This window comes from Lactuca virosa, chromosome 4, assembly GCF_052849685.1.
Source record: "Lactuca virosa cultivar CGN04683 chromosome 4, Lactuca_virosa_CGN04683_v6, whole genome shotgun sequence".
Taxonomy (NCBI): Eukaryota; Viridiplantae; Streptophyta; class Magnoliopsida; order Asterales; family Asteraceae; genus Lactuca; species Lactuca virosa.
This window is the reverse complement of record NC_136429.1, coordinates 56144659-56216747: the sequence shown is the minus strand read 5'-3', so window position 1 is coordinate 56216747 and position 72089 is coordinate 56144659. Positions and strand designations below refer to the sequence as shown.

The 72089-nt window shown below is 32.6% G+C and overlaps 5 protein-coding genes across 10 annotated transcripts; 4 read left to right on the top strand and 1 right to left on the bottom strand.

The window, feature by feature from the left end:
* Window positions 1–13882: 13882 nt before the first annotated feature.
* On the top strand, window positions 13883–16757 carry LOC145109761 (Calcium-dependent ARF-type GTPase activating protein family). Of its 3 annotated transcripts, XM_079046925.1 has the most exons (10): window positions 13883–14097; window positions 14200–14323; window positions 14653–14730; window positions 15025–15109; window positions 15198–15273; window positions 15361–15524; window positions 15592–15838; window positions 15930–16046; window positions 16128–16223; window positions 16309–16757. In XM_079046925.1, exons 2-10 carry the CDS (start codon window positions 14281–14283, stop codon window positions 16588–16590), a joined length of 1188 nt encoding a protein of 395 aa, XP_078903051.1. In that variant the 5' UTR covers window positions 13883–14097; window positions 14200–14280; the 3' UTR covers window positions 16591–16757. The 3 variants fall into 3 exon arrangements, with proteins under 3 accessions (XP_078903051.1, XP_078903053.1, XP_078903052.1); XM_079046927.1 differs by lacking the exon at window positions 14653–14730 and having other exon boundaries at window positions 13884–14097; XM_079046926.1 differs by lacking the exons at window positions 13883–14097; window positions 14200–14323 and adding an exon at window positions 14872–14944 and having other exon boundaries at window positions 14659–14730.
* Window positions 16758–20932: 4175 nt separating this feature from the next.
* Window positions 20933–25267, top strand: LOC145104370 (subtilisin-like protease SBT2.2). 3 transcript variants are annotated; one of them, XM_079041632.1, is made up of 11 exons: window positions 20933–21057; window positions 21177–21464; window positions 22029–22188; window positions 22273–22670; window positions 22747–22842; window positions 22956–23028; window positions 23101–23383; window positions 23461–23783; window positions 23860–24130; window positions 24310–24591; window positions 24657–25267. In XM_079041632.1, the coding sequence occupies exons 2-11, from the start codon at window positions 21241–21243 to the stop codon at window positions 25085–25087; spliced, it is 2541 nt and encodes an 846-aa protein (XP_078897758.1). In that variant the 5' UTR covers window positions 20933–21057; window positions 21177–21240; the 3' UTR covers window positions 25088–25267. The 3 variants fall into 3 exon arrangements, with proteins under 3 accessions (XP_078897758.1, XP_078897759.1, XP_078897757.1); XM_079041633.1 differs by having other exon boundaries at window positions 20939–21057; window positions 21170–21464; XM_079041631.1 differs by having other exon boundaries at window positions 20942–21464.
* Window positions 25268–47046: 21779 nt separating this feature from the next.
* On the top strand, window positions 47047–49898 carry LOC145104364 (obg-like ATPase 1). The gene is made up of 12 exons (XM_079041627.1): window positions 47047–47241; window positions 47575–47742; window positions 47913–48036; window positions 48128–48219; window positions 48307–48405; window positions 48506–48619; window positions 48699–48763; window positions 48879–48995; window positions 49103–49178; window positions 49270–49362; window positions 49458–49508; window positions 49586–49898. Exons 1-12 carry the CDS (start codon window positions 47155–47157, stop codon window positions 49682–49684), a joined length of 1185 nt encoding a protein of 394 aa, XP_078897753.1. The 5' UTR covers window positions 47047–47154; the 3' UTR covers window positions 49685–49898.
* Window positions 49899–52955: 3057 nt separating this feature from the next.
* LOC145104363 (uncharacterized) lies at window positions 52956–56920 on the bottom strand. Of its 2 annotated transcripts, none has more exons than XM_079041625.1 (4): window positions 56758–56920; window positions 55899–56317; window positions 53361–55289; window positions 52956–53277 (listed from the first exon to the last, which is right to left on the bottom strand). In XM_079041625.1, the coding sequence occupies exons 1-4, from the start codon at window positions 56887–56889 to the stop codon at window positions 53211–53213; spliced, it is 2547 nt and encodes an 848-aa protein (XP_078897751.1). In that variant the 5' UTR covers window positions 56890–56920; the 3' UTR covers window positions 52956–53210. The 2 variants fall into 2 exon arrangements, with proteins under 2 accessions (XP_078897751.1, XP_078897752.1); XM_079041626.1 differs by having other exon boundaries at window positions 55899–56312; window positions 56758–56875.
* Window positions 56921–59269: 2349 nt separating this feature from the next.
* LOC145109760 (EH domain-containing protein 1-like) lies at window positions 59270–64316 on the top strand. Its single transcript, XM_079046922.1, has 16 exons — window positions 59270–59499; window positions 59744–59823; window positions 60349–60417; window positions 60502–60559; window positions 60700–60755; window positions 60843–60885; window positions 60970–61004; window positions 61097–61222; window positions 61309–61411; window positions 61483–61532; window positions 61618–61746; window positions 61823–62074; window positions 62412–62491; window positions 62582–62708; window positions 62784–62924; window positions 63928–64316. The coding sequence occupies exons 1-16, from the start codon at window positions 59415–59417 to the stop codon at window positions 64111–64113; spliced, it is 1620 nt and encodes a 539-aa protein (XP_078903048.1). The 5' UTR covers window positions 59270–59414; the 3' UTR covers window positions 64114–64316.
* Window positions 64317–72089: the final 7773 nt, after the last annotated feature.

Sequence of the window (72089 nt, the reverse complement as noted above, 5' to 3'; positions counted from 1 at the left end):
AAGGGTCATGTCATGGTCTGTCACATAACAGTCCTTAAAGAACTCACTATATGACTTAGGAAGTGACTGAAGAACCTAGTTAACAGTCAACTTCCTTAAGACTTTGACACCCAACTCTCCCGGCTTGCCAATATGTGACTTAAACTCCAAGATGTAAGCACATATAGAATTTGCTTGCCAATTAGGGATTGAGTGACCTTGAACTTGTGGGTCAGGGAGAATTATTGGAGGAAGTGAAGCTCTATCCAAAAGGATGAGGAAGACCATAGTTGTCTGAACTTAGACATCTATGAGGGAGAAATTCAAGTTTCAGTTGATTTAAGTCCTTAACATAACACCCAATATGAAATATTAAGGTTAGGGCCCAACAAACTATTTTATAACTTGGAAGAGGGATGCCGTAATCCAAGCTACAAAATATTTGAAGGTAGGTAAATGACGATTTACCAATTTCCACCATGAAAAACAAAATAAATTATTAAGTTTTAATTGGATTGAAACTCCTAGATCTTTTGAGATTCATTGAACTTTCAATGGCATGTTTAAATGTCGATTGTGCCCTCTCAAGTTTGTGACTGGGATGCCGAGGATCACAAACAAGGTGTGAATAACCATGTAAATTGACTTGGTACCCTTAATTTTATCACCCAATCGATGTGTCGGTTAACCACACGCGCTCCACCGATCTATGATAAAACTTAAGTCACCATTTGCCACACATTGTCAGTCCCATGTTAGTGTGCCGGTTAACCACACACGCTCCACTAACGACTTAACAAGGGTGCAAACTGTAATTTTATGGGTTAGCACCAAATTCACATTTTCCTAAGTAACTAAGATTGGGAATTTATAAGTGTTTAGTTACTTAGTATTTATCATTATACTTTTAATGAAGGGAGAATTATAGTCCTTTCCTACCCGTTCGGCTAACGACCCTCCACCAGTCAAGGAAGCGGTGGGTGAGAATGGACACCCATTAAACTCTCATTTTATAGGCAGTAACCTTATACCCCCCTTAGAGACTGGCTTCGTGAATGAGGCCTACGAACGGTAAGATTGACTTTACTCTTATACATATATATAAGTATTAACTTTTAATATTATAATAGTATAAGGGTGTATTTTACACATTTAAAATACTTGGTGGTTTAATCTTATTAATTAAACTATACTCTTAATTTAATTAAACTTAAACCATGCCATTATGGAACTATTAACTCTTTTAATTAAACACTTTAATTAATTTAATGAAGTCTATAAAATTTGAATTTTAACTTTTAAAATTCTAGGGTTTGGAATTAAAGCATTAATGTGTGTGAGACTTTACAAATTCCAAAACTTGAGGGCAAGTTTTGAAACTATTCAAAACCTTTCATATTCATAACATATGAGTTTAACGTAGGTTTTTAAAACTTTTAATGAAGAGACTCTTGAACATCCATAACTTGAGGACAAGTTATGGAGTTCTTAAAACTATTTATGAGGAAAAGACTCTTCAAGTTTCTTAACCTATGGTTTTAATAACCTTTTTTAATGTGACTTTTCATATAACTTGAGGAGAAGTTACAAAAACACATATTATGAATAACTTTTAGATTAATTTGGATTGAAAACAACTATCACAAACATGTCTAGCAATATTTATAATCTTGATTAAACTCATATGAACAAGACAATTCAAATCAAACAATTTTTCATGTAATTAGCCTAATCATTAAACTAATACAAAACATGAAACTTTTGACAATTATCTTTTGAATTGGACTAGAATGATCATTACCACATCAAAAACAGGTTTTATAAGTCCAAAACAGTTTAAGGTAATGATTCTAGACCAATTCCAGCCTTAAAAGTCGAAAATATGTTGTCAGGGGCTTCTACGCGTCTAGTGTATGAACCTACTCGACGAGTAGGATGAATTTCTTCATGGACTCGGCGAGTCCATCAGTGGACTCGGCGAGTCCAGTGCCCAGGAAGCCAGAATTTTTGATTTTTAAGCTATTTCAGCATGTATAACTTGAAAACAAGCCTAGCCCCTGATACCACTGTTGGGTTTTGAGCATTCTAACACTCCTAAGGTGTTCATGCAACCCTAAATACCTTGGATCTATGTTTTCACTAATTATACATGCAATGATGTTTCCAAGGTATTAAACCTATGACTAGCATACAATTGACATATACCACACAAGAATCTAGTTAGGATAACATACCTTATAGTGGAGATTGAAGTCTTGATGTATCTAGCCTTAAGAGCTTAGCCCCAATATTGTGGAAGCCTCAAGTGGAATCACAAATCACCATCAACAACTTGGAAGAACTTGAGAGAATATGGAGCTCACTAAAATCGGCCACATTTTTCTTTCACACACACTAGTGCCAATTTTGTGAGCCAAGGACCCCTTTATATATTATGGAGGATTAGGGTTACATCCACGTAAACCCTGATACCCATGAACTTTCATTTACATAGGATCCATGGGTTAAAAGCTCCATGGACTATCCATGGACTTCCATACACTTTTAGCCCATCCTAAATAAACCTTGGCCTATTCCATATATATATATATATATATATATATATATATATATATATATATATATATATATATATATATATATATATATATATATAGGAGTCCATATTTAATTAGCCTCTTTTGATCACTAAATTAATTCCAAATTAATTCTTGATCAATACTAATTAAATAATATGATTTCATATTAATATATTATAACTTATAATATATTAATAAGTCATAAATATCCTTTTCTCGTAAGTCTATCCATACAAATTGTTCCGGTGAAGTGCAACCCAAATGGACCATGCCGGGTCGGGTCAAGTCATACCAATTATAGTTATGGACTTAGACACTAATCCAACAGAGAGGTTATATGCCAAGTTCTCCAAATGTGAGTTTTGGTTGGCCGAGGTTCAGTTTTTAGGACACCTCCTTAATTAGAATGGTATCTTGGTTGATCCAGCCAAAATTGAGGCGGTTATGCAGTAGGAGGTTTCGAAGTCTCCATCTGAAATTCGGAGTTTCCTTGGTTTAGCGGGATATTATCGGAGATTCATTCAAGACTTCTCCAAGATTTCAGTTCCTCTCACTAAGTTGATGAGGAAGGATGTTGTGTTTAGTTGGGGGCCTGAGCAGCAGGCATCGTTCGAGACTCTTTGCCAAAGACTTTGTGAGGCACCGGTGCTTACCCTCCCTGAAGGAGTTGAGGATTGTGTGGTTTATTGCGATGCATCCATCTCGGGATTGGGTCTTGTTTTGATGCAAAAGGGGACATGTGATTTCATACGCTTCAAGTCAGCTGAAGCCTCATGAGGCGAAGTATCCCACTCATGATCTTGAGTTGGGGCGATGGTTTTCGCCCTCAAGATTTGGCGCCATTATCTTTACGGGGTTAGGTGTACTATCTACACGGACCATAAGAGTTATCGATATCATATGGACCAGCCTAATTTGAACATGAGACAGAGGAGGTAGCTCGATGTAGTAAAATATTCTGATTGTGAGATTCGGTATTACCCGGGGAAGGCCAATATGGGGGCCAACGCTCTGAGCCCGAGGACCGTCAGTATGCCGATTCGGGGTGTGTGTTTGAGGATGACCATGGTGACTCCGGTCTTGGAGATGATCAGATATGCGTAGTCGGAGGTTATCAATGAGGAGAATCAGAAGAGCGAGAGGGTAGTTGGTCAGGTTTCAGCCTTCAATATTGATAACAGGGGGTTATTAACACTACATGGTCGGAGATGCATGAGCATGAGCATGAGTATTACCTCGATCTTTTCACAACGGCTAATTTCGAGGATGAAGTCTGATTCAAGTGGAGGAGAGTTGTAACACCTGTTTCCAAGTATTTTCATTTTCAACCTAAAAATGGCATTTCTTGCAAAAATAGGTCCTTACGTTGGGCGTACATGAAGTGTATTTCGGGCGCAAGTCATTAAATGGATCGCAAACTTTGTTGAGTGCGCTGGACGTACACGTTGAGTACGCAGGACGTACTCGTGCTGTTCCAGAACCCTAAAATTCAGGGTTGTGACCCCTTTTTAAGGACATTAACTCCACTTGGACCTTCTTATAATCAGCCTCCGTCCCTCTTATCCATGATATTGAAACCCTAACCCTTGATTGTAAGTTTTGAATCTTTTGAGTGATTTTTTTTGGAGTCCTTGGAGGTGAAGGAAGATCATTGGAGAAGTGGTGGTGCATTCAAGCTCTTGGATCCAGAATCTACACCTCAATGTTCATCTACAGAAGGTATAAAGTTCATACCTTGAGGCTTACTTTGCTAGATCTTGACAGAGTTTAAGTTTATGTTCTTTTTGTCCCAAAACCTTGGTCTTTGTGAGTATGGACTACTCCAGGCCATTTGAGCTGTCCTTTTCAGACGTTTTTGAGTGCATAGTGTCATAAAAATGAAAGCTTGGTCCTTTCCTTTCATCAATGCATGAGTTATGGGGATTTCGGTGATGTTATACGTTAGGGTTTTGGGTTTGAGATCTCTTTAGCCATGCAAAGGCATAAAGTTGGAGACTTTATGGATTAGAATGCTTTTTAGGGTCAGATGTCAGGTTGGGGAGAAGTGTCTTAATGATTAAGAGCTTAAAAGTTAAGACTTGAGTTTAGGTTGTATACGTCATGCGTAAATCTGGGTATGCCCCGTGTAGCCAGCTAGGAGCTCGTTTTCAGGATTTGTTCTCTATGCCATGCGTAGAGCCTTGGTACACAACATGTAAGGTCAACTGTGTTGACGTTTAACTTTTTAACCGAGTTTGACTTTTGGTCAACTGTGAGGGTTTTGGTCTTGGAAGAGGCAAAATGGTCTTTTGCTCAAATTGTGGATTAGACTTGGATTGGGACTAGTTGAGTTTGGATAGTTACCATAATTGGCAATTAGGGTTACTTGGTGCGATTAATAGGCGGAGTCTAGATCCTGCAGTTCTAGTGTGAGTTTTATCAGTCTTTCGTGCAAGGTGAGTCTTCTCACTATACTTACCTGTGTGGTAGAATATATGTGTTGACCAACTAGTTCTATTTTTTGTTACTGTGATATGTGTTACTATGTGTGTTGAGACTTCGGGTAGTCTCCCGAATTACTGATAATCCACAGGACGTGTTGTTTGTCCACTGAGACTTCGAGTAGTCTCCAGGCTTGCTGATAACCCATAGTTGTTTATTTATGTTGTGTTGTATGTGGTATTTTGGGGAACTCACTAAGCTTCATGCTTACAGTTAGTGATTAAATGTGTTTCAGGTACTTTTGATGATCAGGGGAAGGAGAAGGCTTGATTGTACACATTCGCCTGTAGTTTATGATTCCGGATATTTTGGGTCACTCTGATATTATGATGATGATTTGTATTTGATACTTCTGATTTTCTTGACGTGGGTTTTTATGAACAATGTTTTTAGTTAATTAAAGTGAAAATTTTGGTTTGAAAATTTGGATGTTACAACATTACCAAGAAAAGGGTGTACCTTGCAGACACACATAGGATAAGGTAAAGATTCAATAACATCAATTTTAGCTTTATTAACCTCTAGACCCTTAGATGAGACAACATGATCAAGTATCAGACATTGATCAACCATAAAATGACATTTTTCATAATTCAAAACAAGGTTGGTCTCGATACATCTATCCAAAAAATTTGTTAAATTGCTTAAACACTCTTTAAAGGAATTACTGTATATAGTGAAACCATCTATGAAAAACTCTATAATTTCCTCCACATAATCAGAGAAAATACTCACCATGAACCTTCGAAAAGTGGTGGGTGCATTACAATGACCAAAAGACATCCTCCAATAAGCAAAGGTGCCAAAAGAACATAGTAAATATGGTATTTTCTTGGTCTTCTAGTGTTATGGGTATTTGATGGAACCAGGAATACCCGTCAAGACAACAATAATGGGTCTTCCCCGATAATCTTCCCAATATTTTATCAAGAAAGGGTAGTGGAAAATGATCCTTTCTTGTGGTATTATTGAGTTTCCTATAGTCTATGCAAACACGATTCCCGTTTTGCATATGGGTGGGGACAAATTCACCTTGGGTATTTTCAGAAATGGTAATACCTGAATTTTTAGGCACAACTTGAACTAGGATCACGCATTTGCTATCTAAGATGGAGTAAATTATCCCCACATTCAAGAGCTTTAAAGTCTCCTTCTTGACCACTTCTATCATTGGTGGGTTTATTCTTCTTTGAGCATCTCTTATGGGCTTGTAGTTATCCCCCATAAGGATCTTGTGCATGCATAGCGAAGAGCTCAATCCCTTGATGTCGGCTATAGTTCATCTAATGGCTTCTTTGTAGCACTTCAACAAAGTCACTATCTCTTTTTCTTCCTCTTGACAGCTTGTTGGAAATGATCACTGATAAGGTTTCTATGTCACCTAAATAGGCATATTCGAGGTATTTGGGAAGTATTTTCAACTCTAAAATGGGTGCCTGCACAACAGAAGAAGCAATTTATCATCAGTAATTGGTAATTTCAACTTTAATTGCCCACCTTTTATAATCTTTCTTTCCATGCATATGGCAATTTCCACCAACTCTTCTCCCAAGCCAAACTCTCTTGATAACTACATGGTTGTGTTTTTGTCTAAATGCATGTTTAAGACTAATGATAGCAACTCTTGATTAGTACATCAAAAAATTCATCAACTAGTGGTTCAATCACATCAATAAAGTTAAGATCGCGAACATCATTAGGATACCGCATAGCCTCATCTATGTTGAAATTGACAACCTCCTCATCAAACTCCATAGATAGAGTGTCATTATAGACATCTATTTTTGTTTTTGTTGTTTTCAGAAAGGGTCTCCCCAAAAGTATGGAGCTTAAGTTAGGTTGTCATCATCACCCATGTCTAAAACATAAAATTCGGTTGGAAAAACAATTTCATTAACTTGCACCAACACGTCCTCCAACACACACTTTAGATGTATTATAAATCGGTCGACAAGTAGAATGATAACTCCAGTTTTTTTATAAAGCTCCAATTCATATTGATTTATAGCAAGAGTATGGCAAAATATTAATAGAGACTCTAAGTCCAAGCATCACGTGAGGTACATGAAGATTCCCTAATTTGTAAGGAACCGTGAAAACTCCCAGATCTTTGCATTTTTGGGGCAACCTCTTTTGTAATACCGCATATATATTTTCCCTAACCTTTTACGGTTTCATTGGTGGTCAAATAAAACTTTTATTGCCTAAATAATAAGTTCATTTCCTTTTTTAGTGGGTTGATCAAAGTACATTACTTCTTTTGGTTGATGGTTCAAAGTTCGTTTGCATTAATCATAAGCATGTGGCTATTTTGGGAGTGATAAACAAGTTCATTGCTATCATTGGTAGATTGTTCAAAGTTTTAATGTTATCATGGGTGTGCATATTCAAGTACATGATGTTTATATCTTTCGTTTACTAAAGTGGTTTGTTTGCTACTTATTTTCTTAGCTTTGTTTTGTAACTGGTGATATGTATAAATAATTGACCTAGTTGAAACCCAAATTTCGAAATATGTAATTTGGTTTGAGTATCAATTATATTTTTAAATACTAATTACCTGATTAACTTGACCAAAATAACCCGAAACACTAAAATATACCCAAACAATATCCCTAAATTGCTAAATGGAGGATATTAGTGGTAAAATTTTTAAATATGGCTATTATACTATCTTTAAGATTAGATATTTGATTTAACAAAAAAAAAACAATCAAAACAACTCTAACAGACAATGACAACGTACTTTTAAATTTATAGATAATGTCCTTAATCTTTTAAATATTAAAATCTTTTACTTTATTTATCCTTATAAAATCAGGTAAATTTACCTAAAATTATGTGTAGAGATAGAAATAGGAAGAGTATCGGTGATCCTAGTCTCATATGTAATTATAGAGTCGTATGTAATATCGTCCTCTCCTGTCAACTACCCGATTATTACATACCCATATGGTTTTGAGGATTTCAGTTATCCTACTTATGATCTTAATAAGATAAAATTAACCTATTGAAATTTTCATTAACTAAAACTCGATTACAATCCCATCAAAAAACATCTTGATCTTTTTAATTACTCCAATTTCCAACAACATCGACAAGTTTAATATTTTACATATACTAAGGGTAAACATGGTAGGATACCAACCTTTTTTTGTCAAACCATCTATGGTACCAACTCTAGTTAGTAAACAAATGTAGCTACAACTCTAATTAGTAAACAAATATAGCTACCAGTAGCGTCTCAAATATACTTGGTACCAACATTTTTTATTATCGACAAATTTGGTTAGTAAAAATTGATAATGAAAAATACCGAGAATACAAACTAATATGAAATTTAGTCCAAGTAAAATTTTAAGTTACTACAGATTTTATTCAAATAATTCAAAAATAATGTATGTTTTTACCTCATAATTCTCACATTCATTTAGTAGTTTGTTTTGATATCTAAACCCACTTCAAATGTAAGATTTTGTTGGTACGGTAAAACTGTAAAACAAGAATTGGTTGGTACGGTAAAACTGTGATATTAAAAATTTTGTATCGTTTATGTGTCATAACTATTTAATTGTATGGTACTATCGACCAAATATGTTGGTTACCAAACATATTGGTTCTTAAACATATTTGTAGTAATTTTATTGGTTCGGTTAATACATGTTTGATGATTTTATTTGATACAAATTTGATGGTCTTAACAAATATTACATAAGTATAAATATCATTATACCAAATTTGCAATATTTAAATGTCTTGATAAACTAATCAAAACCAGAAAAAAAAAAAGTTATTATGAATTTGTAATTCTAGAAGTGAATAGTAATTACATAACAAATTTTTTATTTCTAATATCACATATAATATTATAATATAATATTTAGATTGTATGTTTCAATATTAAACATAATATTTTTTTTAGAAAGGGTAAATAGGCTTGAATATGAGATCGGATAATCAGATTGGTATTATATCATTTAACAATTTTATAAAACAATACATTATTGACGTTATAAAAAAACTATTAAAAACTTATTCAAATAGATATATGAAAAGCTGGTATTAAAATTGCTCTTGTCTATATCTATCTATATTTATATCTATATCTATCTATCTATATCTATATCTATATCTATATCTATATCTATCTATATCTATATCTATATATCTTATAAAGCTAGCATTTTTCTAAGCATCACATTGATTTGAAACTCCTTTGTCGTTTCATATTCTCAAAACTTATAAAAGAGGCAAATTTCCAAGCACCATATTGATTTGAAACTCCCATGTTTTTTCATATTCTCCAATGACTTTTCAAATGCATTTTAGTAATGATTATTAATTGCTTATACATCAAACATGTTATATAAGTTGTTATATGTGATTTATGAATATTTGTTTCTCTCTTTAGTTCTTGGTTTCCTAAACATCTCACTTTGAGTGAAATGTTGATTACATTGTATCACACTTGTTATATGTGATTTATGAATATTAGTTTCTCTCTTTAGTTCTTGGTTTCCTAAACATTGTATCACACTTCTCCAATCACTCATGTAAGAAGAATGTTGATTACATTGTGTTTTTAAATAGAAAAGGAAAAATATGATTTGTTGTGTTATGGATTTTAAAAACAAATGATGGTCGGATGTTGTATATTTAATTGTAGTGGATGTCTAATATTAGGATTTGGTTCATAATATTCTTTTTATATGTTAATATCCTTTTGTTTATGTTATATGCAGATTATTTTGCAATGTGGGTGGTTATGTGGTAACTTTATGTTTGTAATTATATTTTAGTTTTCATTTATGGGTGGTTGTAATTGTACTTTATATTTATAATTCTATTTTAGTTTGAATTTTACTTTGCGTTTATGGTGTTTACGGGAAGAAAAATATGAGAATGATCGATACTTTGATTGCTTTGCGTTTTTTTGTTGTATCCACGTTAAACATATATGAACATTTAACATTATGGTTTATGTTATGATAGAGTAAAAAATTATATTTGTTTTATTTAGGTACCTTTATCTTTGTTTTGAAAAAGTCTTGCTACACAAGTTTTATCTTTGTTCCACTTATATAGAAGAAATTCTAAAATGTTTATATTTTTTTAATATTGGAATGCGATTGTACTTTCTATTTTTTCTCTTTGGTGTACGACACAAATGAACACAAGTAAGATTTAAAATAATTAGCATTATTAATAACTTTATTTATAAATAACTTAAAATTCCATCGAGTTGTAGTATATGAAGTATTTTTAACCAAATGCTCAATTTCCTTAATAATTAAACACCAATAGATGTTTATAATTCTCATTTTATTAACAAATATTGTTTTTTCTATGATAAGTAAATAAAAAATTGTTATAACTATTTTCTTAAAACAACATGATAACAATAATAGTTTAAACAACATAAATTAAAAAAAAAGATTATGATACATTGGAAAACGATTAATGTTTGAAATTAATCATAAATGAAATAAAAAAAATGTTTAAATAAATGGTTTTCCAATTACCAATGTCAATAGTTAAAAATTTTATCAAATAAAAAACTACATTTAACTAACTAAATTCACACATAACGTATGAATGGATACCATTGAGATGATATGATACTAAAATACATCTACCTAAATTGATTGACCATAAGTAGATGCTATTATAATGATTTGGTTTATATATATATATATATATATATATATATATATATATATATATATATATATATATATGTCTTATGATATATTTAAAATAATTATAATATTTTATAACATCTTAGTGCAATATTCATTTGAAACCCCCTATTTTAATTAATACCACTCAAAATTCTTCTTAATAATGACTTAAACACTCAAAAGTTTTATAACATATATATTATGTTTAATATGCATTTAATGAAAATATTATTATAAAAGGTCAATCTTTTATGTAGACAACCATATAAATCACATACAATTGAAAAAGAAAACAAGCTTAAAGATTTTTGTGTTGGTTTGAATTATTTTGACCGTTTTTTACATTATTTTATTATGGTAGAGCTTTTAATTTATATGTTTGTTATATGTTAATTCTTTTTTTATATTTTTTTGGTTATAGTATTCTTTTAATACAATTGTTGTATGTTGTGGTTGAATCGTTAATGTAATTATATTGTATACATGTTATCGATCATATATTATATATGTTGCTTCAAAAAATAATTAATTAAAATTCATGCATATGCTATATTTTCTAGGGGTGTGTATGAGTCAGTTTCGTTCGGTTATAGGCCAAAACCAAATCAAAATCATTGCAATTGTTAATGAATTTTGGTAATTAATGTGAATCGGTTAACATTTTAGTCGGTTAATGGTGTTCAATCATTGATTAATATCGGTTAACGATAATGGTTCAAAATGATATGGAAATAAAAATACATTACTATAAAATGTGAGAAACAAAAAAAAATCATTGCGATAAAAACTACATTACTATAAAATGTGAGCAACAAAAAATCATTGCTATAAAAAGTGAAAAATTAGAAACTAAGTTGCTAAAATTACAAGTGGTAAATTAATGGTGATTAACTAATACCAAATTGTATAACTAAATCTAATTCAAAATTAAGTACTTTATAAATGTGACATGATTACTCTTCAAATTCTCAGTTTCCAATATAATTACATATTATATACCTTATATATATATATATATATATATATATATATATATATATATATATTATAGTTTAGTTAATATTGTTAGATTGATTCAGTTCATTTTGTAGTGATTTGGTTTTTGATGAAAACCATAAGGGAATCATATGTATTCGGTTAATCAATATTAGAAATCACACCATCTTTAGTAATGGTTCGATTATAATGGTTCAATTATATTGGTTGATTCGGTTTTGGTGTGGTTTTCGGTTAATATGTTCACCCTCAATATTTTCCATGTAATTCTCTTTTGAAATTCAAATCGTCAATCTTATCATGTTATACTAATCTTGCGCAACGCGCGAGTATACGCCTAGTATACTTATAAAAGAAGCATTTTTCCTTTCACCACATTAATTTGAAACTCCCATGACTTTTCAATTTCTTTCTAATAATGATTATAACTTGGTTAAAATAGTATCTTTACTTTACTTATAAAGTTATGTCTTTAACTTTTAATATATTATACATAATTTATTAGTTTTAATATGTTGTTATATGTAAACCATTATCATTTTAAAGCTACAACTTTTGATCAGTTTGGATAGATACTTAAATTGTTAATTTAAATATAGGGCCAACTTAAATATAAAGTAAATTACACGAATGGTCCCTATGGTTTGGGGTAATTTGCGCGTTTGGTCCCTAACTTATTTTTTTAACTCGGAAGGTCCCTACTATTTGTTTTTCTTACGCGCTTGGTCCTTACTGTTTGTTTTTGTTACGCGTTTGGTCCTGTCTTACCTAAAAAAACTATTATTTAAATAGGAAAAAATGGTGGGGTAGGTAAGGTAAGGTGAGGGGGTGGGGTTGGGGATGTGTTTATTTAAATAAATTAAAAAATCAATGGCAAAATAGTATTTTTAGGTAAGACAGTGACCAATAGTGTAACAAAAACAAACAGCATGGACTTTCCGAGTTAAAAAAATAAGTTAGGGACCAAACGCGTAAATTACCCTAAACCATAGGGACCATTCGTATAATTCACTCTAAATTTTAATTCGACTTAAACAACCTAAAGAATTGTTTGTAAATAGTTAAAAATGATAAATTGTATTGTCTTTCTAATAATGATTATAAGTTGGTTAATAATGTTAAATAAATATCAAACCTAAAGTGTAATCATAAATAAACCAAATTTCAATATTAAAATAATATATCTACTTCTATTTATAAAGTTATGTTTTTAGCTTTTAACATATTATACTTAATTTATTAGATTTAATATGTTGTTGTATGTAAACCATTATCAGTTTAAAGCTACAACTTTTGAAGAGTTTGAACAAAATACTTAAATTGTTAATTTAAAACATTGCATGATCAACTTAAATATAAATTCCAGTGCCACTTAAAAAACTCAAACAATATTTTGTGAATAATTAAAAATGATAAGTTTAAGTGCTAAATGCAAAAACTAAATTGTAATCTCAATTTAACTAAAATATTTCCTAAAGATATTTTTATCAGCATTAAAAGTTTTCAAATAAGTAACTTAAAATAACTTACAATAACAATAGTTAAAAATTACTATATATAAATGATTATATTGTTACCTTTAAATACGAAAAACAATGTTTGATTTTTAAATAATTTCAATTATATAAATTAAAACGTTAAGAAAATAAATTATAAAAAATTAATTAACAATAACAACTATAAATAACATTAAACCATATATTATATTTAATTTTTTTTCACCCATAGGTAAAGGTAATTCAAACGATTGAGATTATGCAGTTTTAATAGATATATACATTATCATATAATTCAAAATAATCAATATATTATATTAACTTAATATACGAATTAGTATATCAAATTCAACAACAACGTTATTGTTATATTTCAGAAAACACATATTTATAAAGATTTCAACTACATAGGTGTTTCTGCGCAACGCGCGGGAATTCGCCTAGTAATGTAATAAATGGTTGAAATGATCTTTAAGAAAACCTAAATTTCCAAAAAAAAAAAAAAAAAAAAAAAAACGCTTTGTATAGGTTCTCAAATAGCAAAAGTTATTATAAAAAGTTAAGATGCTCTAAAAAAACAAAACATTTATTAAAGACCAAAGCAGCAGTTTGTCAAATATCAAGGACTACATCTGCAATTTACAAGGTCTGTTATAATCGTTGTTGTTCGTATGCTGTTCGTTGAAATCCGCAAGAACCCTCTCTCATTCTCTCTCATTCCCAACGATAAGCACAAGGAGACGGCTTTAAATTTTCGATTTTGAACATCTGACACATGAAAACGCAGGAGTTGCGTATAAAATTTGATAATTCGTTGCAGCATTTCAATTTCTGAAGCACAAATGTCCACGACGCATATGAAAACGGATTTCGACAATGTATCAGGTAATGATCGAGTCTCTTTCGCAGACTATGGTTTATATGATGCTAGGGGTTATGAAATGCTTAATTTATGTGATTGATGTTGGTAAACTTTTGAAAATTAAGATGTATTATAAGGCAGAGGAAAATGCGGATGCATATAAAGTTTGATTATTCGTTGCTGTATTTCGGTTTCTGAGGCGCAAAATGTCTACGACGCAGAAGAAAACAGATTGCAACAATGTATCAGGTATGATCGAGTCCTCCATGTTGCTTTTCCAGACTATGAAAACGAGTTTTTGGGTTATGTCATGCTTAATTTTATGTAATTGATGTTGGCAAACCTCATACATTCAAAATATGCTATTTCTAAAGAAGTCGTGTTTTTTTATTGATGTAGAACATAGCATTTTACAGTTCTCACACTCAAATTGATCTCTATGATTATTTGACAGCTTTTTCTTTTTGTGATGTTATTCAAAAGTTACTACTGCTATATGTAGCATTCCTCAATGCCAAATTATACTTATATAACTGAATATGATATGAAGTGCTATGATTAATTGATTATCATCTCAGGATCTTCCCTCTATGACCTCTTATGTTTAGAAAATAGAGAAAAGTGGAGCTGCTTGTTTGGACAAACTCGTTATGACAGTATGTGTGATTTCCTTCTTCAAAACTCAGTCAATTTTTATGCACCATAACTCATGATTTGCATACAACTGTTTCCATCTGCTAAATTGGTATCATAACTTGCTATATCTTTAACAAAATGAACAATCTTTTATGTAATAGGTACAAAACTATATCTCATGCTTATACCTGTTCGTTGTAAATGACATATTAATTACATGTCTTGTGGTTTACAGTAAGTTATATATAATGATGAGATTTTTTATTAATTAACTAGTTGATTGTTCCTGATGCAATTTGATTTTCACTGATTAGGTGCGAAACAAAAGCTGGCAGAATTTATCTCTGAATCGGGTAATATGTGCTGTGCAGATTGTGGAACTCCAGATCCAAAATGGGTGTAAGTCCTAATTTTTATATGCTTGTAATTTGACTTTAAAAATAAACCCTCTCCTCTTTCTTCATAAACTCCATGTTTGGGTGAGCAGATCTGTAAGTTTTGGAGCATTTATATGCATCAAGTGTTCAGGAGCACATAGAAGCCTTGGGGTTCATATATCAAAAGTAAGTCACTGTTTCTTTCTCAACTTACAACATCAATCATATATACCAAGTATTTACAACGAAGTTGAGTCCACACTCGACACACAGGTGTTATCAGTGAATCTAGACGAGTGGACACATGAAGAAGTCAATGACGTAATAAAAAGTGGTGGGAATTCAATGGTGAATTCCAAATATGAAGCTTGCATTCCCGACAACTGTAAAAAACCAAAATCAGATTCTTGTATAGAGGAGCGCCTCGACTTCATCAGGTAATTAATTAATTAATTAATCTTTTACTTTAATTAATTATTCATGATTATTTAATTGCGTATTCAGGAGAAAATATGAGGTGCAACAATTTTTGAACTCGGATAAACAAATATGCGATCGTGCATCTCCATGTCCATCATCATCATCCATGGAGTCTGCTTCCACAAATACCGGTGGTGCTACTGCTACTGCTACAATGGACAAGAAGCACTCAAACAGTGTCCTTATGCCAAGCATCAGCCATGCATTTCGCAACAGCTGGAAAAAGAAAGATAATGAACACAAGCCACCTCCTAAGACAAGCAACTCAATGGTAATTACTAATTTCTTTGTGTTTTTTGTATATATATATATATATATATATATATATATATATATATATATGTCTGATATTTTGTGTATAGGCAGGTATGATTGAATTTATTGGATTGATAAAAGTCAACGTGGTCAAAGGCACCAATCTAGCTGTTCGGGATATGATGACTAGTGATCCTTATGTCATCCTCTCACTAGGAAACCAAGTAAGCCTCTGACTTGTTAATTTTGTCATAACACAATTGAAGTCTAAATAAAGATAGTTAGAATTTGTAAAAACAATGCAGTCTGTGAAGACACGGGTTATAAAGAGCAGCCTTAATCCTGTATGGAATGAAAAACTAATGTTATCAATCCCGAGCAACATGCCTCCTTTGAGATTAGTAAGTAAAAAAATTAGGTTTTCATATAAAAAGAAATTCATAAAAGTTTGTGTATTGAGGAAGTTACATGTACATGATGTTGTAGACTGTGTATGATCGGGACACATTGAAGGCGGATGATTTCATGGGTGATGCTGAGATTGATATTCAACCATTGGTGTCAGCTGCAAAAGCATCTGAGAATTCAGATGTTAACGACTCATCAACTCAAGGAAAGTGGGTAGCAAGTTTGGAGAACACGATTGTGAAAGATGGTGTGATCACACTTGCGAAAGGCACTGTGAAGCAAGAGATTGCTCTTAAGCTTCAAAATGTTGAGAAGGGTATATTACAAATCGAGCTCGAATGTGTCCCTCTTACCCAATAGTATTTTTCGGTGATTTATGTTATATTTAGGTGATGTGTTTTTGTTGTTTTATGTAAGCTGTGCTTTTGAATATTTGTATATTGATGATGATGTTTTTTTGTGTTTTAATATTTTTTTTTATGTAAACCAATTGTGATGGATTTGATGGTTGGTCTTAGCAAAATATGGACGAGAATTGTAATGCATTGTCAAAAATACAATTTAATTTAAATACATTGTTATTCTATGCATTAACTATTTCATAAAGTATTGAAATGACTTTAATATGTAAGTAAGAAAAAAGATTATTCTATTTAAAAGAGGCATATAGTCGACATAAAAGAGGGGAGGATGATCTTAGTGTTTCTTCAATGATGAGAATGTCAAAAGGTGAAGTTCGATTCTTTTTGGGCGAAAAGTGTGAATTTACCCTCATACATACCCTTATTACTTTTTCATTTATTATATTTTTATAAAAGGAGTTGAATATGTGAGGTATAGATTTTTGTAAGCAAATATATATTGTTTAACATATTGTGGAGTATTCTCTTGTAGGATTAAATAGAAGAGCATGTATATTGATTAATTTTATTACAAAATTCATTTATCATTTAGGGCTCTCAAATGCATTTTACCGTATGTTTGTGGTACTCTTGATCTTGGTATTCAGTTATATGCATCCCACTCCGACAAGCTTATATTGTATATTGTTGTGCGATTAGGGGTCCATGCAATGCAACGGAAACTATGAAAATAATTAAATGAAAAAATAACAATGTGATTTTGGATTTATATTATACAATTTTGATTTAAATATCGATTGGAGTCAATTGTATTGTAGATATGGGATTGTGATGACTCTTCAACAACGAGAAGCACTCATATGAATGTAAGAGAGAACAACCTTGTGTGTGTATCACTTCCTCTTTGGATTTCTTCGAGACTTCAAATTCAATTCTCAACCATCTAAAAGAAAATGTCCTATGTTATGGTTGCATATTTCTTATATACTCAATTATTTTGTTGCATAAGCTAAAAAAAGAAGTGAAATGTTTTTACCTGATAAATAATTTTACCTTTCAATATAATACTGACCTATGTATTTATTGTTTAGATGGTTAAAATTCACCATAACAATTAAACTCGTATATCTATGTATGATATATGCTAATTGTACAAAACCCTTCTAAATGATTTTATATATGAATAACACAAATTTGGCTTTCTTGTGTAATTTCCATGGCAGTAAGTTTTTTAGATTGTTTTTTAATAGGATTGAAATTAAATAAATCAAATCACGGAGGCTAAGGTCCCGTTTGATAGTTTCTGTCTGGGAAAGTGCTGTCTGAGAAAGTTTTCTGACTGGGAAAGAAACCATGCTGTTTGATTGTACATCTGATTGACTATGCTGAATGATGAAAAAAAAGTAATAATTCAATAAAAAATAAATTTAAAAAAAGTTATTTAAACAAAATTAATAATCCAAGAAAGAAAGAAAGAGGTCGGGTTTGGTGCATAATTGTCTTTCCAACCAATTCAGCCAGAAAGATATGATTTTGGAGCTTTCTGGGAAAGACATATCTTACCGGGAAAGACCTTTTTTTTGTGCAAATCAAACAGTCTTTCCGGGTCCATTCAGCCAGAAAGATCTGTTTGGACCTGGAAAGATGTGTATCAAACGGGACCTAAAATTGGCAATTCCAAACGGTACCTCACGCCTTGAAAATTTTTATAATTGGTGTTGCAAAGCTCAAACTAATCCTGTATGATGTTACGGAAAATTATATATATGTACAATAATTAAGATATGATTTATAGTAGATTTGCTTTAATTAAAGGTAAGAGGACACTTGTGGTTTGTAAAAATGACTATATAAAAAAACAAAAAGTTTTTGGTCTAGCATTAAGGAGTGACTCTCTCAATTGAGAGGTCATTGAATTCAAATCTCGTAAGAGATATAGGTGATATTTAAGAGTATGTTAGATAGAATTTGCAGTTTAAAAAAAAACTATATAAAAAAAACAAATGAAAACAAATATGTAAACAGAATAGAAAACAAACATATAAAAAAAACTGACGGAAAAATCTTAAAAAACCATGCACAAAAACACATTTTTAAAAAATGTTAAAAAGGTAAATTTATATAAAAGGTAATAACGAATTCATAAAAAAACTAAATTGTACAATAATGAGTAAAAGAAGTTGTGTATAAAGTAATTCTGTAAATAAAAAAAAAACTAAGTTTAATTAAAATTAAAAAAAAAAGTTGTAAAAAAAGTTGAAAAAATTAAATAAGAAAAAGATTGGACAAAATTCGCAACAAAAATTAAATCTTAGGCTAAAGGTGTAAAAATGAAAAGTTGAGGGGCTATATTTGGGTCAAGATCTTGGGCAGGTTGGGTTTATGTTGGGTGGGGTGGATATGAGGCTTCTGATTTGTTTTATCGGCGCATAAAAAAAGAAGTGGTAGGGCTGGAAACCGAACTACTAAGCCGTACATGTGTTTCATCGTATATTTGACACAAAATACCTGTAAAGTGAACCTGAATTGTTACTGTTCATATCTTGATAGTTATCGGTAATCGGTAATAGGTAATATACAGAACCATACAAAATTGTGAAGAAATTAATTTAAAATGGCCAAAAATAACACTTCTTATTTCTTTTTATTATGCGTGAGATGCATAGGGAAAAAGAACATAACGAAAGAAAATTCTATGTATGTCTATTATGGCAAACTTGAAATCTTTTTACTATGTACATAAATTGCGCTCAAATTTTATGTGTATAAAGGAATTATAAGTTGGTATTTTTTTTTTTTTTTTTTGTATCTTACATTGGTGGTGGGAAAGAAATCTTTGTGAGTTTATAAATCTTTTCTCTTGATAGAACTTTGAAAGGTTAAAAGACTTTAAGTAGATCAATAGATGGGTAAGGAGCATGTCTAGCCGTAACACCGGTATAGTTTAAAACAAAGTGTATCCAATCAAACATTTTCTTTTTGTGACATTAAATAATCAAGACCAAAGCCAAAATAAGTTTCTATTAAACGTTGAAAACTGGTTATTAAAAATAGGGAAAATGACTCTTGAGGGTAATTAACTTTTGCATTTGTACTCATTTGGTCCCTTTCTTTTTTTTTGTATTCAATATACCATCGAACTTGTTGTTTGCGTTCATCATAACCCTTTTGACCGGCTTTTGACCTGTGATAGCCGGTCAAAGGGTTATGGTGAACACAAACAACAAGTTCGATGGTATATTGAGTACAAAAAAAAGGAAAGGGACCAAATGAAACGAACTCAACAGTTGGTTACCCTCCTGAATCATTTTCCCTTTACTCATTTACAGTAAATTTCACGTCATCTCCTACTGATATTAATGACTTTATGAGATTCATTCTTGCTTCTCTTCAAAGCATAACCCACGAAAGAACATTATTCATACATGCACAACTTTGTAATGCACTTGAATATTTATTATGGGAATCTTGATTAAGCAGACGCATTTCATGACTACATTTACATTTCCAATCAAATGATTTATCGTATCATGGATTCTAGACAAGTCTACAAACGAGTGGAATCACAAGTGTTGTGATTTTTTGAGTTTACTTAGCTTTAAGATCGAATTCATGGGATAAGATACAACATCAATATGTACAATATCATGCTGCTTTTGTAGACACATCACCATAATATACCTTGAGGTAAACGTTTATGCTGATAAATATACCTCTCATACACAGTCATATCCTTTTGCAGAGAGGTGTTGACAGCTAACCACAGTAAACATAGCATAGACCATGTTTTAACGAGTTTACCCCTTTGAAACGCTCTTCATATACGTTATAGCCAAAGAAGGTTGCAGTCTTTGATAATTTTGCAACTTTAATTTCATTTAACTTTTCAGGGAAAATGATTCAGGAGGGTAACCAACTGTTGAGTTCGTTCTCATTTGGGCCCTTTCCTTTTTTTTGTACTCAATATACCATCGAACTTGTTGTTTGTGTTCACCATAACCCTTTGACCGGCTATCACAGGTCAAAAGCCGGTCAAAAGGGTTATGGTGAACGCAAACAACAAGTTCGATGGTATATTGAATACAAAAAAAAAGGAAAGGGGCCAAATGAGTACAAACGCAAAAGTTAATTACCTTCAAGAGTCATTTTCCCTTAAAAATAGGTAATACAAAACAAAGTTGCCGACGGCGTTTGATTGGCGTATATGCTTTGCAAAAAAGAGTGGGACGGAGGTGGTGACTGGTTGTGCGGTGGTGGTGGGCTTTAAATCAAGCAACAGTCAAATAAAAACAAAAGCAAAACGTTATGATTTAAGCCGCTTCCGCTTTACATAAATAAATTCTTTGCTAATAAACAAATTAAAACGTTCATGTGCACACCACCCAAGACAGAAGCTCTTTTTTGCAGATTCTTTCTCGCCATTTCCCTTTCTCTTCTCTCCTCTCTCTCTCACACACATCAAAAGGTTGTTTCTTTCTCTCTACTCTCATGGCCATTCCCCCAATTTCACCTGTTCATACATGGACTCCTACTGGGTTCTTCTCAGAACTTTTCAAACTAAGCTAAATTCCATCTAGTGTGCAGTTCTGCTTTGCTGCTTTGTCGGACCAAGTGAAAAGCTTCAAAATTGGAACAAAAAAAAAGGGGAATGGAGGGCATTGTGCGAGTCGTGGTGGTGGTGCTATTCGGGGTTTTAATTAGCGGCATTCGATGTCAGGAAGATACGGATAGAACCTCTGCAGGTGTATACATGGTTACCCTCAAACAAGCTCCTTCTTCTTTTCACAATTCGAGTAGAGCGAAGAAGACGACTCATCCTTTCGGGTTCCCTGCTTCTACTTCTGGAGGAGCAAATACACTCGAAAATCCAAGGTGATAAGATTCATTTACGCGTTTTAGTATTTCTGATTATGAAATTGATATGAGTTTTCTCAATTTAGTTACTAATTTCTCATTTAACTTCAACGTAGTTATAATTCGTTTAGCTTATCCTTTTCATAGAATGTCTATAATCCGTATTTGGTACTTCGGTAGTGATAGATTCGAAACGAAAATGTGCAAAGTTACTCCTAGTTTATTGGTAATTTTTTAACCCGTTAGGCCCTAACGGTTAGGGTTAAAAGTAACCCTAGTTTAGTAAGTATACAAATTTTGTATGCCATATTTTAGGTCGTCTCTTTTTTGTGCTTCCTACTTTACCACCATTAATGATGACAAAATAGTTATGCGGTGATAGTGAATTAGTGATCATGTCAAATTGTGAATTGATGAAAGTATGCAACTTTGACTGTGGGGATCAAAGTGATTTGCTTTTCAACTTTAATATTGATGTTGAATGTTGATGATAAACTTTTCTATATATTTGATTTAATTTCTTGAAATGTAATATCATAGTCAATAGTAACCCAAATTAATTTCTTTTGCTTCCTAATTTAGTTTCAGAAACATCACAACCAAACACCATCGTTATGGTTCCCGAATTGCAAGAGTTCATGATTCATTATTGAGGCGAGTTCTAAAAGGAGAAAAATATCTCAAATTATACAGCTATCACTACTTAATAAACGGATTCGCTGTTCTTGTTACTCCACAACAGGTATAAATATAACTATAATAAACAGTCTTTATGAAATCAAATCACAACATAAACATTAATTATTTTATCAATGACCCATTAAAGGCACAAAAGTTATCGGGTCGAAAAGAAGTGGCAAATGTGATACCCGATTACTCTGTTAGAACTGCAACTACACATACACCACAGTTCCTAGGGTTACCTCAAGGGGCATGGTTACAAGAAGGTGGATATGAGACAGCTGGCGAAGGGGTTGTAATTGGGTTAATTGACACGGGTATTGACCCGACCCATGTGAGTTTTGCTGATGGGTTATCTGAAAATAACTATCCGGTTCCCGACCATTTCACGGGTGTTTGTGAGGTGACACGGGATTTCCCATCCGGGTCATGCAACCGGAAGCTTGTTGGGGCCCGCCATTTTGCAGCTTCTGCTATCACAAGAGGAATCTTTAATGCATCTCAAGATTATGCTTCACCATTTGATGGAGATGGACATGGGACGTGAGTATTTTTTGTATTTTATATTTTTAATCTATTAAAATTTTACAACAATATAAAATACTAAAAATAATCACAGGCACACAGCTTCTATTGCTGCGGGAAACCATGGGATCCCAGTTGTTGTAGCCGGGCATCATTTCGGGAATGCCAGTGGAATGGCCCCTCGTTCACAGTAAGTAAAACAAACCAAATTCTTTATTTTCTGCTAGAAATTTCAAGAAATGTCATCAGTTATTATTATTATCCATTTACACTTTTTTTCAATTAACTTTCTATGTTTTTCAGCATTGCTGTTTACAAAGCATTGTACAAAAGCTTCGGTGGCTTTGCTGCTGATGTTGTTGCTGCCATTGATCAGGTAAAACATTAAATTAGCCTTTTTACGATGTAATTTAATAGTTGATATTTGATATTTTTTATTTTTTTATAGGCAGGTCAAGATGGAGTGGATGTTATAAGTTTATCAATAACACCTAACAGACGTCCACCTGGAATTGCTACTTTTTTTAATCCAATAGACATGGCGTTGCTATCAGCATATAAAAAGGGTATTTTTGTGGTACAAGCTGCGGGTAACACTGGGCCTTCACCCAAGAGTGTTTCTTCCTTTAGTCCATGGATCTTTACAGTGGGTGCAGCTGCACATGATCGCAAGTATAGCAATTCCATTCTTCTTGGGAATAACATCACCATTCAAGGAGTCGGACTTGCACGTATGTTTGTTTAATAATTTTATTTCTTGTATTTTAGTTTTGTTAATCAAGTTGTAACATCTCTCCTCTTTGTGCAGCTGGAACAGATGAAGATTACACTTTAGTTTCTGCAACAGACGCACTGAATGATTCAGAAACACCAACAGATGAATATGTAAACGAATGCCAAGATTCCAGCAGCTTGAATCAGACAATTATCCAAGGAAACCTCTTAATCTGTAGCTACTCTATCAAATTCGTTCTTGGACAATCTACCATAAACAATGCTGTTCAAACAGCTAGAAATCTGAGTGCAGCTGGAGTTGTATTCTCCATGGATCCTTTCATCATTGGATTTCAACTCAATCCTGTTCCAATGAGTCTCCCTGGAATCATAATTCCATCCTCCAATGATTCCAAGGTCACCATTTCACCACTTTTAATACACATATAAACATTCTTGTTTATTTATTTATTTATTTATTTATTTTTTACAGATCTTACTTCAGTACTACAATTCTTCGTTAGAGAGAGATCCAGTTTCAAGAAAGATAGTAAAATTTGGAGGTGTTGCATGCATTGTAGGTGGAGTTGAAGCAAATTTCAGTAACAGTGCTCCAAAAATAATGTATTATTCTGCTAGAGGACCAGATCCAGAAGATAATTTCCTTCAAGATGCCGATATTTTAAAACCAAATCTTGTTGCTCCTGGAAATTCCATTTGGGCTGCTTGGAGTTCCGGTGGCACTGATTCTGTCGAATTCCTCGGTAATAGTTATTTTATCTGTAATCAGGACAGAACAGAACAGGTTGTACTGTGTTTGGTTGACCGATACTGGTACCGGTACTGATGTAACTGGGACAAAAGCTGCAATCTTTTGTCCTATCTGAGGAAAAGACGTGAATACCCTCCTCATACTGAGTGATGTTGATTCGATGTTTTTAAGGTGAGGATTTTGCGATGATGTCGGGAACGAGTATGGCGGCTCCTCATATAGCGGGGCTGGCTGCATTAATTAAACAAAAGTTTCCCGATTTTACCCCTTCAGCAATCGGGTCCGCGTTATCAACTACTGCTTCTCTACGGGATAAAGATGGTGGGCCCATAATGGCACAACGTGCGTATGCTAACCCCGATTTAAACCAATCTCCTGCAACACCCTTTGATATGGGAAGTGGTTTTGTAAATGCAACCGCAGCATTAGATCCTGGACTCATTCTTGATTTAGGTATCATCATCATCATCATCATCTTTTCCTAAATTGAATTAATTATTTAATTGCACTTTTTACAGGGTATGAAGACTACATGTCATTCCTATGTGGCATAAACGGGTCAGAAGCCGTGGTGCTAAACTACACGGGGACCACATGTGGGCCCAAGACAACGGGGTTGACCGGTGTTGACCTGAACTTACCTTCCATCACACTTGCAGCACTGAACCTGTCTCGAGTGGTTCAAAGAACCGTGACTAATGTTGGCGGGATGAACGAGTCTTATAGTGTCGGTTGGAATGCTCCTTATGGGGTTTCCATGAAGGTCACCCCGGCTCATTTTAGCATTGGTACTGGTGAAAAACAGGTGTTGACAGTGTTGTTGAATTCAACCATGAATAGCAGTGTTGCGAGTTTTGGAAGAATCGGGCTTTTTGGTGATAGGAGTCATGTCGTGAATATTCATTTGTCTGTGGTGGTTAAAATCGCGTATAATGTGAGTAGTAATTGAGGGTGTATGATTTTAGTATGTTTTTTATTGTTATTATTTGGTTTTTTGTTTGATTTATTTAACCCAATTCGTGTCCAGTTTTTGGTGTGTAACTGTGTATATCATGTAGGGTCTTGTTATGAATGAGGCTAATTGCATTTGTTTGATTTTGATTACAATAGTTAACTTGATTTTGGTTTATTTCGGAGTTTAATTGTTTATACTTTATTAGTAATTCAAACCAAAATATATGAATTTTGATTTTATAAAGTTTGATTCTATATAAAAGTTATAAGGGGGGTTTCTTCGTAAAATTCAAGACAGTAATTAATATTTAATTTTAAATTTGAAAGTTAAATTTTATTGATTGAATTATTGTATGATACAACTTGAAAAAAACTGAAAAAATCGATGATTTTTGTTTGTTTGTTTTACTATAACAGATGAGGACAATAGATAGTGTTGAGGAGTCACGAGAATCAAAACCTAATGATAACGGCAACAATTTAGTCATATGACTCTGAAGTCACTTTCCACTAGAGCCACGCATGACACGCATGTAGATTTTAAGATATTTTAAATATGATTTTCATAAAAAAAAAAAATTAATATGTAGATACTAAAATTATTAATTATAAAGCAATGTTAAAAAAAAGTTTTAAAAAAAAAAAAAACTATTTTTTGAATAGGCTAAATTACACGGATGGTCCTTATGGTTTGGGGTAGTCTGCATGGTTAGTCCCTTAAAAGAATTTTTAACTCGGATAGTCCCTATTATACATTTTTGTTGTGTGTTTGGTCCCTGACATACCTAAAAAAAACTATTTTACCCCCAACTATTTCTTTTTTAATTAATTTGTTATTTATTTTTTAACTTATTGATTATTTAAACAATAAAATTAATAATAGTTAATTAAAGTACAACCACTTAAAGAAAATGTATAACCACGTTATTACAATCATGATCTCGTCCCCTTCCCCCTTCTGTCATATCTGACTAACAGCTGAGCGACCGATCTCCTTCTTCTTTACCGACAAGCTAAAGAAAAAAATCAAACAAGAAAAATTAAAAAATCAAACCTCTCAATTATGCCTAGTGAGCAATCAAAGCTCATCGCCTCCTCATTCAAACCCAATGAAGCTCTTCCGATTCCTGATTTGTGCTTAATCCTTTTCCAATTTCTAATTCCCACACACAAAACCCAATTTTACAACCCTATAATACCAAATTTAAAGACATGACGGAATTAATATAATTAGGATAGAATTGTACCTGAATGATGTGTCGGGATGGATTGACGATGGATTGTTTGGGTATGATTATATGATAATATAAATATGTTTGGATAGGGCTCTGCTATTCAGAAATAGAAAACTATTTCAACAGAAGAAGATTGAGATCAACTCAAGTCTTAAAACACTCAAACTTAGCTTGTTTATTCCATATGGGCAAAGACCCTATTTATAGGCTCAAAGGAGCCGAGTACATAATTGAATTGCAATCGTTTGATTGCAATATGACAAACCTATTTACATTATAGCCCCCTAGACTATTGAGGGACTTACACACTTTATGTTACATCAAATAATATAATACACACTTAATAATTATTCTATCTAAACTTCCTACCGACACATAAATAACAATATTCTATTTAAACTTCCTACCGACACATAAATAACAAATCTTTTCCATATTGAAAGGTCACATGTCTTCAATAATGTGTCTTTAATAATAATGGATTTTTATATCATTGCTTACGTCATTCCTCCCGCCTCCGAAAAGACATATTTTTGAATAATGTTTGCTTGTGTCATGGCTGACGTTAATCTTCCATGAATGGTGTCTCTTTCATAATCGAGTAGGAATGTTTTTAGTTGTTTCTCTATGATGGCTTCCATTCTCTTGTCAATGTGTCTGTTATATGATTGTTGGCGCTTTTGATATACTTGAGATATGGATGAAATTGATGTGATTGTAATTGCCACCGGATCAATCGTCCTCGACAGTAATCTTCTTGTAACTTATACCGCCAAAAGCCAAGTAGATACTTGGAATCTGTGCGTAATTCAAATCTGGTTTGTAGAAGCTCGACCTTCCATTTCTTCAATGTTCTTAAACAAGCTAGTGTTTCTCGTTCATGTGTGCTATAATTTTGCTCCGTTTGGGAAAATGTTCCCGATATATACTTGCATAATTTTTGCTCATATTTATCTGTTTTTAATACTTCAGATGATACATTTGTATCAATGTATGCTTTTGGTGATATTTTCATATCACTGTATACTTTATCATTGTTTACTTCGGAGATGGTATTTTCATACCAGTGTATGCTTTATCATTGTATACTTTTGATGAGTTAGATATGAGGTTTCCCTCACTATCTAGACCCAATAATACATTTCCACGTATAATTGCTTTTAGGCATCCTGCCCAAGTGTCTTGTGATGCATCTGTTTCTACAATTAGGAAATCGTCGATTTTTGCATTATATAAAGTAGGGAGAACTTGAATTTTTTGTTTTATATTTTGTACCAAAATAGTATCTGTATTGGTCCAAGACCAAGGTTTTTTTCCTGATATTTTCTTTTGTAAAACTTTTCTTTCTTTTGCTAAATTTTTCAAAAATCCTTGTTCTGCAATATAATTTAAACAACCAAGAAATCGTTGTATTCGTTTTCTATTTTCAAGTTTATCAGGAAACATATTTAATTTTTCTCGTATATTGTCTGTTAACGATAATTGACCATTTTCTCCAATTTTTAAACCGAGATATTCAACTGTAGATTGAAAAAGTTTTGATTTCTTTTTTGATAAAACTAAACCCTTTTCTTTAATTCTTTGTAAAACCTTGATGACTGCATCAATGTGTGTTTGTTCATTTTCTTTTGTAAAAACAATTATATCATCGATATATGCAAGACAAATATGATCTAAACCATTTAGAGTTTCATCCATGAATCGCTGATATATTGTTGGTGCCTGTTTTAAGCCGAATGGAAGGACATTCCATTCATAATGTTTCTGAAGAGGACATGAAAAAGCGGTTAGTGGTTTCGTATTTTCATGTAAGCGTAATTGCCAATATCCGGATTTTGCATCAAATGTACTAAAATGTGTATTTCCTTTTATTTTTTCTAAAATATATTCTTTCGTGGTAATTTCTATGAATCTCCTATAGTAGCATCATTCATCTTTTTATAATTAATTACCATTCTTCGTTTGCCTCGTTTTATGTCATTATTATTTTCTACATAGAATGCAGGTGCATAATGAGGACTCGTGCTAGGTCGAATGATTCCTTTTTCTAATAGTTCAGTGCATTCCTGTTTGAATTCAGAAACATCTTTTATACTATATGAAATTTTATTTGGAACATTAACTTCATCATTAGGGTTTTTTAATAATATTATTATTTCTTGATTATTTTTGTTTTTTAAATGATCTAGCGGGTTTTCGCTACATACTTCTTCGAGTTGTTTTTCAGCAATTTCTTTAGCAAATGTTAGTAATATGCGTAGTTGAAAACCAACTTCTTGTTTGATTATTTTAATAAGATCATAATGTTTGATAATTTCAGTTTTTATAATACCTTTTGTCGGATGATTGAGACTTATATGATCATTTGTTTGTATAAATGGTTGATATAATTTAAGGAAATTATTTCCTATTACTAAATCTATTCATGAATCATGTTGATATATAGTTGGAGTTTTAAATGGTGCTTTTTCAATTACTATATCTATATCTCTTCCTACGAACCATATTTTGTGAATTGATTTATCAGCAATTGTAAATTTTAATGGTTTTTCTAATTTTTCCCAAATTTTTAATATCTTTCTTCTTCCAAAACATAAAGTAGCTCCTGTATCTATATACGAAACTAGTTCTTTATCTTGTATTTTGGTTGTAATAAAGGTACTGTTTGGGTTAATATTTGTTTTTCTTTTACTCATTGGGGTTAGTTTATAAATTTCTACTAATTTAATGTTTTTTCTTGCGAAGTTTTTATATTAACAAGTTGTGTTTGTTAGTATAGTTGAAACATTATGTATTGTTTCTAAATTACGGTTTTGTGATTTTTTATATTTCTTAATTCCTTCTTTTAATCGAGATATCTTTTTTAGTTGTTTATTATGTTCTTCCTTCTTTGATTGTAATTTTAACAAATAGTTTTCTTCATATAATAAAGCATTTTCTAAATGTTGAATGGTATTAGAGATATTAGAGTTTATTTTCCAATGGTTTTTTTAATATATTAGTCCAAAGCATGTTATCTTTTGAAGAATTAATTTGTACTTTCGAATTCATTTTAACAAATTATTAAAGCGTCTGAAAGAAAATTAATTGAATTGTTAATATTTTTTATTACTATTTTTAAATGATTAATTTCAATTTTTAATCTTCCAATTTTAACTAATTGATATGCAGTATAATTTTTGTTTTTAAAAATTAGTTCGTGTACTTCAGATTCTTTTTCTTTTAAATGTTTTGTGGATTTTTCTAAATCTTTCCATAATTTTTTAAATAGATCAACTTTGTATTTATTATCGTAAATACAATATACTTGGGTTTTATTACTCATAATTTTTATTTTACCATGTTAAGGGTCGTTTGATAGTAAGTGGTTTTTCTTTAAGTAGTGGTTTTTCATTAAGTGATTCTTCTTTAATAGTTTTTATTTTTAAATATTTTTCAAGTAATATCTTATGTTGAGTTAAACTTTGTAATAGTTTAGGAATTTGTTTTAATACAATTAAACTTTCTACTTCTATAATATTATTTAATTTTTGACTAATTATATTTAATTTATCTCCTACTGATTTATCTTCTTCAGAACTAAGACCAATATTATATATTGTTCCTTGCGGTAAATTTTGTGGTATTTCTATAATCATTTCTTTATCTGGTATACATGGTTTTGTATTTTGATATGATCCTTCAAGTGTTTTAAAATATTTTAAGGAATTACTAGATGATTCTGTCATATTCTTAAACTTAATGATCTAATCATTTCTTTAATATCTTCTAATTTTTCATCGTTGTTTTCATTAGATGTTGTAGGTTGACATTCCGAGATAGAAGATCTACCCATTATAGTTGAAAATGGAGGTTCTATAATTGGACTTCTTTTTATTAACGGAGTAGTTATTATCACTTGAATCACCAAATATGACTAATAATACAAATTTAAAGACATGACGGAATTAATAAAAAAGATTAGGATAGGATTATACCTGAATGATGCGTCGGGATGGATTGACGATGGATTGTATGATTATATGAATGATTATATGAATATGTTTGGATAGGGCTCTGCTATTCAGAAATAGAAAACTATTTCAACAGAAGAAGATTGAGATCAACTCAAGTCTTAAAACACTCAAACTTAGCTTATTTATTTCATATGGGCAAAGGCCCTATTTATAGGCTCAAAGGAGCCGAGTACATAATTGAATTGCAATCGTTTGATTGCAATATGACAAACCTATTTACATTATAGCCCCCTAGACTATTGAGGGACTTACACACTTTATGTTACATCAAATAATATAATACACACTCAATAATTATTCTATCTAAACTTCTTACCGACACTTTTATTATATAAACAATAACAAATCCTTTCCATATTGAAAGGCCACATGTCTTCAATAATGTGTCTTTAATAATAATGGCTTTTTATGTCATTGCTTACGTCATTCCTCCCGCCTCCGAAAAGACATATTTTTGAATAATGTTTGCTTGTGTCATGACTGACGTTAATCTTCCATGAATGGTGTATTTTCTGAACAATGACTGCAACTGTGTCTTGGTGCATGTATAATATGTTTACAAAGTTGTTTTTTGATATCAGCAAGTAATTCAGCCAATTGATGAGAAAATTTTTCGAAAGGTTGTTCGAAAGTTTCAATTGCTTTTATTGCTTCCTGAGTGATTTCACTGTCTGTTAAAGAATAGATAATGAAGGTTTTACTGGCATAATTCACTCTGATTCTTGACTTTTGATCTTTACCGCTGCCTATGCGTGATGATGCTAAATAAACACCGGCAAGTGCAAAAATTAGATGATCCTGTGTTGGTGCTTCATGGAGTAGATCATCTTTTGTTGGTTTCGAGCCGTTGCTTATTCCCATGTTTGCAAAAGCAATGCTTGGGACAATTAGTTGAGAGTCTTCATCAAAAATTGGGTAACTAGAATGCATTTTAATGAATAATCCTCTCTCTTGTTTTGCAAAGCGTATTTTATAATTTCTGATGACAGTTTGCACAGCAAATGGGAATTCGCTTATGCAGTGTAAATTGGTGCCTTCTAGATAGATAGTGTCGATAAATCCGTGAATAAAATAATCCCATAAAGTCATAGGATCTGATAAGTCGGCTAGGAAGACTGCCTTAGGGCCTGGGCGCCTGGCTACTAGGTAAAAGCCCATCAAAGAATGGACTTCGGTGTATGAAATGATGCTGTCCCATAATTTAGCAAATTTTTGAGCAAATGGTTTTTTCATAGCTTCTTTTTCTTTAGGTACTGAATGAGATGATAAAATGTGTATTGTTTGTTGTAGTTGTTCTTTTTCACGCCTGACTACTTCAAGTTGTCTGACTAATGATGCTTCTTGCTCCTCTTTTTGTTTGAACTGGTGTTTGATTTGCTTCATGATTGCTTCCATTTCAATATATCTGTGGATTGAATATTTGCATCTCTTGGGTACCTAAATGATTGCTTAAATTTGTTTGTTTTTAATATTTCAAATGATGATATGAGAATTTTCATATCAATGTATGTTTTTGGTGATATATTCATATCACTATATGCTTTTGGTGATATTTTCATATCACTGTATACTTTATTATTGTTTACTTCAGATGGTATTTTCATACCATTGTATGCTTTAGCAATGTATATTCCAGATAGGTTAGATATGAGGTTTCCCTCAAGTTCTGATTCTAATAAAACTTTTTCCATAGGATTATGTACCTGCATCTGAATCAGAATCAGTTGTATATGCATAAATATCTATATCTGAATTTATATCAGAATCTTCTATGGGTTCGTATCCAAGATCATATGCAATTTTTAATATATTTGTTTCTTTTTCTTTTTTAATCTTTTTTGGACATTCATAAGCTTTGTGTCCGTCTTCTTGACATATCCAACATTTACAATCTTTTTTATTTGATGGGCAATAATTAGATTGATATTTTTGTTTATATTGTTTTCTATTTCGGAAATATTTTCTTTCTCCTTGTTTATAATATTCTTTATATTTAGGTTTATAAGTTTGTTTTTTCCAAATTTTCTTTTTATATTGTTGTTTTTTATTATCTTTACAACCATATTGATTAACTTTATTTGAAAGGATGTCACAACATAAATCAATTTTTGCGTCTTGTGTTGTTTTTTGTTCTAAACATTTTTTCTGCATCCATGCTTTTAATATACTTATTCGTGCTCCTAAGGTATCTGCAACTTTATTTTGTTGTAATGCTTCTTGGAAATCTTTTATTACACTTTGGCTTACTAATGATGGTAATTTTTGATAAAACATATCTAATGCTGCATTTTTTCTAGTGGAATCTAAATTATAATAATGTTCAGAATATTCGCATATAAATGGATCTAGATAACACATATTACAAATTCGTAGATTAGTTAAATGCCATAATGATTCTAATTGAAAAGCTTCTTTTGATACTTTATCTTCAATTTGTTTTCCTATGAATTCATGAATAAGACGACTTAATACATTTTTAAATGTTTCCATTGCGTCAGTAGTAGCTATCATCATTGTTTCGGTTTCATCAAGAGATGATAGAAAACGATATGCGTTACCTTGTGTTTTATGAATGATATAATTAAGAAAATGTGTTGGGTGTAAATTTCTTAATTCTTCAGTTAACTGAATTTGTACTCCCATTTTAGTACTCCATTCTTGAATTTTTGCTTCAGGATTTTGATCACAATCAATAAAAAGAATATCTGAATTTGTTGGAAATGTAAATAATTTAGGTATGTATTGAGGAGATATTTTTTCCCATTTATTTTGTTTATTTTTAACCATTCCTTGTCTATATAAAAAATTATCTTCTAATGAAGGTGGTCCATAAATATATTGACTTTGATAATCATCTTCAACGTATGATTGTTTTCGTTTTAATCCAAAATTGTTTTGTGAATTTCTATATGGATTTGAATAAGGATTTTCGTCATCTGAAGAAAAATCATATATTACTTCTGCGTCATTATTATCTAAATTATTTTCTATTTCTATATTATTTTCTTGAGTTTCGGATGGAATTTCTAATGCTGCAAATAATTTAGTTAGTGTTTCTACTTTTTCTTGTAAAGTTTCCATATAAATTGTGTGTATTTTGTAAATGAAATCTTTAGTTTCTTTTTACTAGTGAAATAGTTATTATTAACGATTTTTCTATTTTTTGAAACATATTTAACAAATTAATTTTGTTATCTTATCTTCAAGGTTTTTTATTTGTTCTTGTTTCCAATTTATATTATTATTTATTATATGTATTGCTTCAATATTGGATATACAATTAATTATTGATATATTAGAATCTATTTTTAAATCTAAAAGAAATTTTTTAGATTGTTTCAATGTTTTACGAAAAAATTTTAATTCTTGTTTATTTGTATCTAGACTTGAAAAACTCATGATTATAACTTTATAATAATAATAGTTTAATTTTGTTTTGGATTAAAATTACGATTAAAATTTATAGTTTTTAAAAATGATAGTGATGGTAGAGTTTATTGTGACTATTGATGATTATGATGATAAGTCATAACGATGAATATTCATACTCATAATAATATTTATGATGATGCATGATAAATAAAGACGAGTATGATAAATGATATAATAACATCTATAATTATATTAAAACTTTCTTACGACAATTATTTCAATTGTTGGTGAATTGATTTTTAATAGCGATGATTTTTTGAATATGAGTAATTATGTAAAATGATGAATATTCATTATCATGTTTATGATGCTGCATATGCATATATTCTTATGAACGAAAGATTGAATATTCAAAATAATAATAAGAACGTTACTTAGCTCTGATACCAAATTTAAAGACATGACGGAATTAATAAAAAAGATTAGGATAGGATTATACCTGAATGATGCGTCGGGATGGATTGACGATGGATTGTTTGGGTATGATTATATGATAATATAAATATGTTTGGATAGGGCTCTGCTATTCAGAAATAGAAAACTATTTCAACAGAAGAAGATTGAGATCAACTCAAGTCTTAAAACACTCAAACTTAGCTTATTTATTTCATATGGGCAAAGGCCCTATTTATAGGCTCAAAGGAGCCGAGTACATAATTGAATTGCAATCGTTTGATTGCAATATGACAAACCTATTTACATTATAGCCCCCTAGACTATTGAGGGACTTACACACTTTATGTTACATCAAATAATATAATACACACTCAATAATTATTCTATCTAAACTTCTTACCGACACTTTTATTATATAAACAATAACAAATCCTTTCCATATTGAAAGACCACATGTCTTCAATAATGTGTCTTTAATAATAATATGGAAAGGATTTGTTATTGTTTATATAATAAAAGTGTCGGTAAGAAGTTTAGATAGAATAATTATTGAGTGTGTATTATATTATTTGATGTAACATAAAGTGTGTAAGTCTCTCAATAGTCTAGGGGGCTATAATGTAAATAGGTTTGTCATATTGCAATCAAACGATTGCAATTCAATTATGTACTCGGCTCCTTTGAGCCTATAAATAGGGTCTTTGCCCATATGAAATAAATAAGCTAAGTTTGAGTGTTTTAAGACTTGAGTTGATCTCAATCTTCTTCTGTTGAAATAGTTTTCTATTTCTGAATAGCAGAGCCCTATCCAAACATATTTATATTATCATATAATCATACCCAAACAATCCATCGTCAATCCATCCCGACGCATCATTCAGGTACAATTCTATCCTAATCATATTAATTTCGTCATGTCTTTAAATTTGGTATCAGAGCTAAGTAACGTTCTTATTATTATTTTGAATATTCAATCTTTCGTTCATAAGAATATATGCATATGTAGTATCATAAACATGATAATGAATATTCATCATTTTACATAATTACTCATATTCAAAAATCATCGCTATTAAAAATCAACTCACCAACAATTGAAATAATTGTCGTAAGAAGGTTTTAATATAATTATAGATGTATTATATCATTTATCATACTCGTCTTTATTTATCATGCATCATCATAAATATTATTATGAGTATGAATATTCATCGTTATGACTATTTGCAACCCTATAAAACATATTAACATCCACCGGATTTCTGATTCAACCGGATTTGCTCCACCCACCATCATAGAATTCTGATTTGCATTTACAGAATACCCACCTAGAAATTCATTACGTGTACTCCAAATCACCATATTACACACTTGGTGAAGTCGTTTTTGGTAATCAGGAAGACACCACCGCAGAATTCTGATTTAAAGCCAACCGATGCAAATTTCTTCTAGTTTCTAGTAAAGGTTTACCTGAGTTGCAGACGGAATTCTACCACAGATCTGAAATCTACTAGTGATGATGATAGAGGCAAAGTATACCGACAATAGTTTGTTTTATGGTGGCTTGAGGTAAGTATCAGAGATGCATATTAGAGAGGTGATGGATGATTTTGTTTTATGATGTTAGTTTGTTGGCGGAACAGAGATAACTAGAGAGGCAGAGAAAATCGGTAGCGGCGATTCTGGTGATGGCATTTTCTGGAACAAGAGAGGGGAGGATGAGAGGTGCGTTTTCCGGTGATGGCCTTCTTCTCTATCATTAGACCATCAGAAGAAATCAGAAATAAAGAACGTTGAAATGGATATTTGAAAAACCAGGGAAGAGGATGGGGATGGTTGTCGAGATTGAGTGGGTGATAGGGTTTCCGATTGCCAAGGAGATTATTAGACATGTTCTCACTCTTCGTTACCTTCGTGATGTATCTACTTCGCAGGAGATTGTGGGGCCGATTTTCTTCTCCGGTTACAATAGAGGGAAGGTTTGAGTTATGAACTAGAGAGTGGGGAAGTGTGGAGGGGAAAGAGACAAATCACGATATTGGTGGGGTATGGAGTAGGTATTCAAAATTAATACTATTTTAAATTAAAATTAATAATAAAAAAATATAAAATAAAATAAGAATAGGGTATAACAGTCATTTCAAGTATGGCAGGGACCAAACGCGCAATAAAAAAGTCTAATAGGGGCCGTCCGAGTTAAAAATTCTTTGTAGGGACTAACCACGCAGACTACCCCAAACCACAGGGACCATCCATGTAATTTACCCTTTTGAATAAGACAACCAAACCATCAACCATTACAGAACAAAAAACACCCTGGAATACATACAAGAACGATTAGAGTATCTCTCTGTATCTATGTAAGCGAAAAGCTTATCTCTCTCGAAAATAATTTCATAATAATGAAGATGATACCGAAAAGTATTAGATTAACATATATTTTTATGTTGGGAAATCTCCAATAAAGTCCTAAAATTTTAGCCCGATTTATGTTTTAGTCCTAAACTAATTTTTGTTTACGAAAAAGTCCTAAAAACCGGCAAAAGTTTGCATTTTGACCCTTTTTGACTGGTTGGAATCGGTAACAAATTAATTTGGGACTATTTCATAAATTGACCCAAAATATTGGGACTTTTCTGCAAAAACAAAAAATATTAGGGCTTTTCTGCAAACAAAAAACTTTATTATTATTATTATTATTATTATTATTATTATTATTATTATTATTATTATTAAAAATATAAATAAGTATACTATTTTTTAAATTTGTTATTATTAATATTATTAATAATACATTTAAATACATTTAAGTTAAAAAAATATTAAAGACATTTTATAAATGTGAAGGTTGAGCGGATGGTAATGCTTTAAACATTGAAATCATGAATGTATGTTTGTATAATCTAACTTTGTATATGGTCATTTCACATTTGTTATTATTGTTTTTAATTCAGAATATTAACATTTAACAATTTAAAAGAAGCCTGATTTTTCAAATTGTTTACAAATAGTGAGCATGTGATATGCGTGTATGTCTTGTATAAGTATTTGAATTACCAACATGTGTGTTGCTCTTTTTCATTACTTTATCCTTGTGGTTTTTTTGGAAACATAGCAGATATAGTGTGATAAAGCAAAACAAGTCATATTACTTTCTATTAAACAAGATATTGTAATTAATACTTTTGAATTTTGATATGGGCCACCAATGTAAATATTTATTGTGGATCTGTTGGATTTGAAAAAAATCATTCTACCTTAAAAAATTTTATATACAAAGTGAGAAATCCTTTTATCTTAAACTAAATATACACAATTTTACAAATAGACAACTTCTTTTAAATTGTTAAGTGTTAATATTTTGAATTGAAAACAATAATAAGAAATGTGAAATGATCATATACAAAGTGAGGACATGCAAGCGCATTACCATCACCACCACCTTCACCTTTAAATAATTTCTTTAATATTTTTTGTATTTAAGTGTATTTATATGTATTATTAAAAATATTAATAATAATGAATTTAAAAATTAGTATACTTTTTTTATTTTTATAATAATAATAATAATAATAATAATAATAATAATAATAATAATAATAAGGTTTTTGTTTGCAGAAAAATCTTAATATTTTTTTTGCAGAAAAGTCCCAATATTTTGGGTCATTTTGTGAAATAGTCCCAATATTTTGGGTCAGTTTATGAAATAGTCCCAAATTAATTTGTTGCCGGTTCCAACCAGTCAAAAATGATCAAAATGCATACTTTTGCCGGTTTTTAAGACTTTTTCGTAAACAAAAATTAGTTTAGGACTAAAATGTAAACCGGGCCAAAATTTAGGGACTTTATTGGAGATTTCCCTTTTATGTTCGACTACTCTTTCTGTCTACACCTTGAGCTTCCATCTTTTTCACTTTAGTTCTCCAGCTACAAAGAGAGTCTCTCAAGTCCCTCAACTTCCAGCTGCATCCAATTTTGACCTAATAAACTAGGACTGTGGAAAATAACCGAAACTGAACCAAAAACTAAAAAAAACTAAAAAAAATTGAAACTGAAAAAAACCGAACCGTTTGAAAAACCAACGGTTTAGTTTTTTCTATTTATAAAAACCGACTTTTTTCGGTCCAGTTTGGTTTTTTTAAATATAAAAACAAAAAAAAATCGAACCGAACCGAACTACCAAATATATATGTTTTAGTTACTCTGATGGATTAAAGTTTTTAGCAAACATCCCTTTGACTTCATGCATTAAAGTATTTATAATATCCAAGTTATTTTTATATTATACTTGAATAAAATATTCATAAGCACATTATACCTATAAAAATTGTGTAAAACTTGTATAAAAGTGTCATTTTTGTCAAGGTTATAAGGAAGTAAAAAAAGAAAGAAATTGTAACGTCCGTGTTTCTAAGCTAGGCACTAATGGTGATGTAATAGTCTAGGTCAACCTTTGCAATTTCTTTTGAAATAATAAGATGTATTATTTGATTAATATGTGTTTTATGCTTAATTATTATAATTTAATGAATTAAGGGTAAAAATAAGCGTCGAAAATAAAATTTAGATAAAGCCGATATCTATGAAGAAAGTTGTAGTGGTTGAAATAAGGATCCCGGATGTATAAAGAATACCGAAATCCGAGTTATAACGAATAAGTTATGACCTGTCGAAGTTCCGCGACAAAACCGGCACGGCGCCAAATGACGTAAAAAGTGAGTTTTTGATAAACTACTTTTTAGCCTTGGTGATCTAAATAAAAGTCGTAGTATTTGTTAAACAGAGAATTTTCATAAAGAGAACGCCCAAATCTGACTTCGTATGAGGAAGTTATGATTTTTCTAAGTTTCAGCTTAGCAGTAGACAGCTAAAAACTCGAATTTTAGATCGAGTGGTTTTTAGCCGACACAATCTAAACGAGAATCGAATCTCGTCAATAGTAGTACAACGGTAAAAAGACAGACGAAAATGGACGTCGGATGAAGAAGTTATGAATTTTTAACGGATTTTCCTGTCCCGGTCTGTTAAAAATAATAATATTAAAAATAATGTCGAAATTAGCCGATGGAGTCTAAACGAAAGTTGTAGAGCATAACTTTACCTACGCGTGCATATAAAAAACGTCGAAAATGGAGCTCGTATGCGAAAGTTATGGATTTTAGAAGTTTGGGACACAAAATTCAAAAAAAATGCTAAAACCGATGAATTTCGCATGGCTGGACTTCGGCCACGTCACCCTTGCACACGAGTCTTCCCCGTGTCCGATTTGATGAGTCATCCGAAGCCAGTTGCCCGACGCGTGTCGCCTGCCCCTCGCATCCGAAGCGCGGCCTAGTCCAGATTCGACGCGTGTCCTCGATGTGGCGCTTCCGAGCTCGGACCCGTGTCCACCTGCGAACCGAGCCGCGTAGCCCCTCCCCCTCCTATCCGAAGCTGCCGCGTGTCCCTTCCTTCGGCCGGAGCTCCGAACCTCGCACCTATATAAAGGGGGTGCGAGATTTCCCGGGTAACTTTTGGAAATTGCCACTTTTTCACCCTAAACTCCATATTTTTACTAATTTGACTTCCCCCGAAGCCCCGAAATCATTTCCAACACCTGAAACACGTTCCGGAGTGCCCGAAGAGCCCGAGAAATTTATCTTTTCGGTTTGAACCCCAACCCTCGCAAGGCCCGGTTTTTGGGAAAACATCCCGGTTTTATCGGAAAAGATTATTTTAAGAGACGAGGTGCTGCTCAATTATCGTCTTAACAAGTGGGTGTATAGTTACTTTCATATTACACATAGATATGAAGTATTTTCTATAAAATATGTGTTATGTGTAATTATATTGATTGTTTATTTGAGATGGCTGTTGAATAGATGTTTTATACAAGTTTTAAATTGTATATGTATTTTTATCTACAAATATGTTGGGTAAAACATGGGTAGACGAAATAGTTGATGTGTGTTAAAATGATGAGAGACTTCGATGTTGTTGTTGTTGTTGTTTTTGTCATCTAGCGGAGTATAGATGACGACCACGGACCTTTCTAGACAGTCCGGTGGAACGCTAGCAGGTTCGCAACCTGTAGGTGTTGGTGAACTATATGTTCATTGGTGTACTCCATCCCCCTCATGGTTGCCTTAAGGACATGTATGGCTGAGGAATCCCCTTAGCAGTAGTGTCCATCCCGATGATGATCCTTAGGCTAGGTCCCTTGTGATAGGTGTTTAGGGACGTAAAGTGAGGATAACGGGAACGAGTAATCAGGGTTATTGTTGGTTGATGAAATTAATAAATTTATTTTTTGTTGATGAATTTAATAAATTTATTATTATTTGTGGGTTGAAAACCATATATGCTCACCAGGCTCCCAAGCCTGACCCACTCAGCTTTTTATATTACAGGTAGTGGACCCCGAGCATAGTCGGATGATGATGGGAGATTTTTGGATTATAGGCCAGTAGTTGTAAATAACTGTTGTAAGGATTATAATGTACTGTTTATGCTTTTGATCTGTATCGTAACATGACATCCCGAGGTTTTGATATAAAATGAAAATATATATTTCTTTAAGAAATGTTTTGATAAATTTTTATCATGTTTTGTTTTGGGAACAAATTCCGCACCATCTTTTAAAAGATTACTCTGATTTTATTCTAAAAGCATAAACTAAATCGGTCTTTTCTGACCGAGAAATTTGGGGATGTCACAGAAACTATAAGAAAGGTACACAACTTGCAAGGTTGTCTTGTGAGTTGTTCTAAAATATGAAAGATGTTTCGTCATAAGTTAAAAGTTATTTCGAAAATATCATAAACATGTAGGAGAGTATTTATTGATACTCGTCGAAAGTTGTATTTATGTTATGTGTTAACGGAAAAAACCAAAAACCAAAATAAAAAATCGAAACCGAAAAAAAAACGACGGTTTGGTTTCTCTAAAATAAAAAAATCAAAACTATTGGTTCGGTTTCGGTGATTCGATTTCGATTTTAGTCAAAAACGAACCAAACCGAACTATAATCACCCATATAATAAACAATTATCTGCACCAAAGAGACCAAGTCAACTACAAATTACAAACACGTTTTTATAGTTAACATTAGAAGTCACACATACATTTTAGATTTTATAGTTAAGATTATAAGTGACGCATACCTTTTAGATGTATGGATTCCATATACCATAAAAAAAATACTCTCCCCTATAATAACCAATATTTCCGAAATTATCAGCATGTCAAAATAGAGATTTTCGAAAATGTTGTACCATTTTTTCGAGTGTACAACATAGGCTCATATTTTCGATATAGGGATTTTCAAAATGTTTTTTTTTCTAATTGATTTTTGAAAATCCTTGGGTATTATTTTTTTCCAAAGAACATGTTCGAAACATATAAAAAATCTATGAAATTCCTTGTTTGCAATCATTTTGCACTAAGAGAAATATGCTAATATTAGCTAACAACCCAACGACTTCATGCATTAAAGTATTTATAATATCCAATTTATTTTTATATTATGTTTGAATAAAATACTCATAAGCACATTATACGTATAAAAATTGAACATATGTGGTGTAATACTTGTATAAAAGTGTCTCATTTTAATTTGTCGATGTTATAAGTAAGTAAAAAAGAAAGAAAGTAAAAGAAATGTACACAACTTGCAATGTTGTCTTGTGAGTCGTTCTAAAATATGAAAGATGTTTCGTCATAAGTTAAAAGTTCTTTCGAATATATCATAAACATGTTGGGGAGTATCTGTTGATGCCCATCAAAAGTTGTATGTATTTATGTTATGTGTTAACGGAAAAAACCGAAAACCAAAATAAAAAACAGATAAAAAACCGAAACAAAAAAAATGACGGTTTGGTTTCTCTAAAATAAAAAACCAAAAACTATTGGTTCGGTTTCAGTTTTAGTCAAAAAACCGAACCAAACCGAACCATGCTCAACCGTATAATAAACAATTATCTGCACCAAACAGACCAAGTCAACTACAAATTACAAACACATTTTTATAGTTAAAGATTAGAAGTCACACAAGCATTTTAGATTTTATAGTTAAGATTATAAGTGACATATACATTTTAGATGTATGGATCCCATATAACATAAAAAAAATACTCTCCCCTATAATAACCAATATTTACGAAATTATCAGCATATGATTAAAACGAAAATGTCGTACCATTTTCAAGTGTACAACATAGGCTCATATTTTTGATATAGGGATTTTCAAAAATGTGTTTTCTTTTTTTTCGAATTGATTTCATCTACTTGATTTTCGAAAATCCTTGGGTATTATTTTTTTCTGAAGAACATGTTTGAAACATATAAAAAATCTATGAAGTTCCTTGTTCACAATCATTTTGCACCAAGAGAAATATGTTATTATTTGTTTTGTTCTAAAAATCATGAACATTGTATCTTCAAAACACTAGACAACGTTCGAAAATCATGAATAAGCTCGAAAATAATAAACAAGTTCAAAAATGATAATATTTCAAAAAACTTTTATATATTTTACTAGTGTTAAGTTTTGACAAAAAAAAATTATGGGTTTTATGTTCGTGAGAGTACCAAAACAAAAGAAATGAAGCCAACGAATGAGTTATTTATGTCTATGACATGGTGCTTTTAGGCTAACGGACTACAACCCACAACCGGAAGTAGAGGTCTTGGCCGAACGATTTCCTGACACTCTTCATCAATTTAGGAGTTGGAATTGTATTTTGGACAACAGATCGTCTCATCCACGACCATGCGCAAAGATATGGCTAGTTATATGTAAGATCCAGAAGGCTCTAGATAGATATGAATCTGAAAATACTGAAAAACATTAATGAAATTTTTATTTATTGTTTTGACAATCTTTCAGGTGAAAGTGTGTCGGAGATTAATATTTCCTATGAAATATTGTCAAACAAGATATATAAATTCATTACTAGTTTTTTTGTTGCACAATAATCCATTATGTATGAGAATTATAAATATATACAAAATTTGTATAGGTAACTGTATAAATATATCAATGCATAAATTACAATTTTAATCCCTCAACTTTGTATATCCGTCACTTACAAACCCTATATTTTGTAAAATTATATTTGCTACCCCCTTTACTTTTTAAATATCTCTTTGACTCCTTCCACCTTCAACTTTGTAAGATGTTACTTTTACCCCTTCACTTTCTATAAAATGATATTTTCATCCCTTTACTTTTTAAAATGTCACTTTCACCCCCTTTCCACCTTCAACTTTGTAAGATGTCACTTTTACCACTTCGTTTTTTAAACTTCCGTGTTTATCCCGTGTCTCCGAATTTTTCCTCCCTTTACTATAAAATGATATTTTCCATCCCTTTACTTTTTAAAATGTCATTTTATGTGAAAACCCTAATTCTGCTTGGGCCTTTCTGTTGGGCTTTGGTAATTGGGCTATTGATAGGCCATCCAAGAACAAGTATATGGACTAGAATATTTGGATGAGCATTAGGGTAAGGCCTATGTGAGGGGTTTGTGCCAAATTTGGAAAATTGGGCCATAATTAGGCCTTGATTTATTATTTGGCTTTTGGGCTTCTAGAGTTTGAGTTTTGGCCTTGGTTTGGACCAAGTTAGGTTAGGGGTAAAATAGTCTTTTTACCCCAATCATGGACTTATGGTTATGTATTGGTACCCGATTATTAATTAGGTGTTGTTCTGATGTTGACAGTTCGGGAATCTGTCAACCAACAGTTGGAGTTTTATCTACAGGACTTCAGCAGTGCGAGGTGAGTCTCCTCATCATACCAATGGGTCTAAGGCACCAAGACCGACGCATTTAGTTAGTTGTAATGTTTATTGTGGATTCACTACTGATATGTATGGTATGTATGAACATGTGAATGTGCTAGTATTTTATTGACTAGATATATGAAGACCCCGGGGGGAGCGTGTGGCAGTTGGATATTAGACCATGGGGAGAGCCCATGTCACTTGGTTGTCAGACCATGTGGGGGAGCCCATGGAATTCCAAGTCAAACCATGGGGGGAACCCATGGCATATAGCTGTAAGACCCTGGGGGGAGCCCACGACATCCTGGAGTAAGACCCTGGAGGGAGTCCACGACATCCTTATATGTTTATATGCTTGGCTTGTGTATACTAGTTGATTATGTGACATGTGGTACGCTAGTTGTTTATGAGATATGTGATATGCTAGTTGTCTTTGTGATACTTGCATGGAAGACCCCGTGGGGAGCCCGTAGTAGTTGGATATCAGACCATGTGGGGGAGCCCATGGCATTCCGTATATGTTGTATGCATGGCTTGTATGGTTGATATGATTTATGTGATTATGTAGATTGTGTGGTGTATGTTATGTGGAACTCACTAAGCTTCGTGTTTACAGTTTTGTTTATGGTTTCAGGTATCATCGGTTTGGAAAGGAAGGACCTGGCTTGATCGCAGCACACACACCTGTGTTTCCGCAATATATAATTTTGGGACGAACTTTGATAAATGTTTTTAATTAATCATGTTTTTGGAATGTTTGGATTTAGAAGATATCTGTGTTTTGACTATAATAAAAATAAAATTTTTACCCTTGATTTTTGGGTCGTTACATTACGTATATAATAGATTTACACCAAAGTTATTATAAATCTATGTCGGGAGCTTAGATTTACACTATAAATCCCTCCCGAATTAACGGTTATAAGTCAGAGGATTTTAACTAAAACAATCGGTCTCAGTGTACACAACAACATAACCCATAGCTTAGGAAATGATCCTAGCTCATAAAGCTTTTAGAAACAGACATAGCTCACATAGAGCGTCCCACGGGTGTGATGGAACCTAACAATATGTCTAGGCATCGTAATCCTAAACTCTCCGATATAAGACTTTAGAATACTTATAATTCTTTGATGTTTATGAATGATTTTGATTTAAGTCTTTTAGTATTTGAGATTCGTAAGATATAATATATTTCTAAATTTTATTGTCTGTCATGACGAAATTCGGGCAGCCTAATGGCTATTTTTATAATATTTATAGTTTTCAACCAACGATTCCCATAATATTCGATAAATTGCATAATTGATACGATGTATAATTTATTAGGTAACAATTCTTAAAATCTAAGAATCAGTTATGTTATCATAAATGACGAATTTCGTATTACAACTAAAATAATATATATATTTAAAATAATTATAAAAAAATAAAATACATTGTTTTATTATAAATCATTTCTACATGATGATCGATAGTATATATATATATATATATATATATATATATATATATATATATATATATATATATATCGGGTCGTGGATATGAACCGGGTCTTGGATATAACCCACGAAAAAGGATCCACGCCCCACCTGCAGTTTGCAAGAAACGAGCCGCAACCCACAACAATTTCATAATAACAGAAACTACCCTTTTTAACAAATTATTTCATAAATGAGACCAAACCAAGAATTGCAACATTGACACAAATTATCCAAACACAAAATAAATAATAAATACGAGATTGAATGTTATAAATACTTAGTATTTTCAACAAAAGTCTAAAAGTTATCAAAACTTAATGATACGCGAGGAAGTAACATTCATTAACAAAAAAAAAAAAGTTAAAGTGTTCCACTATAATAGTCGTGGTCTTCTAAAATTTCATGCTCTTCCTTTTCTACCTTCCTTCTTAATACATAATTTGAGTATACGGGGGTCGACTCTTGTAAGGAAATTGATGGCTCCTTCTTAATACATAATTTGAGTATACGGGGGTCGACTCTTGTAAGGAAATTGATGGCTGCGATCAACCAATTCCAAATTCAAACACCCTAATAATATTTTTAAATTTGAAACAAACTTATATTTAAACATTTGAGAATAACATTCAAATTTATGTCATAAAACAATATCATAAGTTTTAAACATTTAGTAAGAAGTATGCAATACACACACAACTACTCAATAACCCATGTTAATCTCACGTGCAAACTCAAAATAGTGGTATGGACTCCACAACTACTCGATAACCCATGTTAATCTCATGTGCAAACTCAAAATAGTGGTATGGACTCCGGGTTCATGTATAGTTAGCACATAATAAAATCACACAACTTTTGCATTAATCTAAAGCTAGGTACTATCAGACTAGATCATATGGGAGTTATAAAGACCATATATCCATGTGAGAGCCTACCGGAATACTACTCATAAAATATGTTTTTGATAGGGAAAACTAAGCTTAGGGATCCCAAAGATAGATTGTCATATACAAGTCAACCCGTCATATCTAAATGCACAATTATGGTGCTTAAAACAACACAACCCGTCCTATTTGAATGCATAAGCATGGTGCTCAAAACAGTTTTCAGTTCAAAACAATAGTTTTCCAATAAATATAGTCATTTCAAAATAGATTTTATGGATGCAATATTTAATTATAATATAATCATACTCGAATCATATAGTATGATCACATGAAATTATCAAGTCTAATTGTCTAAATAATGATGTATTGGGGGTATATTTTTCATGTTTTAAACTATTTAATGTTAAAAGATGGTTTATTGAACTTTTTTTTATATATGTTTGAAACTGTTTTTTATAGAATCTTATGATTTTAATTCGATTTTACAATTATGATATTGTAAAACGGAAAACGATCGTATATAAAATTCATATCTTGACAACAATATATCGGTGGTATCCATCATTTCACATATATAAACGACCTGAAATCTATATTTAGCTAGAAAAATATTATTAAAAAAATGAAAAATATACAATAAAATGATAAAAATATGTGTTTTTGTGTTTTATCCATTAAAAAAATAAGAAAAATAGAATCGCCTCTTTATTCCGTCCGTTCGTATAAGAGGCTAGATGCAAATGTCTTGTTGTTGTATAAACCCTAAAGAAATCTTGAACGCACTCTTGTTCCTGCAGCCTCGCTCCTGCTCCCGTGCTTCTCTCGTTTCTGTTTGTAAAAGGAAATATGCCTCCAAAGGCTGCGAAATCGAAGGAAGCACCCGTAGAAAGGCCAATCCTTGGTCGTTTTTCATCGCATCTGAAGATTGGGATCGTTAGTTCCTGTTAACTCTCACTGTCATGAATCGCAATCATTATTTGATTCATGCTTATTTTTATACAGTTTCTAATCCGATTCAGTGTAATTCAGTATGATTTATTCGTTTTTACGACAAGTATATGATAGGGAGTAGTAGTACTATATGAAGTCATAAACTTCAAGCTTTGACTATTGGTATCCTAAATAGTAATCCTAGATGATGAAATAAGGATCTTTGCTTCCTTGCTACTAATAAAGGAGATTACATCTTCATTTTTGTGCGTCGGGACTCCAGATTGTAGTTAAATTGCCTGATCTGGGATTTGTTACAATGTAAACTGTTTTCAGGTTGGATTGCCGAATGTAGGGAAATCCACTCTCTTCAACACTCTCACTAAGCTGTCGATTCCTGCTGAGAACTTTCCATTTTGTACCATTGAACCTAATGAAGCTCGTGTCAATATTCCTGATGAGCGTTTTGAATGGCTTTGTCAGCTATTCAAGCCAAAGAGTGAGGTAATATATATATTCCATGTTATGCACACTATTATATATGGAAACATCAACATATAAACTGTTCATTTGAATGCTGAATAAGTTTTCATTTGATGATCTACTCTTAGCTTCCAACTAAATTAACCAAAATGTTGGCTTGTATTGATGTCTACTTTTTGTTTGCTTGTTAGATCTCTGCATTCTTAGAGATACATGACATTGCTGGATTGGTTAAAGGTGCCCATGAAGGACAAGGGCTTGGAAACAATTTCTTATCTCACATTCGTGCAGTTGATGGGATATTCCATGTTTTACGTAAGATTAATATTTGTTTTTTCTATTGTGGATTTGCTTATTCATTTTCAAAGTGTGAAAATGTTTGTTGTGGTATATATTTGTAAAACAGGTGCATTTGAAGACCCGGATATTATACATGTTGATGACATTGTGGATCCTGTAAGAGATTTAGAAGTTATAACTGCAGAATTACGGCTGAAGGTGTGTTCTAAAATTTGTTTGGATGCTTATTTGTTGTATGATTTAGATTCTTAACAATTAACATTAGCATGCTCTTATATTTTAAAGGATATTGAGTTCATAAAAAGAACAATTGAAGATCTTGAAAAGAGCATGAAGAGGAGCAACGACAAGCAGTTAAAAATAGAACTTGAATTGTGTTTGAAGGTATGTATCTTCATAGATTTACCAAGTTTTTTTTTAATGTATATTTACTTCATTAAAAGTCAAATGTGTGCACATTGACTCTACTTTGTTTTTTGTTTAGGTGAAAACATGGCTGGAGAGTGAAAAAGACATTCGTTTAGGGGACTGGAAAGCTGCTGAAATTGAAATACTGAATACGTTTCAGTTGCTCACTGCAAAACCTGTTGTTTATCTGGTAAATTCATTTGTTCTTGAATGTCTATTGTTATGCTGATAATATTGAAATCTTGAATACCCTTTACACATTTGTGCAGGTGAATATGAATGAAAAAGATTATCAGAGGAAGAAGAACAAGTTTCTTCCCAAGATTCATGCTTGGTATGCTTAATTTACTTTTTACATCTTTAATCAGCATAAAAGACACTTAAAACATCATATTGAATTATTGAATTTGTTGGTGATTTAACTTTTAAGTTTTTTTATTTTGTACTAGGGTGCAAGAGCATGGGGGCGAGACAATTATTCCTTTCAGTTGTTCTTTGGAACGGAATCTTGCTGATCTTCCAGATGATGAAGCAGCAAAATACTGTGAGGAGAACAAGATACAAAGGTCAGTTGAGATGATGTTTTCTTGAAAATCATGTGTATTTTTTGTTGGGTATTTTATTGTATTATTATTTGAAAAGTATTATTAATCAAATATGGAATGTGGCACAGTGCTCTTCCAAAGATTATAAAGACTGGATTTTCTGCTATTAATCTTATCTACTTCTTCACTGCTGGACCTGATGAGGTAATTTCTTTTCTATAAACAGTAAAAAAATCTTTACTTCCCAGATTGTTGTATAATTTAAATTAAAGATGATGTGGCAATTGGGATGCAGGTGAAATGCTGGCAAATTCGGAGGCAAACAAAGGCACCTCAAGCTGCAGGAGCAATTCATACTGATTTTGAAAGAGGGTTTATCTGTGCAGAGGTTATTATCAATCTTAAAATATAGTATTTCTGAATCTTTTAAGTATTGATTTTGAGGATGAGGATGAGAATCTGTATGTTTTGATGCTTTTGTAGGTAATGAAGTTTGAGGATCTTAAAGAGTTGGGAAGCGAGTCTGCTGTTAAGGTATTATCCATATGATATGTGGTTGATTAATTAAGGGGAAGGGGGTGTTTGTTTTTGAGTTAAGCACTTAATTGCAGGCTGCTGGGAAGTACAAGCAAGAGGGAAAGACTTATGTGGTTCAGGATGGTGATATTATATTTTTCAAATTTAATGTCTCCAGTGGTGGGAAGAAGTAAGGTATTATTATGCTCTGCATGTTTCTCTGGTTTAAACAACCAAACAAACAAACTCTGTATCTGAGAGAGTCTTTAGGAAAGAGGTTTTTTTTTTTTGGTGCTACTGTGTTTGTTCCTTGGACATAAGTTGTAATCCTTTGTTTTGAAGATGACTGAATGAATATTTGTATGAAATAGAGAAATGAGAGATGCATGTCATGCCATCATTCATCAATGAGTTTTTTTTTTTCTTTCAATTGCTTGCCTCCCCCAGATAAGAAAGAAGAACCCTAAATATGATTACAATTTGCAGTTGTCACTTTATATTTTGTTGGATTTCTAAATTAAAATAAAGGGGAAATTATGCTAAAGAACAATGCGTTTTATCATTTTTACCAAAACAGACAATGTACTCTATTAGTCGTGAATAGCTACAGCTACTAGCTAGCTAGTTTTGCTAAGCAAGCCCTTAAATAATAGACAGAATTATATTAGGGGCAAATGTCATATTAGCCCATCAAATTTATCATGTTTGTTTTAAAAGGTTACTCAATTATTTTTTTGTACATTAAGGGAATGAAGTCAGAATTTACCGTTTTAAAAGGTCCTTATTTGACCTGATACCGGGTATCCAGGTAAAATGTGGTGATGTATGTTTGATAAATAGGCTTAACACTTAAAAGGTTTGATGTAGGCCAAACTATTCTTTCAAGCATTTTGTCGAACACCTTCTATGCAATTCTTATATCTCTTTTTTTCTAACACCTTTATGCATTTCTTATTTCCCCCATTGACTGTTAAACCTTTGCCGCAAACCAATTAACAAGAACAGCTTAATTTTAGCAGTAATTATGTATGAACAGGAGGAGAAAAGAAGAATGATTAAAGGGAAAACTAATTATGTTCTTGACAGCCTATTCAATTAAATACATGATATCAGTTGGGCATTGAACAAAATATTGACAAAACCGGGTTTTCATTCAATTTCAAGCCCTCGAGGATAGAAATTTGTACAAAATCTCACAAAACCAGGTTTTCATCAAATCCGTTCTCAATCTTTGTTTTCTCTTCCATCGGAACCACTTGCAACTCGACCATGTTTTAATACCGGTCTCTCTCACTGCTCTGATCTTCATTGCCATCCGACCACCAGGTTAGAACCGGATCACTTGTCAATGCCGACACCCATCATCTTCCTTCAAGCAACAACTCACCAGATCGATGCCTTTAATATTCACCTCCTGCCTCCGCTCCGATATCCTGCTACAGGTGGTGAGCTCCAGCAAAGAACCAAACAAAAAAACAAGTCATCTCTGGGAGCATTGACCTACAGTCGTTGATCTCTTTTTTGTGTTCGCTCTCTGATACATTCAATTCCAAACAAAAACAAAAAGAGAAATTGGACCCATTTCATCAAATGGTTTGCGATATTATATTTGGGATGCACTATTTCTTTTAGCAATTGAAATTGAACAAAAAGAGAAATTGGACCCATTTCTCACAAACTAGCTCTTTTAGAGAGGGAAACCTATTACAGTGGGAGGAGGTTGGAGGTGATAAGGCTACAATTGAAATTAAAACCTGTTATAGTGGGTCAAGTGACCTTTTTAACAGGTCAAACGATAGTTTATGCCTTTAATGTACAAAAAAAAAGTTTGGTGACCTTTTAAAATAAACATGAAAAGTTCGATGGGCTAATATGACATTTGCCCATTACATTATTGACCTTGTCTTCTTCATTACTTATAGAAGTCTATTCAAATTTATTAGCTTCTTTTTGTTCTTTTCAAGCTACTTTAGAAATACCCATCTGGATTTAACGAATCTTTAAACTTTTTTAGAATCTTGTTTTAGACAATTCACTTTGTTTGATCAGATGTATGCATCTTAAATTCTTTCCGATTTTCTTCATTACAGTCTTGGGTTCTTAAATTTAATCATAGGGAAGTTTCTTTAAAGTCGAAAAAACAATATTACTGATGAATTGGAGTCAAACTTGATCCACTTGTTATTTAATCATCTGTGTGCGTTAACTAAAGGATACTCGAAATCGTAGATAGGTATTGTGTTCTGGAACTTTGGTTTTGTAACCCCAAATTGATGCTTCAATGACCCAATGAGCAAAAGAAAAATCATATTTTGTCCAATATTGACGAACATGATTATGTTTTTTGTTTGATTATATTTTTCTATAATAAGGTTTGATTTTAAAAGATTTTGGTATTATTTGTGTTGTAATTATATTGGATACACAGATAAAAAATTCTTAAGAATGAACACCAAGAAATGAAGATGATAAGAGCAAAACGGTCAGTTGGATTGATTTTAACAGCCCAGGGACCAACAACGTGACATAAAACTTTTTCACGGACCATAAATGTCAAAATTGGAAAAAGTGTACTTGATCCAAAAAAATCATATAACCACATGGACCAAAAATGTAATTTTGTCTAAATAACAAATGCATATTGAAACGTTCTAAGTTTGAAAACTACCGAGATAAAATAACTAAAACCTTATGAGCGACAACCATGTAGTTTAGCAAATACTAAGGACAAGGTCGTACACATTCCATGTAAATAGATGATGATAATGCCATGCCTTAAATTTCTTATATGGAAATTTTAATTCATGAACTACTTTAAGTAAAAATATCTTACATGGATAATGATATAGGTTCTTAATATATATTATATATATAAATATAAATTGACACATTTGATGCATATACTATTATTGTATACATGAATAAATATAAATTTATAAAAACATAGTTTGGCGGTAAACTTATAAAAACATTTGATACCTATAATATTATTGTATACACATTAGCAATATATTTATATTTATTTACCCATAATAGCAATGTATTTGAATTGTTTTACTGGTAGTAGCAATGTGTAACTCATAATGGTAACATACTTACATTTTCTTTACACATAATAGCAACGTACTAACAATCCTTTACTCATAATAGCAACATACTTACATTTCTTTATCAGTTATAGAAATATGTAACAAAATGATGTCAATTTACATTTTGGTAGCAAAATGTAAATACATTGCTAATATAGATAAATAATAAAGTCCATTACGATATCAATATAGAAATGTAAGTACGCTGTTATTATATGTAAAATAAAAAAAAAAATACATTGCCTAAATTGGTAGCTAGAGTAAAGCGTGTTGCTATTCACTCACAGCCATGATTAAACCAATTGCTTAAATAAACTGTGATAACAACAATTACATATGTAAGATTTAACTTGAAATTCCCAAAAACACAAACAAGTTTAAAAAAGAAACTATTGCAATTTCCATATTATTTCAAAAAGAATGAAAAAAAGAAACACCCTTTAAAGGTGTAAAAGTATAATCTAGGCCACCAAGTGTGCAATGCTATTGCTTCCTTATCAAAAGCCTCTTATCAACTCCTTCAAAGATCATAAACTAATCTATCCTAAAAATTTTACCTCAAAAAAACCAGGATGCCTATGAAATTACTATCTGACATTTACATTTAACCAACCATCAAATAAAAATTACGCTATAAATTCTGACCAATATCGATCGATGTCAACCCACTCACCTGCAAGTGACCTTCATGATCCTCTCTGAAACCAAAACAAATCCATTAATAATGTAAAACAGTAGATGTAGTTTATAATAAATGGGGCCAAAAGGAAGAAAGACATACTTGCATGATCTCTTATTGTGACCAAGGCCTTTACACTTCCCGCATTGAAGTTGACGTTTAAGAAAATCCGCGGGCCCAACCCGACCCGGTGCAACCTTGCGGATCTTTGTCCTGCCAGGTGTCCGAATCGTGGGTGGAGGCGTAACAACAATCGTCCCATCATCAAATTCAATATCCAATAACCTTTCGACATTTGGCACAGGATGAATCGAATCCGCATATGCCAATTGATACGTCTCAACATGAAAATACCTGGAGCAATGATCATACGCACTCCTCCCATAAGATTCAAGAACCGCAATCGCATGACAACAAGGCAACCCAGTAAGCAACCACCCTTTACAACTACAATCCCAATTCTCAATATCAACAACATCAATACTGTCACAAAATCGAACCTCAAATTTGCTTCCATGTGACCTCAAGATTTGAACCGAATGAGCTTTCATAATCTCATTCTTTAACTTCTCCTCCATCGAAGGAGTCAACCGGGTCATCCACTGAGTCGACTCCACTCTTCTCGTGTATATCAACTGCATCATTTTACCCCTCAACTCGTCGATCATTTGGGTTATTGGTAACTCGTTTGCTTCCGACACCCACGCGTAAAAAACATGACCGAAATTCGATGTCATATGATTATACCTTAAACCTCCAAAAAACGTGTTTGCCCAATGTTCCGGTTCACTACAAATAATCCAATTATAAGCTTCCGGAGATATCGCTTTGATGTCTTGTGTGCATTTCTCAAAACCTTCAAGTTTTGTCGCGTGTGCAGCTGCGTATAAATCTTCAACCATCAACCTTCTTGCATCATGTGAAAAATGTCCTTTTAAATCTTTATTTAATTTCTCAGCTAAATAACCTAAACAATACGCGTGATAACAATCCCCACCAAAAATCTCCGGTAAAGATTCCCGCAAACCCTTCTGGAAATCCGCCACGAATGTAATCTGTATATGCCCGTGTGCCGCCACTGCGAGTTTCAATTCCGTTAAAAACCACCGCCAGTTATCGTCGGTTTCCTCATCAACCACTGCAAAAGCCACCGGAAAAACCCCGTCATCACCATCTGCCGCCGTGGCCGCCAGCAACATCCCTTGGTACCTCGAATTCAACGGCGTGCTATCGAGGAAAAGAAGCGGCCGACAACCTTGTACGAAACCGGACACTGAGGCGTGAAAAGAAACAAAAAGACGATGAAAACTCGAATTTTCCTTAGTAGTAAATGTAGCAAGACTCCCGGGATTTGTTTCCATTATTTTCTCACAAAAAAAGGGTAATTCATTATACGCGTCTTTATAAGATCCTAAAAGTTGTTCACGTGCGTATTCTTTCGCACGTCTTGCTTGGGAATAATTAAGCTCGATTCCATAATCACGTTTAAGATCATTAGCAATGTCTTTTGGTTTAATTTTGGGAGAATCTTTTACTTTTTCTTTTATTAAATTTCCAACCCAACTTCTTGTAGCTCGAAACGCGGGTTTTATTGTGCCACCTTGGCAAGTATGAGTTGGTCTCATTGTTTTGATGCAAACTAATTGTGTTGTTGAAAGTCTTGATGCATGGATACGCCATGGACAGCTTTCTGATTTGCATTTAACAGTGACACGTTGGTTTTCGTTTTTTTTGTAGACATAGTTGAATCCGTGTGCGATTGAATACTTTCTTAGGGCTTCCCGGAATTCAGCTAAGGAATGGAATCGTTGACCAACTCCGGTTATGAGATTCTCCCATTGTTTTGCAGCTATGGGGGATTCGTTGTCGGTTGTGGACATGGGGAAAGGGTTGATGGGAATTGGAGTGATGTCGTTTGTTGATTCTATGTCGATGACTTCGTTTAGAGGGACTACATTGGTTTGACTTTGACCAAGGTCAACTGATGGCACGAGAGCTCCCATGTCTGTTTCAACTGGTTTCTTTTGTGGTCTACACGTGTTTGATAATAAAAACTTATTAGAAAAGGTAACAAATGGTTAGATTCTATTCCTTGAATGGAAATTTAATAAAAATCTGTTTTCCCTTTTCACTATCTTATGTGACAAACATAAACATGCTACGGGAACTATTTTAGGCTGCGTACAGGACAGGACAGGACAACATATCTAGGGTTTCTTTTTTATGATGAGAATGAGGATGATATTTATGTCTTTTCCACATAAATTTAAGGGTGTCTGTATGTGCATTTTAAAAGTTATTGTTGCAACTTAAAGAATCAGATAATTAGAACATCCATTGTTTAAAACTAAGGGTAGGTATGTGCTCTTATTTATCTGAATAATCAGTTTCATAATAGCAAATTAGCAATATATTAGCTGTGTTTCCAAAACTAATCATTTCAGACCTATACAATCAGAACATCAAAACCTGAATCACATTTACCCCAAGCACTCAATATTTGATTATTGTGAATTTGTGATTTCAAGTTATAATGATCGATTTAAAGGCACATAACACCCCTTTAAACACTACACATTGTCATATACAAATAATAAGCATGCTCATGAAACTCTTTAAAATATTGGATAATGAAATTACCTGCGAGCAGGCTGCTTCTTCTTGGGAGTTTTAGCAGGTGGGGCTTCTTTCATTATAAAGACCTCTAGCTGATCAGATTCCTTGTAGTAGTTAACCATTCGATGAAAATCCTTATCTTTTGATACAGTAATGAGATTCTTGTTGTTCCCTGGCAAGAAGTACTTCACTAGCATCCCATCTACAGAAGAATCGATAGTTTCAGCGATCTCTTGTTTGAAACCACTGAACTGCATGTTCTCATCTAGATCAACAGCATAGGCTTCCCCACCAATATACGACATTGATCCATCTTCATTCGTTTCAAATTCACCTCCGTAGTGGCAAATAGCTATCGTCTTCTTTGATGGCACGATTGCCATCTCTGTAATTGTAATAAGTAAATCTGATTCGTTTTTACTGAATGGATATCCAGAACTGACCTAATTCAGAATCAGAAGTCAAAGAGAAAAAATCAATCGTTTACAGTATCAAACGATTAATTAAACCTTAAAAGCTTGAAAGTTAAAACCCATCCTCACGATTAAATCTTAAAAGTTCAATGCCACATTCACGACATACAATATGAAACAAGATAGTAATATCAAAAACACGAAACAGAGTAACAGATAATAAGAAGCGGTCGAAATCATAAAAAGTCAAACCCTAGAAATCGGTGATGCAAAAACAAAACACAGATGGGAGACGGCCTCAATTGTTGAAAATCAAACACTGTTGGAGCTGATCTTGAGTATAGTCCACTAATCATGATTGAGGGTGGGAAACCAATTTCGGAAATAGGGTCCGTACTCCGTACAGAGATTACAGTTAAATAAAGGGAATTGAATGATCGAAAGAGGAGGGAAAGAGAAATACGAAATACCTGTGTGTAGTGGAAGTACGAAACACTAAATATTTTCTGATCTGCCCTTGGAGATTTGCAATTGCAGGTAGGGCTACACTCTGAGGGGGGCGACAGAAAGGATTGGAGAAAGATGAAGGAAGAGAGACGCATGTATTGAAGCTCAGGGGGTGCAATAGCCCAACTTTCCTATTTATATCGACTTTTTATGTTTATGTTTATGGTAAGTTAAATGCAATTGTATTTGTAGGTGTTTAAATCGATTTATGTAGGAGGTGTTTTTTAAGCAATTTATATAAACTTATTTATAGCCTTCAATTGGTCTATATAATATAGTGATTTTCCTAATAACCGATTTATGCATCATAAAATAATAAAATGATAAAATATTGAAACCAATTAAAGGAATACTTTGTATGCATCATAAAATTACAAATATCATTAGTTATACGATTTTCTTTTGTTTTAATACAAACATTTATTTTTTTATACACCATTATATTTTGGAAAAAATTCTGTTTTTTTTTTGCCCTTGGCCGGATCAATAGTATAAGATGGCGTGCCGGTTTGACTAACATGATTTTTTTTTCTTGTTTTTCATTTAGTCACAACATTTACATCTTTATTTGCATTTTAACCTCAATATTTTTTGTTCTCCGTTTGTTGTTATTTTTGAAAAAAAAAATCATTTTAACTTGACATGTCACCAACATGTATTTTAAAATGTCGGGTAAAAACTTCCGATAAACACACATAACTTTAATTGCTAAATGCAAGAAATAACATTATATGTTTTTTATTATGCCGTTGTACTTTTATATTTTTCTTATTACAACATGTACTTCAAATTAAATTTTATTAGGATATTATACTTTGATAAATATAGTCATTAGAGCAACAAATAACACGTTGATTCAAATTATGATGATATGACATACATTAACATGTTTTTATGACATAACAAAGAGGGTTATTTGGCTCACCGACCAATATGCCCCGATGCTTAAGGAGAAGTCTTGAGTTCAACTCTTGCCTTCAACGTCTCTTTCTCTTTCATTTTAAGTTAAAAATACTTGTGGGTGACCAACTAATGATTAAAATTGATTTTTTTCCCCTGAAAGATAATGGCAAAAGGTGAACAAAAAATATTCTGACTAAATGTATATTAGGACGTAAATGGAGAAGCTAAATGCAAATCAAAAAAATATGTCACCAACATATCATTGTAATTGGTGACCGGACAAGAGCCCAAAAATAAAAGGTTTTCCAAACAATAATGTCATAAAGAACAAAAAGAAAAGTTAGGCTTAAAACATAACAAAGCCATATAAATAATGGCTATGAGGCAATAGCCCGTAGATTAATAAGAAAACAATATCTTTGTATATATTAGTTGCATAATTTTTTTTGAACAACAATATTTCATATAAAAGAAAATAAAACTAACAAGGAGATAGAAAATACAAAATTAAGACATAATTGGATTTTTTAACCAATTAATATTAAAAGAAAACCAACGAAAAGAATGTTCGACAATATTATAAAAGATAAATTGATTCGTGATCGAAACAAATAGTTGCATAAATAAATATTTAATTCAAAATGTAAGTAGTTTTTCATGACTATTTTGTATAGGGTTATTTCGGTGTTTGATTTGTGCAATTTCATAAAAAATCGACGAAACTTAGATTTAAGATTTTTTTTTTATGTGTTTGATGTTAAATAGACGAAATTTAATTTTATCAAAAGCTTGCGTATTTGATGGATTTCATCATTTATAAAGAAAGTAGAAGAGATTCAATTTCAATTTTTATCAAATGACCAAAATTGAGTAGTATGGTAGTCTAACTTTTATATTTATAGTTACTATATATCTATAAGTTTTTAATATACACTTATACTTACTATATATCTCTATATATGTATCAGGGTCACCTTTAATTCAACATTTTCGTTACATTCTATCCAAATACGACAAATTTATATCTTTCCAATTCACTTTAAAAATTAATGACATACTAGGGATTTGAATTTAATATAATGTTAAATCGAAATCTAAACAGTTCAATCTTTTATTATTGAAAAAACCATTGATTTAAAACGCATATAATATACAATTGTATTATTTTATGAGTATTAAGTTACTTAAATTTTTAATGTTGTGTATAAAAATTAAGGTATAACATCATATATAATCTAGAAAATATAAAATAAGGAATTTTAAATTATATTTTGTAAAACAATACACAAAGTCTATTATATACTTTACACTATGTGAAAAGCATGCCAAATATAATCTAATTTTTAAGAAAACTAAATTAAATTCACTCACCAAATGATTTAAATTAAATCATAATATTTTAAAGGAAAAAAAAACATATATGTAGTTCATATACATTTTATCTGAGAAATAATTAATAAAGCGTATAATATATTTACTCCGATTTTTAAAATTTAAAACAAAATGGCATAACTGAAATTATTCACTCTTACGGACCGAGAAATAGAAAAGACTGAGCGGTTGACGACGATGTCTAATAACTGAACCAACAACACAGAAAGCGCAAATATGCGTATTCAAATTTCCAAACCCCAAATGTTGTAACTAAAAACCCTCAACTACAAGAGTAGATCATTTGCCATCAATGAATTGGAGCTTTTGCAGTTTATAGAAGAAAATGATGAATGTATCAGGTTCGATCGCTTCTTGTTCGAAGGAGCATCAAAAAATCTATCAAAAATGGTTCGACTATGTTGATTCAGGTTCTAATTTCATTTGATTTTGTTTATGCTTGTATATATCTACGTAATTAACTCACTCAAATCTATAGCTTTGGTTAATTGACCTCATTTGCGTTTGTTTGGCTACATATAAATGAGCGATATACGTAGCCGTTAAATTCGTGCATCTATGTTGAAATTGCTACTAAATTCGCTGTATATGATTTAATCACAAGAACAGATTTCGTTCTATAATAAGCATATGGTTGTGTGTTTTAATGTGTAGATGGTGATGGTCGGATAACAGGAGATGATGCAACGAAGTTTTTTGCTATGTCGAATATTGAAAAACCTGATCTTAAACAGGTGAAGACACTACTATTGCTCACAAATCATGGACTTGGTTTGATGCGTTGAATTTTGATCCTGTAATTTACATAGGTTTGGATGGGGGTTAAGTTTGCTGGTCTTTTATCTGTTTTTGAGCGTATAACATTCATATGATTGATGCTGAAACGGACTGTAGCTGTTGACGCATACTCTATAGTCTATTTGCTAACTGTATTCATCCTACATGTTGCTTTATCTTAGGGTTTTATGAGGTTTAGTAAAATTTGCTACCATATAGTCGTTCTTATGCTGAATTCAGAAGATAATGTAATTAATTGTTGGGAATATTCCTATGCTCCTTAAAGTGTATGGTATAAATATGAATCTGATCATGATATTGATCTCTGTATTTGTCTATTTGCACAAGGGACCAGTTTATTATTGTGCTGTCAAATTTGATTGAAGGAATACCCCCTTAAGATATGCCATCCCTAAAAAAGATAGTTCTTTTTTGCACTCGAAGGTTTTGTTCTTTGATCACTGTTATTGTGCTTTTTGAAGATTTGGACAATTGCAGATTCCAAGCGTCAAGGATTTTTAGGTTTTACAGAGTTCATCACTGCCATGCAGGTATGTCTTCTTTCTTCTTTTTTGTTCTTGCAATATTCACACTATCATCTCACTTGAATTTGATGTTGTTGTTTTGCTTGACAGTTGATCTATCTAGCACAAACAGGACATGAAATAAATGCAGATTTAATGAGAACTGATGGTATGTGAATCTATCTATACGAATTACTTGTACTCATTTCATAGCAACTCTTGAGACTAGATTACTTCTTTCTTATGGACAAATACCTTATGGATGTTTGCTATTGATATTCCATATCATCCTTGTTTTGTGTTTGATAGTTGATCTGGAGCTTCTGCAGCCTCCATTAATGGAAGGCTTGGGTTTACTTCTGGATGTAAGCATCCATTTCTGTTTTGATATCTATCCTTCATATTATAAAACCTTTTTCTTGTATTGATGCTTTATCCTTCTTAATCCCCAGAACCATAGTGGTTCACTAACCAATCATGCCTCTGAAACAAATGGTTAGTACACTGTACACCTCTCATTTTGATGTCAAAAATTTATAAACCGTTTCTTATTCTGTTATTTGCTTCGATTTGATGTAGGCATTATGTCATTTGAGTACGTGTCACCAAGGAAGGTAGGTTTTCACACATCCGGTTAATATTTCCATATTCTTATGACTGATAATAGTTAAACATTCTATTCTATTCTATTTCCTTTCCTTTTCAGACACCTCTTCACACACCTCGTGACAAAGTCACATCTATAATTGATGGGTTGAAAAGATTGTACAACGAAAAGCTAAAGCCACTGGAACTTGCTTACCATTACAATGATTTTGGATCTTCATTATTGGTAAGAAGTTTATATGTATGTTTTTGTCTTTCATACAAATCTGTTTAAAAAAGTGTTTTAATCATCATCATCATCATCAAATGCAGTCAGATACCGACTTTGATGCAAAACCTATGGTAATGCTTCTTGGTCAGTACTCAACTGGGAAGACAACATTTATTAAGCATATTCTTAAATGCAACTACCCGGGTGAGTTAATTTATTTAAATTGTCAAAAATTAAAATAATCTTTCTTTATAATCTTTCTTTTACATGAACAGGAGCTCACATTGGACCAGAACCTACAACCGACAAATTCATTGTTGTCATGGTGATATTACACATCTTATCATCATTTTTTCTGTTTATTTCCATTTTCTTTTTTATGCTTGTTGTTGAATAATAACTGTTTGTAGGGTGGACCCCATGAGGTAACCATACCTGGAAACACAATTGCTGTACACGCAGATATGCCTTTCACTGCCCTTGCTACATTTGGAGGCACATTTCTATCCAAATTTGAATGTGCTCAAATGCCACACCCTGTAAGCTAAGCTTACACATTTAAATTTCACTAATTGCGTTTTAAGTGTATTTACGAATTTACCCCTGTATCTGTAGCTCCTGGAGCATATGACCTTTGTTGACACCCCTGGAGTTTTATCTGGAGAAAAGCAACTCACACAAAGAAACTATGACTATGCTGGGGCGATAAAGTGGTTTTCACACAGATGTGATATTATTCTCCTTCTGTTTGACCCTACAAAACTTGATATCAGTGATGAATTCAAACGTGTGATATGGTCTTTACGTGGTCAAGATGATAAGATCCGAGTTGTTCTCAACAAGGCAGATCAAGTTGATACTCCACAAGTAAGTACTGCTTCCAAATATATTAGTAAATTAATAAATTTAGGGGCCTATTTCTTTTCTTTCCTTGTTAAGTGGTTGAATGGGTAATCAGTAAATTGTCTAAATAAGACCTAAATGACCATCTTGTCCTTACATTAATTGTAATGTGTGAGGTAGAGGATTGGTGTCTTAATACATTAAGCATCGTTTTTTTTGTCTTGGCACATGAAGTCAAAAAGAAACAGCCATGTTGAGTTGTCCTGACTAAGTGCTTAACTCATTAAGCCCATTAAGTCAAAGAGAAACAACTCCATAAAGTCAATGCATAACGTGCTTCCTTTATGTTTTTGTATTGAAGTTGATGCGAGTTTATGGTGCATTGATGTGGTCACTTGGAAAAGTGCTCAAAGCACCTGAAGTGGCACGCGTTTACATTGGGTACGTATGTTTTCCACCATTTTATTGCAGTTTTCATGGAGTATTTCTCAAGGAAAAAAATTCAATTTCTTATAACATTTTTGTCAACAGGTCATTTAATGACAAACCAATTAATGAAGAATTGGTGGATCTCAAAAGCAAGGAGCTTTTTGAAAAAGAACAGGATGATCTCCTTGTAGACTTGAAAGACATTCCAAAGAAGGCTAGTGATCGTCGGGTATGGTATAAAATAAAATCTATTTGGTCTTTTGATGAAAATCTAACAAGAAGTAATATTCTTTTTTTTTTTCAGATTAATGAATTTGTTAATCGTACTCGAGGCGCCAAGATACATGCCTACATAATCAGCCAGTTGAGAAAAGAGATGCCCTTGCTGGGTAAATCTAAAGCTAAGCAGAGACTTATGAAGAATCTTCAGGATGTTTTTACAAAGGTAATAAATAAAACTACCAACACATCACATGATAATGATAATATTAGAGTAAATTACATATTTGGTCCCTGAGTATAGCTGATTTTTGGCAAATTTGGTCACAAAAAGTTTTCTCTTGCAATTTCGGTTCTCATGTAACAGTTTTGGTCCATGTTCCACAAAAAATCACTATTTTTGTCACGGGTATAACTGATTTTTTGTAATTTTGGTCTCAACTGTAGTCTTTTTCTTGGGATAGGGATCAACAACGTTATTATAAAAACCTCAAATAAGGACCAAAATTGAAAGAAAAAAAAAAGTAGCTATACTCAGTGGTCAAAAACGTAATTTACTCATTTTTCGAGTAAATTATATTCTTGGCTCCTGAGTATAGGTGAATTTTGCATTTTTTGGTCCAAAAGGTTCTTTTGCAATTTTGGTCCTTAATTGTCAATTGAGGTTCTTGTAACATTTTTTTGTCCATGTTCCCAGAAAATTACTATATTTTGTCATGAGTATAGCTGATTTTTGCAATTTTGGTCCCAAACATATAGTCATTTTCTTGGAAGAGGGACCGAAAACATCAAATAAGGAACGCAAATGCAAGAGAAAACTTTTTTTGGCCAAAATTGGAAAAATCAGCTATACTCGGGGGCCAAAACTGTAATTTACTATTTTTTTTATAATAAGTTACATTTTTGTTCTTGACTATAGCTGGATTTTTTGCAATTTTGGTCCCAAAAAGTTCTCTCATAATTTTGGTCCTGATTGTCTCGGAACATGGACCAAAAACCTTACAAAACCTCAAATAAGGACTAAAATTGCAAAAGAAAACTTTTTGAAATGAAAATTTCAAATCAGCTATATATTGAGGGACCAAAAATGTAATTTACTCTAATTTTTCTGTGGTGGAAAATCACGACATGTAAGGGTAACACCATATCCTGATTTATATATAAATTATAAAAAACGTGAGCCACATGATAATGATAATTTTGGTAAACAAAACATATATACAATACAGGTTGAAAAGGAGTTTCATGTGCCAACATGTGATTTTCCAGACGTGGAGCAATTTAGGCAAGTTCTTGGTTCATTCAACTTCGATAAGTTTGAAAAACTGAACCCAAAGTTGATTGAGGCTGCAGATGACATGATTAGATACGACATTCCACACCTCCTTAAAAACTTTAGAAATCCTTACGAATGAATAGTTACCTACACAACTTTGAGTAGTTTCTTCTTTCAAACCCTTCCCTTTATATGCACATATGAACTGAACACTTATATCGTGGATTTCTCATCCACTTAAATGTTTTGTTTTTGGTACTAGATGTGGGTTGCTTAAAGCTTGCCAATATTCTTTTGTGATGGACACTGAATGGAAAATACCATGTGAAAATAATTTTCTTTCTTCTTGGCTCTTCTTTAGTTGCCAAATTAACTAAAACTTAGAGTAAAATACTCGATAGTACATCCACAAAAACATATTTTTTGTATTTAGTAAAAAGCAAAACATTTTATCCAAATTATATGTTTGTATTAGCTTTTGATTGTTTCATGTTTTTTTTGTGAATTAGTTTAAGTTGTTATAAAATTAACTATTCTTCGACTTCTCAACTTTAACTATAAAAATCATACCAAGCAAAATAAATCATACCATTGTGTGTACTTAAAATGGATGAAGCAAGCATTCTTGATTCCTAATCCAAAATTAGAGATTTATCCATCTTAATTCACACAAAGGAAATCATCTCAATTTTTCCCTTTCATCTATAAGGAAATCTGCAAAAATAATCCTTACATTTGGGCTCTATTCATAAAAATAAAAAAAAATAAAAAAAAAGTCATTCCTTAATTTTTTTTTAGCAATTTAACTATTGAAACCGGTAAACACTTGCAAAATAACTCTTATAACGGGTTAGTGTAGGTTTTAAAGGTTAAATTGCAAACAAGAAATCATAAATGATTTTTTCGTTAATAAACTTAAAGTTTAAAGACTTTTCTGAAGATTTTTTTATATATATACTAGATTTATTTGAAGAAAACTTATATTTATTTATTAAAAAACTCAAAATAACGATAATTATTTTCTTATTAAAAAACACAATAATTATAATTTATATGTTATTTTTGGAATTTTTTGTGATTATCTTTAATAAATATCATTACTACAATCATAAATATATCATCTATATCCTATACAGCTTAAGAGGACCTTGTTGATTTGTCGCAATAAGTATATTTCTAGGCCAAATGCTACTTCATTGTTGAATTTTTACGTCTTTGAGTGTAAAACGTTTACCATAAAACTACCACTTACCGAAGATCCTTTCACAATCGAATGGAACCTCAAACAATAAAGGTTTATCAAAGATTGTTATTCCTAAATAGAGTTCCATTATACACACTATGTGGCCTAGAAACACACTTTTTACGACAAATCAATAAAAGTTTGTTTTTGTGTTCACTAATGCCTCATATTTGTCAATTTTTCTCATTTTAACCTTTTATCAGGTTTTGCATCCTCTTAGCCGGTCATCATTTCTATAAAAGCCCTCATATTTACCCATCACCACCACCACACTCTGTCACCACGTGCATTCTTCATTTTCGACCCACCATCGTCCACCTACTGTTATTTCTCTTCACAACCTAATAAAAAGCCCAAAATGATAAAACTTACCTAAATGTGAGGCATTAATGAACATTGTCACACCCCGACTATCGGCGAAAACGTCGGGGTTGCGACGTAAATATTGGATCATAGTTAAACAACATATATTGAATAATACAAGGATTTATGATTACATTACATTCTTCTATAACTCTGGTACAAGGAAATTACATTATTGTCAAGTTAATGATTTATCTGTTCAATTAAATCAATCTTTGACACTTAACTTTTGGAATAAATCATTTCATATTATTCCTGCACATTCTAGAATGAATTTTCGGGTTCTAATATGAGTCTATAACCGACACTACTGACGAGAAAGCCTTTGTATAACACTGTGAAGGAGGCTTGCAAGAATCTCTTTAGCTAGTTGTAAACTCTTTGAAGTGTACTAGAAATTGATTGAGAGAGATGATAGTAACGTGTGAGAGATAAAGCATAAGTACATGGCTGGTCATTTAGTCTAGGTGTAGGTCTAAAGGTACAAACAAAGTGATGTCACACTTGTAACATTAAAAATGTCACAAAAATGGCTTCCTCAATTTGCGTGTCCAATTCTCGACAGCTAATAATTTTTCTAAAGGTGGAAAATGATAGTTTCGGGTTAAAGGATTCCAAAAACTCAGACGGATCCTAAATCCGATATGTAGAACTCCTGGAATAGTCGTTTAGAGTTTCACGATTAATTGGTTCTGATTCGACAGTTTTCACGACTTTGAATAATTTACGGGTTAAAAGTATTGCGATTATGAAATCAAATATTAGCCCTATGTATGAGTTCAAAAACGTTCTCAGAATTTCCATATGAGGCGTGCAAGTACCTTAACGGATCAATTTGGTTTTCGTTTATTAAGAAAACTAGTATTATATTGATTTGGTTTCTTAAAATGAACGTAACTTTTGCATTTGACCTCCGTTTTTTACGTTCTTTATATCCACGGACTCCTGAGAGTATAATACAATCCAATTTGATCATAAATTAGTTCTAGGTATAATCAATGCAAAAATTTATTTTTTTAGCGTCACAATTATTATCAAAATTTGTGTTTTTTGTTTCGATCGTTAACGATAGACATTTGTTGAGCAATTTGATACGTTCTGAAAGTAATTATGAGTATACTAAAATTAGTACACTATATTTTTAGTGAAAGGGATGTAGATGAGTATACTAAAAACCATCCATGATTTTTTGTTTGCAGTTTAACCCTTAAAACCGGCACTAACCGGTTATAGGGGTTATTTTGCAAGTGTTATCGGTTTCAAATGCTTAAATTGCAAAAAATAATAATAATAAAATAAAATCAGTGGTGACTTTTTGTCAATAGAGTCAAAATATTTTTTTGCAAATTTCCCTCCTCCATAAGCCTCAAGAGGAACAAGCCCTAATGAAGCTTTCCTTTTTTCTTATACTTTCCATCTTTGCAATTTAGCCGTAATACTTTCTTTAATTCAAGTATTACCCTACTAGTTAAATCTTAATTCAGCTTATTTCCTATTAGAAATGGCAACCAACACACTTCATAAATGCTTTTGTTTTTATAACAATTAAACTCAAGTACCAAAATAGCAACGTTCTTCAATTTTCCAACATTTCTTATTTTTCATCATGTCGAAGTTTCCATCTTTAATCATCGTCATTGTTTTTCATCAATACGTGATTCATCAGCTAAATTCCAAATAAACCCTTTAATGACATTTTCACAATTTGAGACAAAAAAACATCTAACCCCGATTCACGTATAACGTCCCATTTTCACCACCAAAATTTTTCACTTTTATTACGGTAAACTTCCCAATAAAATATGAAGTAACATTGACCATTGTTTTCAAAATTCATAACATTAACATTTTATTCAAGACATCAGAGTGTCCCATCAAGTCAAATGTCGGAGAGTGCATGTCGCGCCATCAAGCTTTGCCCTTGCCCTTAGGCTCAGAAGTACCTGAAACAAATCAACAAACTGTAAGCTAATGTTTAGCGAGTTCCCCAGAGCATACCACACACAATCCACATAATCACATAATCCATATTAGCTATAAAAACTACAAAAACCATACAAGCCATGCATACAAACATATAAGGATGATGTGGGCTCCTCCCAAGGTCTTACTCAAGGATGTCATGGGCTCCCCCACATGGTTTTACACCTAAGTGTCATGGGCTCCCCCATGGTCTTACACCTAAGTGTCATAGGCTCCCCCCATGGGCTTTAGCTGGAAAGCCATGGGCTCCCCCACATGGTCTTACATCCAGGTGTCATGGGCTCCCCCCCCCCATGGTCTTTACTTGAAAAGTCATGGGCTCCCCCCACATGGTCTTACATCCAAGCGCCATGGGCTCCCCCATGGTCTTCCCTGCACAGGGACGGAACACGAGCATAGGAATGAGGGGGGCCCGAAACCAAAGACTTTAAAATATACTATATATACAAGTTTAATATGGTTCAAAATTATAAGAAGATGAGCAACTTTAGATCAGTTCTTAAGAACACAATGAAATTATTTTCATCCAAAACATACTTGACAGGGTTTTGATGTTTTCTTTGTAGAAACTCATCACTAGTATATTGTTTTTTCATGTAGCTATATAGTACATAGCAAAGTTATAACAAATAACAAAATAAAATAACAAATCACATAGTCTTACAAATAACTTATTTAAAATTTTGCATGAAGATGATAATAATAACATAAAAATCTTGAAAAGCATCATAGGATTTTTATCTTAAAAACAAGATCAGTTCCGTCTAAAATCATATATATCATTCTCATAATTCATTATGATTTTGTTTTCAATAAACAAAAAATGTATACTTTATGATTGTAGGTATTTAATATCTTACTTATATTATAATGATATGTTTATTTTTATCAAGTTTTGTTTATTTGCTCTCAATAATAGGTTAATAAAATAAAAAATAAAGTAATGTTTTGCAGCTTTTCAGTTTAGCCTTTTCAGTTTTCATATCACCCTTTATGCATTGATGTATTGAGTATGTCTTTACAATGTTTTTCATTCGTAGTGAGAGATGGAAAGATAGAGAGAGAAAAAAAGAGAAAAGAGTCCATATACGTTTACTCATGTGGAGGAGACCGGAGAAAAAGTGACAACATGCGGAGCACACGGCAGTGTTTAGTGATGAGTAATCCGACGACTTCTTGGAGGTGAGAGAGAGAGAGACTTTACAGAAGAGGAGATCAATCCGGCGACTTCTACAGAGGAGAGAGAGAATATACATCGGAGGAGATCTGTAACATCCCGAAATTCAGGTGCATCTCTTAAACCCTTCTTCTTTTCCAAGTTGTCAAGTTTAGCCCTTAAAAGAAAGTTATGGCAAATGAGTACGTTGGGCATACTTAAGAGTACGCTGCGCGTACTCATGCGCTTAAGTTGGACGCGGACTCGATTAGGTACGATGGGCGTACCAAGGTTACGCCGGGCGTAACCGGCCCAGATGCAAAACCCTAATGAGACTTGACGACTATAAAAGGAATGATATGGTTTTATCCTCAGCCACCATTTCACAGAGAAAGAAACCCTAAGAGCGCAATACCATCGTTCTAGGCTTGTGTGTGTGTTTTTGAGCTAGAAAGTGTCTTGGTGTGGTAGTGAAGAAGAAGAGGAAGTTCTTGTGGAGGCTAGAAGTTGGAGTACAAGCTTGGATATGAGTTCTACAGAGAGTGGAGCTTCACTTGGAGGTAAAAAGCTCGAATCTTTCCTTATCATTTTTGTTTTGTGCTTGATGGACCAGCTTTTAGGGTTTTTGGTCCCAAGATGGAGGCTTTATGAGCAAATGGCCTCCATAAGCTTAGATCTGCCTTATTTCAGTGTAATATGCGTTGTGGGTTCATAAAAATCCAATCTTGGACGTTAAGATTAAGACATGCATGAGATTAGGGCTTAATGGGGAAAGATGTTATATGTTTGAAGTGGTTGGTGACCTTTATAGCCATGCAAGGCTTAAAGGTTTCGACTTTACGACTTAAGAGGCAGTAGAGAGCCTAGATCTGTGATATGAGCCCATGACTTAACCTATTCAGACCAAAAATGAAGAAAGGATGAATCTGGGACTTACGTTGGGCGTAATCCCAGTACGCGCCGCGTAGGGGGTCGAGTTCCCCGACTCTGGATGATCGCGGAGTACGCCCCGCGTATAGATCTGGTACGTGCCGCATACCACCCTTCAGTTGACTTTCGTTGACTTTTAGGGTTTGGTCAACAATTGGACTTTTGGGACCATTGAGGGGTAAAATGGTCTTTTAGCCTTCTGAGAGGACATAGGAAGGGATTAGTCTAGCCTTGAGAGCCGTTAATGATTTGAAATAATTACTTTATGTGATTAGGCGGGGCTAGGTCGTTGTTTCGAGATTCAGGGATATCGAGCACGTGAGTTACTAGACATCATACGAGGTGAGTCTTCTCACTATACTTTACCTAGAGTGGTAATATGTGTGACCGGAAGGTCTTATATGTTATGAGAAGTATGTGCTGTATGTTGTTATTGGATATGTGTGTGCTATGTTATGTATGCGTAGTAAGCTATGGACCGGAAGGTCGTTATGATGTGGACCGGAAGGTCATTATGATATGGACCGGAAGGTCAAGATGATATGGACCGGAAGGTCGCTACGGGTAGGGCCGGAAGGTCTACTGGGATTGTGGGACGGAAGTCCCCTGAGACACATTGACCGGAAGGTCTTGTAGAGCTATAGCCTTGAGTGGCGTATGTGCGTATGTGGTATTTTGGGGAACTCACTAAGCATTTATGCTTACAGTGTTTGTGTGATGTGTTTCAGGTACCAGTGAGGATCGCGGGAAGGCGCCGGCATGATCTGTACACACCGATGGGATTTATGTATTAGAGATCTTGGGATTTGTTTTATTATGCTGACATGTGATACAATGGATTTTTATGATATCTTATGAATGGAATTATGTTTTAAAAATGAAAATTTGTTTTGAAAATTACGTTGTTACAAGTTGGTATCAGAGCCTTGGTTTGAGGGATTCAGATGCACCTTTGGGCGTATCTGAACTCAAACTGAGGATTTGAGAAAGTTTTTCATAAAAGAAACAATTTTTCTAAAAAGTAAAGGAATGTGAGGAAAGCGGAAAGAAGCAGTGTGTACGATCAGCCAGCGCCCGAATGGTGATTTCCCAAAATACCCTTACATTATGTGTTATGAGATATGATATGATATATTACGCATGCTAGAGTAGGCTAGGTATTCCTATTAGGACTAGAGTGGCCTGATTTGTGATGCCTTAGCCTAGGAGATTACTGCTGCTATGAGATGCTTCGAGAGTGAGTAGGTAGCAGTGAGGAGCTTATGATGAGGCTACCGAAGGGTAGCCTATGCTTAGCGAGATGTAGAGTACTTATGATTTGGGATCATAGAAGGAGGACTTGGAATGAATGTTGATGCTGTTGGATTAGTGTCTAAGTCCATAACTATAATTGGTATGTACTTGACCCGACTCGGCATGGTCCATTTGGGTTGCATGGCATCGGAACATTTGGATAGACCGTTTATGAGGGAAAGACATTTTGTGACATATTAATATATTATAAGTTCTAATATATTAATATGAAATCATGTTATTTAATTAGTATTGATCAAGAATTAATTTGGAGTTAATTTAGTGATCAAAAAGAGACTAATTAAATATATGGGGATTGATTGTGTAAATCATTCATTCTTATATATGTGGGCTTATGATCCAAGATTCCTTTATGTTGGGTTTAACCCATGTGGTGATCCATGGATACTCCATGGAGGTTAAAACCCATGGAGCATAAGGAATGGGTAAAGTCATGAGTTACATGGTGTAACCCTAATAGCCACACTATATAAGAACCCCTTTAGTTCAAGAAATGGGCACTAGTGATACATATTTTGAGGGCTAGCCAATTTGAACATGTATGTCTTCTTCTCATGGTTATTCCAAGAGTTCATGATGTTGTGTGAACCATTTGAGGTGTCACACTTGGGGCACTAGGCTCTCAAGCTTCATGGAGTCAAGCAACAACAACAAGGTATGTATTCTATCTATTTTATTATCCTAGTATCAATGTTTTGGTATGCTAGTTAGGATAATACCTTGGATAATCATATTTGCATGTATAATAGAGAAAACATAGATCCAAGGTATTTAGGGTTGCATGTACACTTAGGAGTGTTAGAATGCTCAAAACCCAACAGATGCGGTGTGGAAGGTAGTATAGGGCCCGTACTACTGAAAACACCGGATCAATACGCAGTCCAAGTAAGAATCCTTAGGGTACTAAGGAACAAGTAGGGTTGGGTTATCGAGTGCGTGCATACTCGAGCGAGTTTCTGATATTTTTATGTTGTATTTCAGAGACATCATGGTTGGGACACGCCACAGAGCAGAGACCATTGGCGTGAGTGACGAGGAGCTTCGTCAGATGATCCACGATGAGGTGGTTGTGGCTATCCGTGCAGAGATACCGGAGATGTTTGGGTCTATTAAGACCACTCTGATT

Excerpts from the sequence above, each read along its gene's own strand:
- LOC145104370 (XM_079041632.1), top strand. The coding sequence starts at position 21,241 with ATGGAGGGCATTGTGCGAGTCGTGGTGGTGGTGCTATTCGGGGTTTTA. Across the intron at positions 21,465-22,028 it reads AATACACTCGAAAATCCAAG|TTTCAGAAACATCACAACCA; the intron begins GTGATAAGATTC and ends TTCCTAATTTAG. Across the intron at positions 23,384-23,460 it reads TCAAGGAGTCGGACTTGCAC|CTGGAACAGATGAAGATTAC; the intron begins GTATGTTTGTTT and ends CTCTTTGTGCAG.
- LOC145109761 (XM_079046925.1), top strand. The coding sequence starts at position 14,281 with ATGTCTACGACGCAGAAGAAAACAGATTGCAACAATGTATCAG. Across the intron at positions 14,324-14,652 it reads AGATTGCAACAATGTATCAG|GATCTTCCCTCTATGACCTC; the intron begins GTATGATCGAGT and ends TTATCATCTCAG. Across the intron at positions 14,731-15,024 it reads TGGACAAACTCGTTATGACA|GTGCGAAACAAAAGCTGGCA; the intron begins GTATGTGTGATT and ends TTCACTGATTAG.
- LOC145104363 (XM_079041625.1), bottom strand. The coding sequence starts at position 56,889 with ATGCGTCTCTCTTCCTTCATCTTTCTCCAATCCTTTCTGTCGCCCCCC. Across the intron at positions 56,318-56,757 it reads CGTACTTCCACTACACACAG|GTCAGTTCTGGATATCCATT; the intron begins GTATTTCGTATT and ends ATTCTGAATTAG. Across the intron at positions 53,278-53,360 it reads CACAATAAGAGATCATGCAA|AGAGGATCATGAAGGTCACT; the intron begins GTATGTCTTTCT and ends TTTTGGTTTCAG.
- LOC145109760 (XM_079046922.1), top strand. The coding sequence starts at position 59,415 with ATGATGAATGTATCAGGTTCGATCGCTTCTTGTTCGAAGGAGCATCAA. Across the intron at positions 60,756-60,842 it reads GCTTGGGTTTACTTCTGGAT|AACCATAGTGGTTCACTAAC; the intron begins GTAAGCATCCAT and ends CTTAATCCCCAG. Across the intron at positions 61,747-61,822 it reads GTGCTCAAATGCCACACCCT|CTCCTGGAGCATATGACCTT; the intron begins GTAAGCTAAGCT and ends CTGTATCTGTAG.
- LOC145104364 (XM_079041627.1), top strand. The coding sequence starts at position 47,155 with ATGCCTCCAAAGGCTGCGAAATCGAAGGAAGCACCCGTAGAAAGGCCA. Across the intron at positions 48,996-49,102 it reads GAGGAGAACAAGATACAAAG|TGCTCTTCCAAAGATTATAA; the intron begins GTCAGTTGAGAT and ends AATGTGGCACAG. Across the intron at positions 49,363-49,457 it reads GAGGGTTTATCTGTGCAGAG|GTAATGAAGTTTGAGGATCT; the intron begins GTTATTATCAAT and ends ATGCTTTTGTAG.